The sequence below is a fragment of the Nuphar pumila genome, chromosome 7 (genome assembly GCF_984573655.1).
Source record: "Nuphar pumila chromosome 7, dmNupPumi1.hap1.1, whole genome shotgun sequence".
Lineage (NCBI taxonomy): Eukaryota > Viridiplantae > Streptophyta > Magnoliopsida > Nymphaeales > Nymphaeaceae > Nuphar > Nuphar pumila.
The window spans coordinates 51,313,282-51,385,370 of NC_143255.1; the positions used below are offsets into that span (position 1 = coordinate 51,313,282).

The 72,089-nt window shown below is 37.7% G+C and overlaps 2 protein-coding genes across 2 annotated transcripts; one reads left to right on the plus strand and one right to left on the minus strand.

Annotated features, from left to right (window-relative positions):
• Positions 1-16,215: 16,215 nt before the first annotated feature.
• LOC149832238 (mannosyl-oligosaccharide 1,2-alpha-mannosidase MNS3-like) lies at positions 16,216-28,986 on the plus strand. The gene is made up of 6 exons (XM_090014394.1): positions 16,216-16,339; positions 17,632-18,605; positions 19,689-19,950; positions 27,593-27,790; positions 27,948-28,096; positions 28,296-28,986. The coding sequence occupies exons 1-6, from the start codon at positions 16,262-16,264 to the stop codon at positions 28,552-28,554; spliced, it is 1,920 nt and encodes a 639-aa protein (XP_089870520.1). The 5' UTR covers positions 16,216-16,261; the 3' UTR covers positions 28,555-28,986.
• A 121-nt stretch (positions 28,987-29,107) lies between these two features.
• On the minus strand, positions 29,108-33,697 carry LOC149832239 (potassium channel KAT3-like). Its single transcript, XM_090013200.1, has 11 exons — positions 33,457-33,697; positions 33,153-33,368; positions 32,888-33,043; positions 32,563-32,620; positions 32,169-32,486; positions 30,893-31,132; positions 30,680-30,778; positions 30,580-30,612; positions 30,324-30,509; positions 29,479-30,217; positions 29,108-29,250 (listed from the first exon to the last, which is right to left on the minus strand). Exons 1-11 carry the CDS (start codon positions 33,627-33,629, stop codon positions 29,108-29,110), a joined length of 2,361 nt encoding a protein of 786 aa, XP_089869326.1. The 5' UTR covers positions 33,630-33,697.
• Positions 33,698-72,089: the final 38,392 nt, after the last annotated feature.

Genomic DNA, 72,089 nt, shown 5'->3' on the forward strand with positions numbered 1-72,089 from the left:
GCATGCACCATTGAGGGTTTTCTTCATCTTCGTGGAATGGCTTCAAGTTGCATATGTGGAATATTGGATGCATTTGAAAGTTTGTTGGCAAGTCTAGTCAATACGCTAAGTTTCTCACACACTTGGTGATGGTGAAGGGGCCGTCATCTTTCGAATAAGGCCTCGGTGGTGGCCCCGAAGGATAGTTGTGTGATCGGGGAAGAGCTTCGCCAACACCATGTCTCCAACATGAAATTTTGTTGGTTGATGCTTCTCATCTGCCCATTTCTTCATGCACTTGGTCGCCTTGTTCAAATGCATCTTTGTTAACTCTGTCTAATCTTGCCAATTCTTGACGAATTGGTATGCATAAGGCGCTTTGTCATGTCCTCGTACAACAAGGGAGTGCGAAGTATGTGGTTATTGTCCAGTTGCAACTTTGAATGGACTATAGCTGGATAACTTACTCTTTTGGAGGTTGTAGCAGAAATGAGTTGCATCATGTAAATCAACCCAATCCCTTTGATTGGCACTGACAAAGTGTTGTAGATATTCCTCTAACATGTCATTGAACCTCTCCATCTGTCTGTTGGTTTGAGGATGAAAACTTATGCTAAAATGCAAGTTTGTCAGTATCAAATGAAACACTTCTTGCCAAAACTTGCCAGTGAAGTAGGCATCAGGATCATTGACAATGCTCTCTGAGATTCTCCAATGCTTGACTACATTCTGCATGAACAACTTTGCAGTATCGGCAACTGAGCAGGTGGCAAAGGCAGGTACGAAGATAACATACTTCAAAAACTTGTCCATAACTACATAGATAGAACTTCAACCTTGAGCGTTTGGCAAGCTCATGATGAAGTTCATGGTTATGCACTCTCACAGATGGCTTGGCACAAGTAGGGGCTCCAGTAGTCCACCAGGTCTCTAGTTGATGGGCTTGTCTTGCTGGCAGATCAAGCAAGTTCGCACATAAGCATTCACATTGTTGCGCATCTGCGGCCAGTAGAATGTGCACTCCAATAACATGAGTGTTCTCTATTATCTTGGGTGACCTGCTCAAGTGGTATCATGGCACTCATGCATCAAGCACCTTCATAGAGTATCTTGTCACAGGATATATAGACGGTCACCCGCTGAGCAGAGCAAATTATCCTCCAACCAAAATCTTTGCGTCTTTCCTTCCTTCACCAATGCGATCAATTGTTGAGTCGTTGGGTCACTCTTTAAAGCTTCTCGGACTTGCTCGAGAAGACCGCTCGTCGGTTTGCTCACACTGTCATTCCAAGCGAGCAAATGTGCAAGTTCTGCTTTCTGACTCAAGGCGTCAGGCACAACATTGGTCCTGCCAGGCTTATACTCGAGGACCATATCAAATATTGCCAGGAAATCTTGCCAGTGTGTTTGTCTTGGACTCAGCTTTTTCTAAGTCTGAAAGTATCTTGTAGCAACATTGTCATTATGTACAATGAATTTCGACCCCAAAAAATAGTGTCTCCATGTGTGGAGACAGTGCACAACCACTAGAATCTCATGCACATTGTATTGACGCTTGACATTGTTCAACTCTTAGCTTTTAAATATAATGGGATGTCCTTCCTGGAGCAACACCACTCTGATAGTAAAGTCAAATGCATCGGTTTGCACCTTAAATGGTTGCCGACAGTCGAGCAACTTTATCACTAGTTCTTCTATCAAGGCACGCTTCAACCCGTCAAAAGCCTTCTGGCATGTATCAAACCATAGCCATGGTCTATCTTTCTTCAGCAGATCCGTGAGTGCAATAATGATCTATGAATATCCCATAATGAAGCATCGATAGTAATTCACAAGCCCCAAGAAAGAGCATAATTTGATAACTTTAGAAGGTGGCTCCCAAGCTTGAATAGCCTTAATCTTTCTCTGATCCATCTTCAATGTGCCTCCTCCAACAATATGGCCAAAGAAGTGAACTTCCTTCTCACCAAAGAGGCACTTCTCCCACTTGACATACAACTCATTGTCCTTGAGAGTCTAAAACACAATCTTAAGGTGTCTTGTATACCATTATGTCATCCAAGTACATAATGACAAACTTGTCAAAGTGCAGGTAGAAAATTTTGTTTATCAGGGTTGAGAAGGTAGCAGGCATGTTAGTCAAGTTGAAGGGCATAATAAGAATTTCAAACGCCCCAGATCGCATTACACAGGTAGTTTTTAGCTCGTCCCCTTCTGCAACTCTGACTTGCCAGTAACTAGATCTCAGGTCCAACTTAAAGAAGACTTTCACCTTTTTGAGCTGATCAAACAAGTTCATGATCTGAGGAAGTGAATACTTGTTCTTCAGAGTCATTTTGTTTAGTGCTCTGTAGTCGATGCACATGCGCTTTGACCCATCGTGCTTTGCTAGAAACAACATGGGTGCTCCAAAGAGAGTTTTGGATGATTACTCTTTTGAGCATGTCATCCAATTGTCTGCGTAATTTCTGCAGCTCAGGAATTACCATACAGTAGAAAGCCATTGTGGGTGGCTATGCACCCGACACTAGCTCAATTTGGTGGTCTACCTCACGCCTTGGAGGTAGCTTCTTCAGTAGTTCAGCAGGCATAACATCACTGAACTCCTCCAATACGGGCACTAGGGCCTCTAGGATATCAAAAGTTTCTCCCACTTTATCTGTGGCATGGATTGTGACAAGAAAAGTCTCATCACCACTTCTCATATCTCTCTTTGACTAGAGTGCGGACACCAAGCGCTTGCAAGGCCTTACTGGTATTGCAGTAACCATGCAAGGTTGATTCTCACTCTCAAAGTTGATAGCGTTGAGGTGAGGCATCGACACTACCTTATTACTTCTCAAGAATTTCATTTCGAGGATGACTTTGAAATCATCCATAGGCGCGACTGATAGCGTGATTCTTTTTTACCAGTTGTGGATCCACACTGGCACATCACAAACAACACTGTAGATGGCCTTAGCTTTCGAGTTAACCGCTTTCATTCAACTCTTCTTCCTTTCCAACTACAATCCCAATTGTTTTGCCTCTTCACGAGAGATGAAATTATGCGTAGCACCTGTGTCTACCACTGCTTTGGTGAGTCTTCAATTGAGCAAAAGCTTCAAGTACATCAGTTCTTTGCATATGATCAGTTTCGCAACAGTTGTCACCTTTACTGCATTCATCATCTGCATTGCACCAACTATTGGCGCCACTGTAGGTTGATGAACTTTCTCACCCTGAATGACATTTGCTGCTTAGGGTGGACAATTATCTTCATTCCTGTTGGGACATGTATCGGCCCAATGATCACCATGGTAGATACGACAATAGCGACGATGATAGTTGTTGCCCTAAAAGTTATTCTTGTTCTGATAATTATTTTGGTCATCATGTTGACTTTAATTCTGCTAGTTCTCATGGCCAACATTTTTTGCATGATCATTCTTTTAGTTATCCCTTTGATTGTTACAGTCATTTCTATGTTGTCTGCTTTTAAGTACCACGTTGTTCCTATTCAGCTCATCAAGTTTTTCTATAACCACAAGTGCCTCAGCTAGCGTTGCAGGATCATGCTGAATGAGTTATGTGTTTGCCCATCCTTGCAAACCGTTACTGAAATAGAACAACCGATCATGATCATTCATTCTCTCAACTTTTAGCATTATAAAAAAGAATGCCTTGACATAGTCATGCACTGACCCTATCTATTTCAATGTCAACAACCTTTTGCAGGTCATTTTTTTTTTTATTTTTAGGCAAAAAGTAGTCTTATTCCTCCCACGAGACTAAAGCAACTAACTCAAGTGATGTCTCCACCAAAGAGTCACTTCATTCGTAAAGTACATTGTTGCAGTCTGCAGCCTAAATGGTGTCTTCCTCAATTCTCGTAGCTTCTAAGAACTGATCCATTTCATAGATGAAGTTCTCAAGATCCTTTGAGATCCACATGCCCTTATACTTTGCGGGCTCATGTAGCCTGTAACGTGGCTTATTTACGTGCACCACAATGCCACTAGCTGGGGCAGTCCTCAACTGCCGCTCCAACTAATCATTCTTCTGTCAAACAACATCCAATTCAACAGCCATGATGTTGAACCGACCCAACAGATCATCAAATTTGGTGGCAAGGTCCTCTACCAAATAACCAAATTTAGTAGTAAGACTTTCCACAGAGTCTTCCATCCCCTCTACCATTGTCTTGATCTCTGTGTTGAGATCCTTAAAAACAGCATAAGTCCCACTGACCAATTTCTCTATGTTGGTCATTGTCCTAGTCAGCTCGGTAACATCACACGAGATGGATGACACCCGATCATCGGTCATGAAGTCTTCTTCAGGAGAAACCATACTACATGAAGGAGTCATGGCATTCTTCTTCGACATAATTGTCAATCCCAATGTTAACCTGGCTCTGATACCAACTTGTCATGGGCTTAAAAATAAAGGCTCCTACGATGGAGCTTTGGGTAATCATAGACACCGAAAGCAGACCTTTTTAGCGCACAAGCAATGCACAACACATGTGCACGAGTGGCAACAAGAGTACGCGCATACACAATCACAAAGAGAGCAAAGAGGCAAGGATGCAAAAAGCTTCTTTATAAATACTTGAAAGCAAAGTACATCAAGAGGAGAAGAGAGTGTCCGAATACACGGGATTCTTAAGTCGTAAGGCCATTTTGAGCACTCGAGAGTGCCGAAGAGGTATATACATTATAAACAAAAAGGTGAAAAACATAATGGTCTGATACATATCCTTTGCCACTTAATAAATCCAGATACATATTAACATACAAATAAACAAACTAATTACATATACAAAAAAATATCCTGAAATTTATCAAAATCTCACTTCACTTCTATTTCTTGTTATCCTCCTTGATAGACTGAGAATGTTCGGGAAATCCCGATATGTGTCTTAAACAAGATATTCCCAGAATTTATGTTGTCAACCGACATCTCAGAGATGGCTACCTAGAAAAGAAGCTCCTTTGCCTTCACACCAGTCACCTTCTTCGTCCGTCGTGGCTCGATGAATGCGGTGACTTCTGCTGCGAATGAGACATTTTTGGCCGATCTGTTGAAAGTAGTGGTTCTTCTTCTTCTGCCTCAACCATACGAACCCCACGAATTAGGCAAGTCCAATCTCAACTATGTTGTCAAGAGGTAGGAGGCCCCTAGGGATGCCAAACTCATCAAGGAGCTCAGTTGATCTCTTCTGGCACTCAATCTCACCTACATATATCTCAACTCTTTCTCTCATGGAATTGATCATCTGAGAAGCCATTCTCTCCCTCTGTAAATGAACTAATTAACAGGTCAGTGACGAAACTACATGCATGTATCCCTATTTATAAGAGCCAGTTACCTTCTATCCACATGTCAAAAGTCTCTCTCTCTAGTCGCAAAGTTGTATGAGGGAGATCCTTATTTATTTGATCTGACTGGTTCAATGTATCAGTTGTTTTCATTTTATCCAGACATGTATGACGAAAATAACCATGAAGATTAGAGGAAACCTACTTGTTTGAGATTCTCTCTTTCTCTCTCTCAAGTGGTCTGAGGGTACGAGGCAAATCCTTACCCTTTAATTAACTTAATTGGTTAGATGAAGTGCATTAGTTGCTTTCAAAGTTGGTGGTACTAAGCTAGAAGGGTGGATGTTGCCCTTCCAAAGTCGGTCAATTTTGTATGATTAATTAGCAATAAACACTTTCAACATTATTTTAGTTGGCATACGCTGCATATGACCTAGTCAATTCTTTTGAACCATCGTGGCATTGTAGCCAATATTTGTAAGAGCCATGAAATATTAGGTAAATATACAATGCCGACCACAAACACTGAACAAAGCTAGCAAGAAGCAAAAAAATGTTGCATCAAAGACCAAAAGAATTAGATGGTGAAAATGTGTTTTTAATTCTTGTACAAAGTATTATTAATGATAGTTGTCTAGGTTCAAAGCAAGATCTTGGAAGCAAGAAATCTCGTTTTCAAGACTCAACTTGGCCATGTGAAGGTAGGCAGTCGGGATGAGAGAAAATGAAAATAAACAGGAAATTCTTATGGAAATTTCCAATTATTGGCCAATCTTTGGTCACTAATCTGAGAAAGGAGCCTCTTGTTTCTGAATTTCTTGATATGGACCTCCTTTTTCTAGAAGCTGCCAAGTAGAGATTTACTCTTACCATTGACCACTAACATAGGTTAAATCTCAGTTAAATTTGAGTCAAATAACAATAATACTCCAGACGACTAAAATACTATACATGACATGTCTCTTTTGTATGAGGCAAATAAGTATTTTTCAATTCCAAAGGACAATACAAAAAACTCAAGAGAATCACATTTTCCAAAGTGTTGGAGGTTAACCTAATGTCTCTCTTCATGGAACTTGTAAAGATAAATCAGACACAAGAAAGAAAGACTCAAAATTATGCGGTTCGGTGTAAAGATCAACGACATCCACGAGGGTAGTTCTCCACACACAATTACTGTGCGAGTTTCCACTATTATAGCACACAGTTACAAGAGAAATGGAAGGAGATTATAATCACCAAGTTACCAACTAAATTTCCTATTATTGAGGTACAAAATAGGTCCTTATCCTTTGTTAGAATCTGATCCAACTTTAGCTCTTATCACCTATGGCCTTATCTCCTTCATTTTGAAAATCTTGGTGTCATTGTCATTTGGATCTCCAAATGCATGCGGTTCTTGGATCCTCTGGGTCTTCTCACTATTATGCCCTCTCAAACTAGACTTAAGAATTCAAGAGTCCAAGTTTGATCTTCAATGGTTTAAACTATTGTTCGAAAGGAGCCTTAGTAAAGATATCCACCACTTGATTTGAAGAAGTAACATACTTAGTCACCAATGTTCCCAATGCAACCTTTTATCTAATGAAGTGATATTCGATTTTCACATGCTTCATGCGAGAGTGAAATGCCAGATTAATTGTGGGTTGAAGATCAGACATATTATCACAAAAAAGAGTGGGTGGCACTGAAAGATAGATTCTAATATCTCGAAGAATGTAGATAAGCCAAGTAACTTTGGCAATAGCAGACACCATGGATTTGTATTCCACTTCTGCACTGGATTTGGCAATTGTAAACTACTTTTTGGTGCTTTATGAAATACAATTGGCTCCCAAAAACATACAAAACCCCAATGTAGACATTCATGGGCCACCCAACCAGCATCTGAAAAGGCATAGAGCTCAATTCAAGAATTGGATAGCAATTTAATCCCTTGATCCATAGTACTATGTATTATGTATATACCTTAAAATTTGTTTGACCATTTAGAGATGATTGTTGAATGGATGTTGCATGTTGAATTGATTGACAAAATTGACACTAAATAAAATGATTTGCCTTGTCTTGGTTATATAATGAAGACCCCTAACTAAGCTCATGTAAAATGTGGGATCACTAGATGGTTGTTCATCTTCTATACTTGATCCAACACTGAGAACCATTGGAGTTGAAATGAGTTTGGATCCAATCATTTGAGCTTTGTTCAGAAGCTCTTAAGCATATATCTTTTTATTCAAGAGGAGACCACCAGTGATTTTATGAACACGAATACCAAGGAAATAGTAAAGGAAACCTAGGTCTTTTATGAAAAAATCATGACTTACTTAATCAACAAATTCTTGCAAGAAACACAGATAAATTTTAGGCAGCATGATATCTTCTACATACAAGAGTAATATAATGGTCTTATTATCATGACATATTAACAATGATGGGTCTGCCACACTTGAGAAAAATCCCAATGACAGTAAAGAGGATCTAAATCTATAGTATCAAGCCCTAGGGGCTTGTTTCTTGAAAGCCTGGTAGTTGTTCAAGAAAAACAATTTCATTTACGAAAGCATCCCATTGGTAGGTTAATAAGAAATAACAGAAGAAAAGGTTTCTAAAAAATCTACTCTTGGAACATGATCAAAGCCTTTGGCTACAAGGCAGGCCTTTAGGCGTTTCAAAGTCCCATCACTCCTTAGCTTAATTTTAAAGACCCACTTGCTCTAGATTAGATGCATAATATCGGATCTCCTAAAAACCAACTCTCAAAAATCATTGATACGAAGTGCATGCTTCTCTTAATAGTTTCTTTCCATCATGAGTGATTTAGGGAAGATTTCAAAGATCTTGGTTCAAGAGGAACACACAATTAGGCCATAAAATATCTTTGGTTTGGTTTGACAATTCATCCTTAATCAAAGTTAATCAGAGATAGAGCCATGAATTAAAGCTAGGGTGGGCACAAATGCATTGTAAAAAAAGATTTATCTGACAGAAAGGAACACCGATAAATGATGCAACTATTTTAAGGTATGGAACAAGGGTTGGACCATAAGGCAGAACCTCTAGAAGTACAAAGATATGTTGGGTGTAAGAAGAGGAGGTGAGAGAATTCAAATAAAGAAAACATGAGCACTTTTCTTTTTGGAATAAGTTTGGACTTGATGATGTGGAATAGTCCCATATTGAAGAGTTTCAAGGATGTTATAGGCTTTATAACCTATATGGAAACTCTTACACTTATTCCTAAGAACAAGAAGATGGGATGACTACCACACACATGTGCGCACGCCGTGTCGTGCCATGCCGTTTGGCCCTTTAGGGCCATATCCAATCAAGACCAATGATCTTTTTGCCTCAACTTTTTGTGTTATTTGGATAAAATAATGGGTTATGAGAAATGGATAACGGATCACGACTCCTCATAGTCTGTGTTCGTTAACGAGTCTTGACTCCTCAGATTTTGTAACGGGTCCGTTCCACATTTTTGTAACCATTCGTGGGTTATAAAAATGTGGTTAGGGCTGGGGTTACAAATATATGATACATACAGAATTCAGAGGATATCTGACTCTGCATTTTCTCTCTCTGCTACTCTCTCTCTCTCTAATGAGTTTTCCCAGAAAAGGGTTTTCTGCACAACAGTTCAGAGAGGTTGTCTTCAAAGGACGATTCATCAGAGTGCACCAATCCTGATCGTCGAGGCTATTGTATCCTGGGAGAAGGACGCCAAACCCTATCTACACTGTATGTGGGGGCAAATCTTCTCTAAGGGAAGTACTTTCGTATGCCTTAGTCTATTACATAATATTAACATGCTTTGGTTGTTTATATTATGTTCTTTGCATCTGTTTGTTCATTTGCATGTGTCTAGATTTTGGTATATTACAGATTTCGACATGTTTGCTCCCTATTTATGTTTCGATCGACTGTTTATCATGAATATCATGTTTATACATGTTCTGATTTTGTTCATGTTGTTGATTGTGAAACTGTGTGATCTAAAATTTGGTCCATCAGTCTTAGAGAAGAATCTAAGCATATCGATTGCATCAGGGTTTATACCGAAAGTGGACATGTTCGGTATGCCAAAAAAATTTGTCGGTCAGAATTTCAAGCGTTGACAACAACGCATGAAAATCTGGTTCACTATGATAGGTCTGTTATCTGTTCTGAAACTCGACTGCCATTCAGTTTCTGAAACTGACCCTGATCCTGATATAGTTAATGTAGTTGTAAAATGGAAAGAGAAAGACAATATATGCCATGATTGCATACTATTGGCTCTGTCAAACATGTTGTTCAACGTATACTGTTCCTCATCTACCACTGCTAAAGCTCTATGGGATCAACTTGACAAAAAGTACAATATCGAAGACCAAGGTCTTGAGAAGTACTCGGTTGCCAAGTTTCTAAAATATCAGATGGTAGAGGGCAAGTCAGTCACTGAACAAGCATACAAGTTTCTATTGTTGCTCCATAGTTTGGCTGAGGCTGATATGAAACTTCCTGAGAAGTTTTAAGTTATGACCATCGTTGAGAAAATTCCTAAGTCTTGGGTAGACTTTGGTATGTCTCTCAAGCACCGTAGAGGGAAGATCTCCCTGGATGATCTTATGGTAGCCAAAGCCATTGAAGAAGAGCATAGGAGCCAGAAACAGATTGTGATGCCAACTGAACAACCTAAAGTGAACATGATGACCAGATCTTTTAAATGCAAGGGACAAAAACCGAAATCTGCAATGAAAATCCAATTTAAACCTAAGGCCAAAATCCAGAAGAAGGCAAAGAACAATTTGTGCTGGAACTGTGAGCAGGTTGGGCACTAAGCTAAGGAATGTCCTTCCAAGAAGGCCAAGGCTCATGGGACCACAGATGGAACACCTCAAGTCAATATGGTGACTAAGGTCGTTGGGACCAGTACTGGATATGTTTCTGTTAACCCATAAATATATCATGTTTATGAGCCGACTGAGTGGTTGGTTGACATTGAGTCTAATGTGCACGCTTATGCTAATAAGTCTGTCTTTGTCTCATACCAAGCTGCTCCAGGCAGATCCGTGACTATGGGCAACTCAACGGCTGTAAAGGTGTTAGAAATTAGATGCGTGAATCTGAAGTTTCCTTCAGGACGAGTTTTATCTCTAGACAGAGTGCACCATGTGCATGTAGTTAGAAGGAATATTTTAAATGGTTCATGTCTTGTTAGAGAGGGTTATGAATTTAACTTTAAATATAATAAAGTTGTTATTTTATATTCTAGAACCTTTATTGGAAAAGGGTATTTAGATGATGGTTTATTTAAACTTCGAGTTGAACATGTTTGCAGTAATAAATTAGATAATGATATTTCTTTTGATTTATTGTCTAATGTTGCTTATAACATAGAATCATCTGATTTGTGGCATAACAGATTAGGTCATGTGAATTTTAACTCTGTAAAATGCATGATGAACTTGAAGATGATTCATGATCATTCCATAGATAAAACTAAAAAATATAAAATTTGTGTGCAAGCAAAACAATGTAGAAAACCATTCCATACGATTGTTAGAGATTCTAAAATATTGGATCTGGTGCACACAGATATCTGTGAGTTTAATGGAGTGTTAACCAGAAATCATAAAAAGTATATTATCACTTTTATAGATGATGACACTAAATATTGTTATGTGTATCTGCTAAAATCAAAAGATGAAGCTTTTGATAAGTTTCTTATTTTTAAGAATAAAGCAAAAACCTAAACTTGTAGAAAACTTAAAGGATTGAGGTCTGATAGAGGAGGATAATATACCTCTAACAAACTCAATAAATATTGCAAATCTGTTGGCATAATTCATGAGTTTACCACTCTATATTTTCCTCAATCTAATGAGATTGCAGAAAGAAAGAATAGAACCCTAACTGACATGATAAATGCTCTACTAAGGAGTTCTGGATTACCTACCTATATGTGGGAGGATGCTCTGAATACATCTTGTCATATTCTGAATAAAGTTTCTCAGAATCATAAGGACAATAGCTCTTTTAAACTCTAGAGAAATAGGAAATCTAGTTTGAAATACCTTAAAGTGTAGGGGTGCCTTGCAAAGTTACTTGTCCTAGAACACAACAAGAAGAAGTTGGGTCCTAAAATTATAGATATTGTCTTTTTGGGTTATGTAGAGAACAACTATGCCTATAAGTTCTTGGTAATTAAGTCTCAAATATCTGTCATAGATGTAAACTCTATTGTTAAGCTTCGAGAAGCTATATTCTTTGAAGATGCATTTCCCATGAAAGTTGGTGTACCTCAGAATCTTTCTTCTTTAGATATACCTTCAACTTCTGGTTCCATTCTCGAACATGTGAAAAGGATGACAGATATAGGAGTTGAGTCATCTTGTTCCCACCCTAGACCTATTGAGTTTGAGGAAGTGGTTGAACCAAGAAGGAGTAAGAAACCACAAATTACCAAGGATATGGGAAGTGATTTTATCACTTACCTTATCGAGGATGATCCTCCCACTTTCCGAGATACAATGGTTTCACCTGAAGCAAGACATTAGAAAGAAGTCATAAAGAGTGAAATGGACTCCATTGTCTCTAATGGCACTTAAAACTAATTGACCTCCCTTATGGTAGTTCCACTATTAGGTGCAAATGGATCTTTAAGAAGAAGTTAAAACCAGATGGATCCATTGACAAGTACAAGACGAGACTGGTTGCCAATGGGTTCAAACAAAAAGAGAGAATAGATTATTTTAACACCTATTCTCCGGTTACCCTAATGACCACAATTAGGGTGCTTATTGCACCGACTTCCATTTATGATCTCTTGGTCCATCAAATAGACGTGAAGACTACGTTTTTACATGGTGATCTTGAAGAAGAGATCTATATGGATCAACCTGAGGGTTATGTGACTCTTGGTAATGAAAATAAAGTTTATAGACTTGTTAAGTCATTATATAGACTAAAACAAGCCCCTAAACAATGGCATGAGAAGTTTGATAATGCTATTTTATCATTTAACTTTGTTGTCAATGAATCTGATAAATGTATTTATTGCAAAGTTAAAAGAGATGCATGTATCATTTTATGCTTGTATGTAGATGATATTCTATTGTTTGGTTTCAATAGGAGAATTGTAAATAAGACAAAGTCGTTTCTTAGTAGTAAATTTGATATAAAGGATATGGGTGTTGCAAATGTGATCTTAGGCTTAAAGCTGACGCGTTCAACTGATGGTATAGATATTTCTCAATCTCATTATGTTGAGAAAATACTTGAGAAATTTGGTTATAACCAAGGGAGATCTGTAGCAACTTCATATGACCCTTCTATTCCTCTTTATAAAAATATGACTGGTGTACCCGTGTCTCAATTAAGGTATTCCCAGATTATTGAAAGTTTGATGTATCTTGCAAATTGTACGAGATCGAATATTTCGTTTTCCATGACAATTAAGTAGATGCACAAGTTGTCTAAATCGTACTCATTAGAAAGCATTGAACAAGGTACTTAAATACCTAAAAGGAACTATTTTCTTGAGTTTGTATTACAAGAGATTCTCTATCGTTCTTGAGGGATATAGTGATGTGAGCTGGATAGCCATGAACTCTGGGAGTTATGGCATAACAAGATATGTATTTACCTTGGGTGGTGGCGCAGTCACCTGAAGATCAGTAAAGTAGACCATCTTGTCTCGATCTACTTTTGAGGTTGAGCTATATGCTTTAGATGTCACAAGAATTGAAGTTGAATGGTTAAAGGGACTTATTGAGGAACTTTCTTTAATGAGCAAACCAATTCATGTAATATTTGTGCATTGTGGCAATATGGCCACAATTGTAAAAATTAAAAGCACAAAATATAATCAAAACCAGAGGAGACACATCCAAATCAAAATAAAATCTGTAAGGAAACTTGTGTCTTAGTTAGTGGTTGTTGTGGACTATATTGGATCCAAAGAGAACACAACTGATCTATTTACAAAAGGACTAGATAAGTCATTGGTCCTAAAATCCAGAGAGGGGATGGGGCTGAAACCCATCAGTAATTCATGTACAATAGCAACCCAACCTATCTGAGTGAAGATCACACAAAGTAGATTCAATGTGGTAATAACAAGCTATAGGGTGAACTAGATAACATCTTATTTATGTGATACTATGTATCTGTGTTTGTTCCCCTGGTTACTCTGGAAAGGTGCTATAACTGCTAGTTTAGGAAGAGTTAAAACTTTGAATGAGTTCAAAGCCTTCTAGGCGAGATGTTAGTAGTGCATCTTTGAAGAATTCCACCTATGTGAGTGTGACTGTGTGGCCGCAGTTTAAGAAATTAGGTTATTTCTGAAGTCACTCATGAAACAAGACTTAGGCGCATGACCTTTAACGCGCCGCCCCTAAAGATTACAACCAAAACCTTTATCGTGTTGTTGCTAATGGACACTTTTACACTAAAGGTTCAAGTTCAAGACTTCAATTCACTTCGTTCCTGTGGGGGTAAAGTTAGTCAACTAAGGTAGTGGTTCAAACCGGAAGGTACCATTACTGAAAGCATGATATGTCCTGTTGCAGATTATCACTTCTTTTATCTTGGTTTCCTCCCGTTTTCATTCTTTGAATTTATGCGGGAATGTTGGGTGTAAGAAGATGAGGTGCGAGAATTCAAATAAAGAAAACGTGGGCACCTTTTCTTTTAGAATAAGTTTAGACTTGATGATGTGAAATAATCCCATATTGAAAAGTTTTAAGGATGTTATAGGCTTTATAACCTATATGAAAACTCTTACACTTATTCCTAAGAATAAGAGGATGGGATGACTACCACACACGTGCGTGCACGCGCCTGCCCGCCGTGCCGTGTCGTGCCAAGCCGAGTCAGGTTGGGCCGAGCTCGGGTTTGGGTTCGGGTAATTGGCCCTTTAGGGCCATATCCAATCAAGACCAATGATCTTTTTGCCCCGATTTTCTGTGTTATTTGGATAAAATAATGGGTTATGAGAAATGGATAACGGGTCATGACTCCTCATAGTCCATGTCCGTTAACGGGTTTTGACTTCTCAGAATCCGTAATGGGTCCCTTTCATATTTTTGTAATCGTTCGTGGGTTATAAAAATGTGGTTAGGGCTGGGGTTACAGATATATGATACACACAGAATTCAGAGGATATCTGACTCTGCATTTTCTCTCTCCCTGCTACTCTCTCCTGAGTTTTTCCAGAAAGAAGTTTTCTGCACAACGATTCAGAGAGATTGTCTTCGAAGGACGATCCGTCGAAGTGCACCGATCCTGATCGTCGAGGCCATTGTATCCTGGGAGAAGGATGTCGGACCCTATTTGCACTGTATGTGGGAGCGAATCTTCTCTAAGGGAAGTATTTTCGTACGTCTTAGCCTATTACATAATATTAACACGCTTTGGTTGTTTATATTATGTTCTTTGCATTTGTTTGTTCATTTGCATGTGTCTAGATTTTGGTATATTACGGATTTCGACATGTTTGCTCTCTGTTTATGTTTCGATCGGCTGTCTATCATGAATATCATGTTTATACATGTTCTGATTTCGTTCGTGCTGTTGATTGTGAACTATGTGATCTGAAATTTGGTCCATCAAGATATACTCATCTCAATATCAGACATGAGAATGAAAGATTCGTAATTTCGTGGTTAGGTGTAAAGATCACCTACAAACACTATAGGAGTTTCCACTAATACAGCACGCAATTAGAAGAGAAACGGAAGGAGATTACAGTCACAAAGTTACCAAGTAAATTTCCTATTATTGAGGCACAAAATGGGTTTTTATCCTTTCTTAGAATCTGAGCCAACTTTTGCTCTTATCCAATATGGCCTTATTCTTCTTCATTTTGAAAATCTTGTCGCTATTGGCATTTGGATTTCCAAGTGGATCTGGTTCTCAGGTCTTCTCACTATCAACTTGTGGCTTACAACTGAAAAATTCAAAAAAAGTGAGGCGCATTTTTTAAATTAGGTGCAAAACGGTTGGTTAAGTCAAGAAAATTATGAACAATGTATCATAAAAAACAAAAGAAAAACGAGTTGCAGATTGACTTCGAATAGGGCAAGCCTCATCGAATTAACCTCGGTACTTCCATGCTGCCAGTGCAATATAAAGGGATGTAAACGGTTCGGATTTGGATATCTGTCAAATTCAGATGTTTGTCGGATTTGGTAGCAAAATTATTGAATGCTTTTACGGATATTTGTCCAATTCTTTAAATTTTGTCAACAATATCACTTTTGAACACTTATACGGGGAAGCTATTAATTCATATGGGTTTACAATTCTTAGTCATATTCAGACTTGAATCCAAACCCGAATCAAATTTGGTCTAGTTTTAGACCAGATTAAAAAACATGTTTCCTTCAATCTTGACCCGTGTTTACCTGACCTAGTTTACACTTGAACCCATTAACCTATACAGGTCCACAAGTTCATCCAAACCTAAACCCAAATCTGGACCTTAATCAAATTGGATTGGTTTTAGATCTAATTTTTAGACCTGATTAGGATCTAATTTTTAAATTCGAGTCAAATCGGGTCTCATTTTTAGACACGGTTGGGAAACAAGTATGTTTGAATCTCGACTTGTGCATGCCCGATCTGATTTATCCCTGAACTCATTAACCTATATGGGTCTATAATTCCAATTATATTTAGATCAGGATTCAGACCTGAATCAAAATGGATCGGGTTCGAATCTAACTTTTAGATCTGAATCCGACAAAATCCAACCAAACCCGAAGCCTTCACGCTCCTGCTTGGTGAAAAATTAAAATAACCCTAAAAGTTTGCCCTCATTTTTTTTCTTTCACAACTGGCAATATGTGACTACAATGGCTTCACTTTTAGGTGCTTTTGTTGTGTCACAAAAGGCGGCAGAAACCGAGTCGTCGTCTCCGTCGTCTTCTTTATACTTTCTCTCTCACACATGAAGAAGAAGAATGGCGATCTAGAGAGAGAGAGAGAGAGAGATGTCGAGGGATCTACCGTATTCAATGCAAGATGTGAGCTACAATAACGACAAATCCCGGCATCGATCCTCCCTCAAGGTGAGCCCGCTTAGATCTCCCGCAATTCTCACCCAAATAAACCCTATAAATCTCTTCTTCTCTGCTTATTACTTTCGAGATCTGCTAGTGCTTTTGATGCTCTTACCGTATCTTTCGTGGATCGGCGGATTTTTTGGTGATTGCTCTTCTTTGGTTTTTCTTTATGGGTTTGGAGGAATTGTGTGTTATTTTAGGTTTTCGACGCTTGTTGATGGTCTGTTGGTGTTAGGGTTAGTGGTTTCTTGTGAGAATTTAGGATTTTTCCCGCTTTTTTTTTGTTCTTATTGTTAATGGTGGATGGTGGCACTCTTTATGCGGACTTTTGATTCGATTTGTAACTCAAATTTGATCCGGAGACTGTTCCGTTCTTTTGGTGTGTAACTACGTTGAGGTATCGTTATTTGTGTATGATTTGATTTGAATAGGGTTCGATTGAGTCTAGCAAGTGTTGGCGATGGGTGGCTCGCTACTTGTGGTGGGAGAGGTTGCCATGGATCTTTGTTTTTTAAGTTTAGTTTTCATGCTTATGAAGCAAGATTGTTTGGCTTAGCTCAGTTTGCCACTTTTCTGTAGCTCAGGCACATTCTTTATTCTTATTGAACTCTCTGTATCAGAAAAAGGTTGCCTTATGTTTATGCATCTGGAAACCGACCGATATATTGTACCATTGGCAACAATAGGAATTAAACCATTGCGGGAAAAGTTTGAATTGGAGGGGGGAAGAAGAGGCAGAATTTAGAAGAAAATTATCATTTGGAAAAGGGAGCTTAAACCCATTAAACCATCTACCATTTTCATTCATGCATGATAGTTGGTGTTCTTCAACACCAAATCCACATGTCGTAAGATGTAAAAGCATTGATGATATTTTTTACTGTCTTCAAGTTATTAGCGTTTGGCTTTTGCTATTGTCATTCTCACGTTCATGATATTATGCTTCTATGCTATAGAATAGTTTTCAATTTGACAATTTTGCAGTTTTCATTTTAGCGAGGTTGATTTATTGGAAAGAACTATTCTACTCCCTTCCTGTGATAATTCTTTCCACTTTTAATAAACATTGAATTGTGTTCCCTCAAAAAAGATTTATTGGAAAGAACAACAACACAACAACACAACAACAACAACAACAACAACAACAACAACAACAACAACAACAACAACAATGCCTTCATCCCAAACAATTGCGGTCGGCGATATTGGAAAGAACTATATGGATATTTTTGCCATGAAGTAAAGTTGTCTGGACTGTAATCACTCCTAAGTGGCTTGCACGTGTCTTCTTTTTGCAGGTGATTACAAATGCTTTGCGTACCAGTAGCTTGAGAGGGGAGTGGGGAACATGCAGTACTGGGAAATTTTTAATGTTACTGATGATTTTTGGTTTGGTCTATCTAATTATGATGGATAGGAGCCCTGGACATTTGAAGCCAATGATAGGTTTGGAAGACACCATAAAGGAGGGTAGGGTTGAGCATTTTGGTAGGGGCACAACTCAAAAACTATTGCGAAGACCACCAAGGTTACCTCCAAGGTTGATGCCTTTTGAAACATCTGGTAATGTCACTTCTACTATAGACGTCAGTAAGAAAAAGGAAAGATCAAAATGGCTAAGTAGGCAGCAAAAGGTTAAGGAGGCCTTTATCCATGCATGGACTGGGTATAAGAATTATGCTTTGGGCTATGATGAACTTATGCCATTGAGCCATAGAGGAACTGATGGTTTAGGGGGCCTTGGTGCCACCGTTGTGGACTCCTTAGATACTTCCATGATAATGGGCATTGATGAGATAGTTTTTGAAGCAGGATCTTGGATAGAAACACACCTATCTAAGAGGATCAGTGAGAAAGGTCAGGTAAACTTATTTGAAACTACCATTCGTGTTTTGGGTGGTCTTCTTAGTGCTTATCATTTAAGTGGGGGGCACGGGGGCACCACAGCAAAATGGGATTCTCCAATCATGCTTAAAGGGCCCAAGCCAGAGGTCTACCTAGAAGCAGCAAAGGCCTTGGCAGACCGTTTGATGTCTGCTTTTACATCAAGTCCGACTCCTGTTCCATACTCTGATGTTGTCCTCGAAAGCAGCTCAGCACATCCTGCTTCTGGTGGACTGAGTAGTACTTCTGAAGTCTCCACTCTTCAGCTTGAGTTTTCCTACCTCAGCAATATTTCTGGTGACCCAAAGTATGGCAGGGAGGCAATGAAGGTCCTGGAGCACATCAAGAGACTTCCTAAGGTTGAAGGGCTGGTGCCTATCTATATAAGGTGCATTTAATTCCATACTGCCTTTTTTCTTTATAGATGTCTATGTGTAACCTTGTCCGATAAGTACAACACTGTCTGCAAGGACCTTTGGCCAATTTTAATTGCCTGATATAGTATTTTAGTGATTGTTAGATGTTTTTCCGTTTCTTATTATCGCCATGAGCAGAACATGTTAGCTTATTTTCTATTTTTCCCTTATGATATATGTTGGAAATCAAGCAATGCATATATTTAGGTAGTCCTCCCATATTTCTGTTTGCCAGGTACTTCTTATGCTACCACGCTTCAGGTCTAATGTTTGCAATAGCATATGCAATGTGTGTCCAGTAATTGCTGTTTATTAGTCAGTTCCTTCAGCTGTTTCATTGTGCTGGGAAATTTTGTGGAATAAAATTGTCATTTTCTCTTTCTACTTATTCATGCTTTTTAATAGAACAGTGTTTTTAGGTGGCATGTTGGAAAATGATGCCAAACTGATCTATGGAGAGATTCTATGGTAATTGTTTCAAACTTTCAATAGCTGGGCTATCCTTTTGTATGCTGGAGGAGTCGAGGTGCAACATGTGGATGTATTGGATTTAGGTTGTGGTCATTAACTTTGACAACAAAATAGCAATTGTCATGACATAAAAGTTCTTACCAGCTCAATAAAAAAAGAACTTTCCTTGTGCCTCAAATTAGCACATGGCCCAATGGTTATCCAGCAAAATCATCATAGCTAGATAAAAGTTGCTTCTACCATCCACTAAGCATTCACTTCCATGCTGTCTAAAAATGGTTTTTGAGCATATATACATACCAAATAACACTAAAATAACTTTTGATGGATAACTATTCTTCTCTTTCAAATCAGCTGACGTAATTAGTAGTTGGTGAGTTATTAAGAGAAATCCTTCTTTTGCAGGGGTGCAGATTTAATATGTTCTGCTTATCTTGTTGATGATGTTTGGTCACAAATGTCTTTCATATCGAAGCTTCTGTGCTCAGTCTTATTCCAAGTTTGTTGCATAATAGCTATGAATCTATGTGAATGCTGTTGAATCTTATTATTATTTCATGTTTCTGTACATTCTTGTTATGCAGTCCTCATACAGGTGAATTTAGTGGAGAGAATATAAGGCTGGGATCTCGTGGAGACAGCTATTATGAGTATCTGATAAAAGTTTGGCTTCAGCAAGGAACAAATCGTGATTACCATTTGAAATATTTGCATGAAATGTATGAGGAAGCAATGAAAGGAGTGAGACACCTTCTTGTTCGGAAAACAATTCCTAATGGGCTGGTTTTTGTTGGGGAACTTCCTTATGGACAAAAAGGGTCCTTTAGCCCTAAAATGGATCACCTGGTATGTGTTAAATTCATCATCTAACATTACTCACAACAAAATAGTTAAATAGAAGCTATGTTATGTACATGGAACATTATGTGCGTATTCAGAGAAATTGAGACTATAGACCACGGTGGCAATACTGAACTAGTCATTATTAACCTGAAATATTCATATCGAACTGCTCTAGTTCTCCCCATATCATTACTTTTTTTCTTGCAGATTAATAAACATTTAGGCAGATGTAGGAGGTTGTCAAGTGCATGACTTCTTTTGTCAGATCAGGTGCATTGGATCAGTGGAATCAGTTTTGGAACTGATAATGAAAAAATTCTCTGATTTTCTTTGAAATTTCAAGAACATCAGTTTAGATCAGTTTGTTTCATAAGTTGCAACTTTAGATCTATTCCGACCATGTCTTATCTACTAAGGTTTATTAGATCAGATTGCATGGTGAGCCATGGACCAACCTAACCTTTTGAGTATTTCTGACTGGTTTGTCCTTCAGTTGTAATATTGGAATCATAAAACCATTGTTGTAACTTGTGTGGAATTTGAAGTATATTCTTGTTATCATTACAACTCCAAACATAAATAATTTGTGCGAAAACCAATGGGAAGTCACGGCAATCATAGTTTATGAATACTTTATTCTCATGTTTAGGACATATGCATAATTTAACTGATGTCTTACCTGTTTTTGGCACCAACGAATTAACCTGTTGAATGATCTGTGCCTGATTGAAGTTTGCAGTTAGCCTGTCTTTAAGTATCTAACAAAGGGTTTTCATCTGATAAATCCATACCCTTTCATTGGAAAAAACATAATTGTAATGAAAAGAGGCGGAAGCTCCAATGGAGTAAAAAGCACTCTTTAAGAGTGACCTCAAGAGCCAAGAACACAAACACTAAAAGTGCACACACAAAACTCTCAAAAGTAGAAAATGACTTAAAGTCATAAGTTGGATTGATTGAAGAAAGGAAGAGAAGGGTGAAAACCCAATGCTTACAAGAGGAGAATACCTCCTCTATTTATAGAGGAGGGAGACTCAAAGAAGGGACCACAAGGGGCTCCCTTGTAGTCGTTGGGAGCCCCAACGGTCAGAAATCTGACTGTTGGGGCCCCAATGACTACAAGTGTGGTGCCCTTGTGGTCTTACAAAAAGGGAAAAAAAAAGAAAAAGAAAAAAGAAAAAGTAAAACAGTAAAAAAGAAAAAATACATTGTGGTTTTACAAGAATACCCCTATCGGGTATTTCACTAAAAAGGAAATTGTATATATATACATATATGTATATATATACAAATAAGATGCCTAATGAGTGGAGGAAGAGTACTTTGGTGCCTTTATATAAGAATAAGGGTGATATACAAGATTGCACAAACTATCGTGGTATAAAACTCATGAGTCATACTATGAAACTTTGGGAGAGGGTGATTGAGTCTAGGTTGAGGAAGGTTGTCATGATATCGGAGAATCAATTTGGTTTTATGCCTGGAAGATCAACTATGGAAGCTATACATCTTCTTAGACAACTTATTGAAAGATATAGAGAGAGGAACAAAGATTTGCATATGGTTTTTATTGATTTAGAGAAGGCATACGATAGAGTACCTAGGGACGTTCTCTGGTGGACAATGATGAAGAAAGGTGTTTCTCTCAAGTACATTAGTATAATTAAAGATATGTATGAAGGAGTAGTAACCAATGTCCGCACTTGTGGAGGGGTGACAACCAATTTTCCGATAACGGTTGGGTTACATCAAGGATCTGCTTTAAGCCCTTTCCTATTTGCGATAGTGATGGATGAGCTTACGAGATCAATTCAAGAAAATGTACCGTGGTGTATGTTGTTTGCTGATGATATTGTTTTGATTGATGAGTCTAGAGCTGGGGTTAATGCTAAGTTAGAATTATGGAGACAGACATTGGAAGCTAGAGGTTTTAAGTTGAGTAAGAGTAAGACTGAATATATGGAATGTCGGTTTAGTAAGCAACGAAGTAGTGATGGGAGTGTAGTGAAGCTTGGTGAGCAAGATATACCGGTGAATGATTATTTCAAATATTTGGGATCCATCATTCAAAAGTATGGAGAAATTGATGGAGATGTAAATCATAGGATAAAGGTTGGGTGGATGAAATGGAAAAGTGCTACTGGAGTGCTGTGCGATCGTAGAATGCCATTGCGGTTGAAGGGAAAGTTTTATAGGACGACTATTAGACCCGCTTTACTATATGGTACGGAATGTTGGGCTGCCAAGAGACATCATATTCAAAAAATGAGTGTAGCTGAGATGCGGATGCTTAGATGGATGTGTGGAAATACAATAAAAGATAAGATTCGGAACGAAGAGATACGTAAGAAGGTAGGTGTTGCACCCATTGAAAATAAGATGCGAGAGAATCGTTTACGGTGGTTTGGACATATTCGGCGAAGGCCTAATGATGCTCCAGTTAGAAGGTTGGAGAAATGGGAAAATATATTAGTTAAAAGAGGTCGGGGTAGGCCTAGGAAGACTTGGATGGAGATGATAGGAAAGGATATGAATGCTTTGAACCTCACCGAGGACATGGCGTTGGATAGAAATGATTGGAGGAAAAGGATTCATGTGGAAGACCCAAAATGAATTTCTTTTTTGGTTCATATCGCTGACCCCAATTGTTTTGGGATGAAGGCGTAGTTGTTGTTGTTGTTGTTGTTGTTGTATATATATACTTATATATATACGAATGTATATATATATATATATATATATATATATATATATATATATATATATATATATATATATATATATATATATATATATATATATTTTAACACGCCCCCTCAAACTTTACGGGGAGATGACCGAAAGTTTGCTAAGAAGAAACATAAATCGTGGAGTTGGGAGCGCCTTGGTGAAGAAGTCAGCTAGTTGATACTCTGAAGTAACATATGGTAATGAGATAGTCCCTCTGAGATATTCGTCTCGAACATAATGACAATCCATTTCGATATGCTTGGTTCGCTCATGAAAGGTGTGATTGCTGGCAATGTATATCGCACTTTTGTTATCACAGCAGAGCTTGGTGGGAGTGAAAATGTGGACGCCCATGTCACCAAGGAGACTCCTGAGCCATACGATTTCCATAGTTGTCATTGTCATGGCCCGATATTCAGCTTCAGTGGATGACAGTGAAACCTTCTGCTGCTTCTTGCATCTCCATGAAATGAGGGATTCACCTAAAAAAATACAAAGACCCGTTATTGAGATACGATCATTGGGATTTCCTCCCCAGTCAGCATCAGTAAAAGCAGTTAAGTCAAGAGATGAGGAAGATGATAAGAAGAGTCCCTTGGATATAGTATTTTTGATATATCGCACAATTCTCATTACAGCCGCCATATGAACCGAAGTAGGTGCATCCTGAAACTGGCTTGCTGCATGAACCGCATGAGCTATATCTGGACGTGTGATGGATAGATAGGTGAGAGATCCGATTAATTGACGGTAGGGGGTTGGATCCTCAAGAAGAACACCATCTCCAAGTCTTAGTTTCACATTAATAACTTCGGGAGTCTCAACTTTCTTTTCATCAGATATTTCTGATTTGGTACAAATTTCTGCAGCTAATTTCATTTGAGATAGGATGTATCCTCGCGGGGAATAAGCCACTTCAATCCCTAAAAAATATCTCAAATATCCAAGATCAGACATATCAAAAGTTTCTTTTAGCATAGACTTTACATCATTTACTCCCTTTTTGTCATTCCCAGTGATGATCATATCATCAACATATAGTAGAAGCATAATAATGGAGTCACCTGTCCTTTTAACAAAAAGTGCAGTGTCAGTATAGCAGGAGAAAAATCTTAAATTGATTAATACATTACTAAACCTATCATACCAAGCTTTATGAGCTTGCTTAAGTCCATATAAAGTCTTTTTTAATTTCAAAATTTTTCCATTTAAATTCATACCTGGAGGAGGTTCCATATAAACTTCTTCATTTAAATTACCATTCAAAAAGACATTTTTGACATCAAGTTGAAAGATTGGCCATTTTTTAACAGAGGCTATAGCAATAAGAGCTCGAACACTAGTCATTCGAGCAACTGGGGCAAAAGTTTCATCATAATCTACCCCATACTCTTGAGCATATCCTTTGGCTACCAACCTAGCCTTATATCTTTCCAATGAACCATCACTCTTAGTTTTAACTTTAAAAACCCATCTACATCCAATGGGTTTCTTGCCATTGGGAGGATCAACGATTTCCCAAGTTTGCGCCCTTTTAAGAGCATTAAGTTCTAGGTTCATAGTTTCATTCCAATGAGTATATTGTTTAGCATCATTGTAATGAGATGGTTTATGAAAGGAGTGAAGAGCAAGTAGGCATGCTCTAAAGTTAGGAGAAAAAGAATCATAAGAAACAAATCTATTGGGTATTTTGGAAATCCAATTTGATTTTCTTTGAGAGGTCTCTTCGATTGACTCACTTTGAGAAAAAATTTCAAGGGCACAAGGAGGATTTCTTTCATTCCTTCTAGAGTAGACTTGTATTTGTCTTGAAACATTTTCTTCTAATGATTTTCACCAAGGGGTTCACTAGGATCAATATGATCATCTATGATGTTTTCTTGAGGCAATAAGTCAAATAAAAAAGAATAATCAATATTTTCATTTGGTTGGTGCGAAAAACCATTTTCTTCTTTTAAGAATGTGACATCTTTTGACATATAAAGTTTGTTTTTGAGTATGTCAAAACATCTATAACCTTTTTGTTTTTCGCCATATCCCAAGAAAATACATTCAATAGCCCTAGGAGAAAGTTTATCATTTTTGTGAGTTAGAACAAAGCATTTACATCCAAAAATCCTTAGTCTTTTATAATCGGGAGACATATTGTAAAGTTTTTCAAATGGAGAAAGATATTTCAAAGAGGATGAAGGAGTTCTATTGATAAGATACGTTGAGGTTAGAACCGCTTCGGCCCAAAAGGATTTTGGAATATTTTTTGAAATTAATAACGTTCTTGTTGTTTCTATTATGTGTCTATGCTTTCTTTCCCCAAGACCATTTTGTTGCGGAGTGTTGGGACAAGAACGTTGATGACAAATTCCATTTTTTTTTAAATAGCTTTGAAAATCATTGGACATATATTCGCCTCCCGAATCAAACCTAAGAATAGATAGATTTCCCAAAAATTGATTTTTAACTATTGCATGAAATTCTTTAAAGAAGGAGAAAACTTTGGATTTGCGACTTAGGAAGTCAATCCACGTGAATCGAGTGAAGTCATCAATAAAGACCACATAATACGAAAATCCTCCTTTAGACAAAATAGGGGAAGATCCCCACACATCGGAATGAACAAGTTCAAATGGCCGAGTGGTAAAGTAACTTCTTTGAGGAAATGGAGTAGCTTTAGATTTCCCAAAAATGCAATCTTTATAAGTCATGTGATTGTCTTTACAAGTATTGTTCAAAAACGGAAAAAGAGACATTTTTACAAAATTTGGATGACCAAGTCTCTTATGCCAAATTCCAATACTTTTGTCTTTTACAAGATTGCAAGATGATTTAGATGGAAGAGTCAAAAAGTCCATAAAATAGAGATCACCTTCTATGGCCTTGCCCAATCAGCTTCCCTGACTGGAGATCCTGCACGGTGCAATCTTTAGGTGAGAAAGAGACTTGACATCCATGATCGGCGATTTGAGAAACGAAAAAAAAAATTAAATTAATTTTTGGAACGATTCTTACTTTAGAAACAAATTTTTTTTGAGAATTTTTAAAATCAAGCGTTCCAATACTTTCAATTTTCAATGATGTTCCATCGACCGTTGAAACATAAGAGGATATGGGTTCGGAAAAACATTTGAAAGAGAGTTTTTATGAGATGTCATATGAAAAGAAGCACCAGAGTCTAGTATCCACATAACTGGAGGTGATGAAGAATGAGCGATGGCGGCTCCGGATGTTGAGGAAGAAGTCTTGAGAAGATGTTGGAGAACTTCGGAGATATGATTAAGAGTCTCTTTGATATCTCCCTCTTTGGCATTTTCTTCTTCCTTCTTTGGAGAATTTTCTCCAACCGCGGCTACTTTTCCTTTAAGTTTGGGACAAACCGGTCTAATGTGTCCCGATTCATTACAATAATGGCATATTATTCCCTTTCTAGGCCCATTACTATTTTTGTTAAAGTGAGGAGGTCTATAGACTTTAACATTTGATCCGGGCCTAGTAATGGCCAAAACTTCATCATTTTTAATGCTTAAGCCAAGTCGAGTTTCCTCTTGGCATATTTCGGCGAGGGCATCTTCAATAGGTAGGGCTTTGCTTCTATGGAGAAGAGATGCCCTAACTTGTTCAAATTCCGGGCGAAGACCATGAAGAAATTGAAAGAAGTGCTCCTTTTCAATTTGTTCCCTTCTTAATTCAATATCTTCCGGAGCCACCCATTTAGGCTCAAGCAAAGCAAGTTCATCCCAAAGAGGGGTTAGAGAGCTAAAATAGTCCCGGACACTCATATCAATTTGTTTGGTGGAACAGATTTTTTCTTGACAAAAAAATTGTCGAGCAAGATCCTTTTGGGTATACATACCCTTAAGGAAAAACCATGCCTCATTGGCCCTTCTAAATTTGGCAATATTAGCACAATTTTTAAGGTCAACATTGTTCATAAACCATGCCAAAATTTTGGCATGGTTACTTTCCCAATCCTCAATTTTGGATTGATGGTCATTGATAGCTTTGATGCGCTCATCGCCATCTAAAGCTTTTTTAATCTCATTTTCGATTTTAGTGAGAACAAGAGAGGGTTCGGGAGTAGTTCCCATAACAAAACCCCAAAGTTTCTTACCTCTTAGATGATTTTCCATCGCGGAGGCCCACATGAGATAGTTGGACCCATTTAACTTAAAAGAAAGCTCCACTTTAGAATCACGTTCCATCGGCACCAAATCCTTCATTTCTTCTTAAAATTTGAGAGGCACACGTTCCAAGATAATAAAGAGAAGCCCAATCACCAACCGAGCTCTGATACCATGTAATGAAAAGAGGCAGAAGCTCCAATGGAGTAAAAAGCACTCTTTAAGAGTGACCTCAAGATCCAAGAACACAAACACTAAAAGTGCACACACAAAACTCTCAAAAGTAGAAAATGACTTAAAGTCATAAGTTGGATTGATTGAAGAAAGGAAGAGAAGGGTGAAAACCCAATGCTTACAAGAGGAGAATACCTTCTCTATTTATAGAGGAGGGAGACTCAAAGAAGGGACCACAAGGGACTCCCTTGTAGTCGTTGGGAGCCCCAACGGTCAGAAATCTGTCCGTTGGGGCTCCAATGACTACAAGTGTGGGGCCCTTGTGGTCTTACAAAAAGGGAAAAAAAAAGAAAAAGAAAAAAGTAAAAAGAAAAAGTAAAAAAGTAAAAAAGAAAAAATACATTGTGGTTTTACAAGAATACCCCTATCGGGTATTTCACTAAAAAGGAAATTGTATATATATACTTATATATATACGAATGTATATATATATATATATAAGTATATGTATATATATACATATTTTAACAATAATGACCTTTAAAGTGCATTTTTATCATAGAGATGCTGCAGCTATCTAGTCTTGTCTGTGAAGGGGAGTCTTGATGTGTTTGCTCCTTATGTAGGTCTGTTTCCTTCCTGGTGCACTTGCTCTTGGTGCTACAAAAGGGCTTACAAAGAAGAAAGCCATGGAAGACAATCTACTGACAATTGATGACCTGGAAAATTTGAAACTTGCTGAAGAGCTCACAAAGACATGCTATGCAATGTATTCAGTGACTGCCACAGGCCTGGCTCCTGAAATTACTTATTTCCATGTGGAGGTGATATCGAAAGCTGTTTTGACCGATGTTTCTTCTGTATTTTCTCTCTCCTTTATTGATATAAAAATCTGAATAAGAGTGTTCTTAGGCAAATTTTTTGGTTCAACCATTCACAGTTCATGCATTTTAAATGATTATAACTTCTGTGTTGAATCAGGGAGAATTTGAAGGTGGCCTGGATGGTGGGAACAAAAGTTCTGAATATGTAAATGATATTGTGATAAAGCCCAATGATCGGCACAATCTTTTACGCCCAGAAACTGTGGAATCACTGTTTGTAATGCATCGTATTACAGAAGATCCAAAGTAAGATTCTTCCTGTGCATGATTTTCCTGTTTTCTGGCTTAATTTTTCCAATTTGCATTTAGATTCATGCTGTACAGTGGTTAACAGGTCTGTTTCTTTTGTTTGTGCGGGCTACTTGTTGACATTGCTAGTTCGTTTGTTTTTGTTGTTGGAGAACACTTTGTGAGTGAAACATTATCCTTTTAACAATTTCTGCAGATATCGTGAATGGGGTTGGCAGATATTTCAAGCTTTTGAAAAATATACGAAGGTTGAATCTGGGGGTTATAGTTCTTTAGATGATGTGACAACCATACCTCCTCATAAGAGAGACAAGATGGAAACCTTCTTCTTGGGAGAAACATTGAAGTATCTATTCCTACTATTTGGGGACAATGATGTCCTACCTTTGGATAAGTTTGTTTTTAATACAGAAGCTCACCCTTTTCCTATCAACTGGACAGTGAAACAACCGTGATGTTTGTACTTATTATACTTCAAGAATTCAATGCATTTAGCTAACCCGAGCGACTCAGATTCTGATTGTGGATAACATGTCGGATTCTTCTTCACATGCTCCTGGAGTCCTGAATGATGTTGTTGTGAGCTGTGTATAACAGATAGAATGGCTATATTAGATCACCGGAAGGATTGTTTCGCACATGTTTGCAGTTGCAGTTACATACAGGCTCAGAAAGTTTTTCAGCCATTCATTTTTTTCATTTATCATTGAATACAGAGGCTGTATTTGCTCTTTCTATACTTGCAGTTGCAATAAATTTTTGTGTAACATTTCTTTTTCAAGAGATTTGTAAGGGCTATCAGTCTACTCGTCAGTGAACAATTTCTGTTAATTAAATTTGTATTCTATGACAAGGAAGAAGAAATGACATAAAGACTTCACTATAAATTTTTTATTTACACAAATTATGCCTTGCTTCCTAATTTGTTTTGGAAATGAGTTATTTACTCATCCGTACTTAGATGTGTGTCTTCCATTGCACCTCCATACCATGACATTCCAAACTTGACTAGTCCACCTGGTACCTTGTTAGTTTGTGTTCGTCCTCAAGGAAAAACAGGTGATCTCCATCTCGAACAACACTGATATCATCTACTTCTGCATTTTCTCCATTGACCACTTTTGTGGGATGGTGTCCTATGAACTTTTGACCTGCAGTTATAGGTGATACAAGTGATGAATGAATACAGAGAACATAATTTTTTTTTACTTATTTGGTTTTAGTTATACCAGTTTGTTTCATGCATTTCTTGTTTAATTTTTCTGAATATTTGCTTGTCTGGTTATTCACACATTTAAGAGATTGTTTTTATTAGTGACCTCTAGTGGGAATTTTCTTGTTTTCCATTTCAAACATTTGGTGCAAACTATGAGACATACCACCAATTTCAAAAAGCTCTTCCAAAGTGTCCGGCAGGTTTATTAGTTTTCCGTGCTGAGCTCTTGGTGTGTTGGTCTTCACTGCATGTATTGTAACCCTTTTCTTGCAAAAACTTGAGGCTTCTCTATCAATGGTACTGCTGCTATTGTTTGGAGTTGAATGTCTTTCTATCATGATCACTGAATTGCCATGGCAAGAGCTTCCTCTTCCATCTTGTTTTTTATCAATTACTGTGCCTTCCATTCTCTGTTCCCCTGTGAGGTGTGTGCTATGCTTGCTCTGGTTTAGATTCTCATACTTCTTTAGCAGAGTGTAGATGTCTTTGTGCCCTTGTTGGCTGGCCAACATTATTGGTGTTGTTCCTTTTGCGTCTAGTTTGTTCACATCTGCTCCACACTCTAGCAAAAGCTTCACCATTTCAGTCTTCTTGGTAAGAACTGCAATATGGAGTGCAGTTCTTCCTTGGGCATCTGTTGAGTCTATATTAGCTCCATGCTTGATAAGGTCATAGATGCTGTTCTGGTCACCTTTCTCTGTTGCCAAACACATGAGCATTCCAATGTGCTTTGTGTCTACAGCTGAAGCACTCCTCCCATAAGTACTTGTTTCAAATTCTGTATCTGATAAGCATCCGCCACTGGTCACAGAATCCCCTCTATTTTTACATTCTCTCAAAAATATCAATTCTGGATCAGCCTGCAAGGTATTGATTCCTAAGCTTTCTATCCTCTTAAGATGCTGCAAAATTGATTTTGTCAGTTTCTCAGTCATGTATTATGAGAATAGAAAATAGAAATAGTCTTATGTGCATTCCTCTTGGCAGGGCGGTTCTCCAAATACCTACCTCAATAAGATTGTTCGCTATTATGTGTCCATCTTCATTGTTTGTCTGAATTATATTAATCAATGAACTCCTGCTGAGCCGCAGGATTTGTGAAAGCTCAGTAGTCCGAACTGTGAAAGGTTGTGGCTTGTGACACAGAACACCAATTTCTCCAAACATTTCACCGCTGAGTGCGGTCCCATGAACCTGTATTGGTAGAGGGTTATGCAAAAAGCTGATTTTCAATTTGTTATTCATAGTAATGTGTATATCATACCTGATCACAGCCATCTTTATGCACTATCAAGTCCTGCAGAAAATAAACCAAGTGTAAACTTGTGTTCAATTATGTATTTCCGAACACAGAGAATACTAACCACTGTCCCTGAAACCAAAATATAGAGATCCATTGGTGCCTCATTCTGCAGAATTACATCTTCTTTTGGTGGAAGATACTCCACCTGCATTTCTGATACCTTCCCTTGGCAAGAAGAATTATGTCAATTTGCAAGAAAAATAATATAGGTATGGTACTAATGATAGTTGGAGGACCCAATGAATTAAAGTTGTTACTTTGTAGGGACACATACCAATTGAAAAAGGAAGTCATATGAAGCTCCTTGAAAAAGATACACCCTTTGAATAATAGGGAAAAACAGATAATGTGATATGCTTGAGCGGATGGCCTTTGGGAGACCATTAAGGGTCTCTTGCTGTTTCAACCCTTCTGTCTTGTACTTGAGACATATATGAGCTAATATCTGATCTTGTAGGCGTGGAGGCAACTGGTTCCGGGTTGCAAATTCTGATGCTGATTGAACTGTATGCCTCTACAATATCATATTCACAATTTAATAATCAGTATGTGTAGCATCATGCTCCTTATAAAAGGAAAAGCAATGATGGCTGTAGTTTGTTCTGTATGTTGAAGGTTCTAGAAAGATGAATTCAAGTTCCACATCAATTTTTGCCAATCTAAGGAACATAAAAGTTGAATTTTCTGAATGCTAAGAAATGTAATAGCCAGTTTTTCTTGTTCCTTTATTTTCTTCCTTAGACCATAGTGAAATGAAATGAATATCAAACACAAGAGAATGCAACCAAGGGCTAAAGGAATTGCAAATACACAAAAGATCACTATTGTATCAAATACAATCTCACTAAGGAGATACACACAAGATCACAAATCTCACAAGAGTCACCAATCTCGCAAGAGACACAATATAAAGGAATACAATTTTATAAGTCACGCTTATGCTTGTGAAAAGCATAACACAATACAAGGAAGAGGGCTCTATTTATAGAGTCATACAAGACATGACGGGAGGCAGTTCAATGGTCATATTTTTTTACCGTTGGGAGCAGTCCAATGACTAGTTGGACTGCCCCCAACAGTCATGTTGACATACATAGATAAAACAAAAAAAATAAAAGGAACAAAAAGACTGTACATCCCCTACTAGGCTGTATTTATTATATTATGTGAAAAGACCAAAACACCCCTGATATATATATATATATATATATATATATATATATATAAACACAGTAGTTTATTTGGAAGAAAATAGCATGGAATGTTGTCAGAGCAGTTTCATAGCTTTTCCAGAATATTTTCTTCTGCATAAAACCTTGGCTGGAAATGATAATGGAAATACTTTACAATTTCATTTGTTGGGCAAATTTCTGTTTTCTGTTAAAATAGGTCCTTTATAATGCTTTCTAGTTCATTCACTGCAAAACTGTGGCTGTTTTGCCTGTGTTTCTATATCTAGTTTTAATTATATGTTCACAAGTAGATCAATCTGCATTAGTGAAATTGACAAAAATGTTTCTGAAGCATCAGAGATAGAGGAGGAAGCATACAAAGTTTCTGGTGCGGCTTGTCCCATGGACAACGAGGTTTGTCATGTTTCCAATAATGTATGCTGTCAAACCCAGGTTGAAAAGCATGTAAACGATGTCAAACAGCATCTCCGTTGCATTTTGGGCATGCAGATCGCCGTAACCCGTGGTTGAGAGAGTCGTGATCGACCAGTACATGGCCATCACATACCTAATCCACAAGCCCTCTTCTTTGAAGTCCGGCATCACTGAACCAATCCAGGTTCTTTTTGGATCCGGGTATCGATCAGCAATTAGATAGTTGAAGCAACCAGCACAGTGAACTGCAAACAGTGTGACCTGAAATCACTAATTCAAAGCTTCAGAAGAAGATGCAAAATGTAGAATAGCCGAGATGAGAACTGTATGGGGTTACCAAAACTAGTTTTGTGCAGCGGGTCCAAAAGTAATTGAAGCGGATGTCCTTTTCAAGCCTAAAATATAGATAATGCATTAATCAGTTGTCGATTTTCAAGCAGAAACATCTGCAACCTGGGGAAGCAAAAGTTGATGCTTGAAATATAGCCTTAAAGCAAGGTTTAATAGTGGGAATACAGGTTGGAGTTAAACACTCATTAGTTGCATTGAATCACCGACTGCTTAATTGGTCTATTGTCTTCTAATTAAGCAAGAAAAGTTGCCTAGCTTGTCTACTTGTGGGGTCAGCAATCAAACATTGTTTGGATGAGAACTGCTTGGACCTTGCAAACAGGGAGCTAACCCTCCGAAGACGCCAGAGCCTGAGCATATTGAGAACTTTGAAACCAGTTCCAGCAGCATGTTTCGTGAAGAGGAGGGCAAGCGGTTGGAAGGGCACTGTTGAACATACATCAAAGATGAACCATGTGGATAGGTACCTGCAAACTCGGGCAGCAAATTTGATCGTGAGAATATTCTTGAACCATATAAATCAAACAACAGCTTGAAGATTAAGATATTTGTTTCTTACTCTAAAGTTGTGCTTACCTTGTGGCTATTTTCTTTGGGTTGTCAATCAGCTGATAAGTTCTGTGGTCGAGATATGCCAGGAAAAATGTGAGGACAATATCAGCAGCAAAGAAGCTATTAATGATATTGTCGACAATGAATAAGGTGCCTGACTTGTAGTCTAAGAAGGTGAACTCAAGTGGGCAAATCCAAGCCGAGTATATGACCAGAAGAATCAGGAATATCTCCCAAACTCTGAAACATAAGTACATTCACTTCTATCCTGTGAGCTTGCAGAGCCTGAAAATATTAGAGTAAAATAAGGCATGATTTTTCGAGTCACCTGTAACATGGATTGAAAGGTGAGATGATTAACTTTCTGAGTTTCCTCCATTGGTTGGTTCTGGCACCCAGGGATGGTAGGAGTTCACTGGAGAAATTGAATGTGCTGCTCTCAACTTGGGTTTTCTCATGATGGAATTGATACAAACAGGATCTCAAGCCCAAGTTTGACATCTCAAGCGTCAACCGATCAGGAGGGATGGCAAGGAAGAGCAGCTGTCACCTTAATTCACAGTTGTTTATTCCAAGCCATTGCAGCATACCAGGTAGGGTGGCTAGTTAATGTTCTCGAGCTTAATTAGAAATATTCATGACCAGCGTAGCAGCAAAAACAGGTTTTTGTCAAAATAGAAAAGAGTGAATTAAAACTTGGAATTTTATGATAATATCAATATGGTGTGTGTTGGCATGATATCGTGTGTTACGCAGTTGCAGAAGAGAATTTTCTTTTGTGGTGATAGTGATGGTGGAGGCAATAAGATCATGGGTGTTCTATTAACAACTGATGGTTTAGGATAAGAAAAAAAGTGATGTATATAAGTGGTATCATCCCAATTAAATCCGGCAAGCTAAGGTTGGATGGAGGTTGTGCTCTATGTGAATTGACACGTTCCATAAGGACGGTTATGGGGTTTTCTTGTCTTCTTTCTTCCAAAGAGGCAGTGGTAAACTAAAATTTTAGTAAACCTACCAAGGTGAAATAGAGCTCTTAACCATTGTTAGTGTCCACATGTGCGTGTCAGAGAGAGAGAGAGTACATGCTCAAGTCTGGTTGGGTGCCCAGCCTTGATGTGACCTCTGAGGTAAACCTTGAGAAAATCTTGACGTACAAAATTACAAAGATATAAGAAAATACGTAATACATTAATGAAACCTAAGCAAATTAAAACCTGCTGATACCATGAACTAATCATGGTATTGTAGATGCAGGTTGCATTTTGAGAATATCGTGCATTGTTAGGTCTTTTATCGACCTTTGGAAACAATAGCCACTGTATTTTCAAAAGTGTTTGCATGCAGAAGCATGTGCAATACAAACTCAAAGGATGGTTGGTTGCTTGGCAGGGGGATCCACCTCCTGCCATTGTGTTTGCTCGGCCGGTAGGAGGCTCCGCACCCCTATCGTTGGTACTTTCTGGTAGGAGGCTCCACACCCCTGTCGTTGGTACTTTCTGGTAGGGGGCTCCGCCCCCTGCCTTTGTTTAAGCAACTGTGGCAGAGGGATTTGCCCTCCCTGCCATTGTGTTTGCTCGGCCAGTAGGAGGGCCCACACTTCTGCCGTTGGTACTTTTTGGCAGGAGGCTTCGCCCCCTGCCCTTGTTTAAGCAACAACGACAGGGGGATCCTTCCCTTGTCGTTGTATTTGCTTGGTCGACAAGGGGCCCCGCCCTCCTACCGCTGGTACTTTTCGGTAGGGGCTCCGTCTGTTTTCTTCTGCTTCTCCCTATGTTTTTGTCTTTGGCCGACAAGAGTAATGTGCATTACAGGTGCGTAACAGAGCAAAATGTGCGATGCTTAATGTTAAGCATCACATGCGGCTTAAAATATTATGTGAAAAGAAACAAGCAAAATGCCAATCGAGTAAATACCCGTGGTGAGTAAGTGATGGAAGCGCATTACAGGTTATTTAATTTCTTGGATGCAACACTTTTTTATTCACACTCACTTAGTTGTGGATATCTAGGACTGCTTTGATGAAATTTAGAGATCATGCTGAGCATGATTTTAATGTATGAAAATAGAAGTGTTCTTATTTTTAGAGTTCGGATTTCATGCTAGTATGGTAGTAGTTAGCAAAATATTGGAGTGTGTTTGCTGCAGGTACATGTTTGACATTATTTTGATATGAATGATTTGAATGTATTGCAATGTTTGATGTGACTGTATCCATGCTTGCATAAAGTTACTTTCAATTTGATTATGCCTTTCATATGAAATTATATCATGAAAACATGCTTCAAATGAATGTATCGTGTTATGAATGAGTTTACACTTGAAAATGAATGTTAAGTTATCAATGCTTCAAACATGCTTCAAATAAATGGTTTTGCACATGAAAACATTAAGTTATCAATGCATGCATCATAGTTCTTGTGATTGAATGACATCATATGTGTGTGTGTGTGTGATATATCAAATCGTTACATCCATCATGAATACATGATAAATTAGATATTTTTTTCATCATAGCATTCTTATGATTCTTTTTTAACTGGTTAAGAAAATATCCGTAACATCATAAGATAAAATAGCTGCAAACCATGAATGAATGTACCGTAGGATAGTTGGCAATAAGGTATTGCTTGAATATATGGATGGTGTTGACAGTTTTATTAAATTTGCAATGACAAGTGTCAGTATAGTGGATCCTATAGGTCGGATCAGGTGCCCCTACATGATGTATAAGAACAATCGATTTATAAAACCTCATGGCCTTAGACATCACCTATACAGGAAATGTTTTGTGAGTGGTTATCAGAATTGGATGCTTCATAGTGAAAATTTTTGGAATAATTTTGACGCACGGGTGGATGTGATGTACGATAATCCATATGTGGATTTGATATTTGATGTCGCAGGACTAGAATTGGGTTCTGCTATGGGTTCTAGTGATGTACCAACTAGAGTAGAGGAAGAAGCAGCAACCGATGCAGCTAGTAGATTTTATGATTTACTTAGAGATGTTGATGAGCCACTTTAGAATGGTTGCGAGAGTCACACTATCTTTTATGTAGTTTTTCAACTAATTAATTTGAAGCCCGAATATAATTTGAGTCAATCATGTTTTTATCGTCTGTGCTCTATTGTGAAGAGTATGTTGCCCAAAGATGAGAAATTGCCACAAAATTTTTATCATGCGAAGGTTATGATTAATACTTTAGGTATGGTGTATCAAAAGATAGATGCTTATCCAAATCACTGCGTGTTGTATTTCAAAGATCAAGAAAATAGCAGATCATGTCTGTCATGTGGGCATCCTCGGTTCAAGCCAAAGACAATGAGCAATAGTAGCACGAGGTAAAAAAAATGTCATACAAGTCGCTCCGCTACTTCCCTCTCACCCCTAGATTGCAACAATTATATATGTCTTTGAGGACAGCTACACATATGAGATGACATGCAAATAAAGTTCGATATGATGAAGACAAGATCACACATCTTGTTAACGCGAAAGCTTGAAAGTACTTTTATCATACTCATCAAACCTTTGCAATGAAAGCGAGAAATGTTAAGCTCGGTTTATGTATAAATGAATTTAATCCATTTGGGGGTAGATCAATTTCATACTCGTGTTGCCCAATATTTGTCATCCCATACAACATTCCTCCAAACTTGTGTATGAAGCGTCAAAATTTTTTCTTGTCTCTATTGATCCCTGCCCTGACCCGACGTCTCTAGGCCAAAATCTTGATGTATATTTAAGGTCATTGATTGATGAACTGAAAATACTGTGGGATGACGGTGTTCTCACGTACGATGCCTACAAAAAATAAAACTTCAATATGAAGCCTGTTGTTCTATGGACAATTAGTGACTTCTCTGCATATGATATATTATCTAGTTGGAGCACACATGGAAGGTTGGCATGTCCGTACTGCATGGAGGATACAAAATCTTTTAGATTGACGCATGGAAGGAAACTGTGTTTGTTTGATTATCACCGTCGATTTCTACCCAACGACCATTCGTTCTGACGACAAAGGAATGTGTTCAAAGTAGGCACAACTAAAATAGAAGGTCCACCTACACGGTTGTTTGGCATATAGATTTTAAGATGATTGCGATACTTTTCATATGGATTAACAGATGATCGTAGTGCGAGGCCCTTTCTTGGATTTGAGAATGATCACATGGACAAAAAAATCTATATTTTGGGAACTACCATATTGGCCGACCTTATTGATATGACATAATTTGGATGTGATGCATGCGAAAAAAAATATGTTTGATAATGTGTTCAATACGGTAATGAATGTCAAAAGAAAATGAAAGACAATCCGAAGGCCCGTATGGATTTAAAAGTAATATGTAAAAGATCAGAATTAGAACTCAAAAAGTATAATGGTAAAGTATTGAAACTAAAGGCAAAGTACGTGCTTGGACCAGATCAAGTAAAGCAGGTATGCCAGTGGTTGAGACAGTTGAGATTTTCAGATGGATATGTCTCTAACATTGTCCGGGCTGTGAAGATAGACAAGAGACAATTATATGGGTTGAAGAGCCATGATTGTCATGTTATCATGCAACGGTTGATTCTCCTAACATTCCATGATATGTTAGACAAACTTATATGGGGGGTATTATTCGAGTTGAGTTGATTTTTTAGAACATTATGTGCATCGAAAGTTGTAGTAACTGAGGTAAAGAATCTAGAGGATTCTATCGTCACTACTATTTGTCAGCTAGAGAAGACATATCCTCCAGCATTTTTCGACGTTATGGAACATGTGATCATACACTTGCTATATGAACTTAGGGTTGGTGATCCTGTGCAATATCAGTGGATGTACTCATTTGAAAGGCAATTTTTTTTTTATATTTTTCTCTCTAATGCTATTAAAAATTTATTGTATTACGAGATGTATATTGCTGACAGATGCATGTTTGACCTCAAAAAAAAGATTCAGAATAAAGCAAGAGTGGAGGGTTCAATTTGTGAGGCATACACTTTAAAAAATATTTCAAATTTCTCATATATGTACTTTGAGCCTCACATTCCAACACGTTACACTTGCCCACCTCGTAATGATGATGGAAAACAAGTTATTGTGGCTGACAAACTATCGATATTTAAACCACTTGAAAATGCCTTTGGCTGTTGCCGGTCAAGACTCTTGGAAGATCGAGAGCAAGATGCAATACAAATCTATATCCTTTTTAATTTCTCAGAGATCAACCCCTACATCTGTAATACCCGTAAAATTTGAGTAATGTTATACATATTGGGCCCAGGATCCGTTACCCGGATCCAAAAAGAAATATAAATATGAGTATTAAAAATATTTACGTAATAGTAATGTTTAAGAAATAAATAATTAAAAAGGTATTATAATAAAAGAATTGGTAATTGGGGTTGGACCCAAATGGATCCAACCTATAGATCCACCATCCACTTTCGAACTGGATCCACGTTTATGGTGGATCCAGCACTAAAGAACTAACCCTGATCCACATAAAGGTGGATCAGGCATGGCGGGTCGCAGAGTTCGGACCCGAACCCGGACCCGTCCGAGTCTTATAAAAACTTAAAGATAAAGAATCGTGCCTAGGGCACGATTCTTGACAAGGCACAAGAAAGGGGGGGAAAGTTACGAAGAGCGTAACCTACTCCCTCCGATTTTCTCGGGAGGGAGGGGGTTTTCAGCTCGTTAAAGAGGGGGTGGAGGGGAGTCTTGCCTTTCATCATGTCCTCAATCGCCTGAGTTTTTCTCTAGGGATTTTGCGCACGCCAACAGAGTCACCAACGTCACGGAGTTCCGACCACCTGTTGCTGCTACCGCCAGCCGTCTACAATCGTCATCCACCTCCTGCGTTTTCTTTCATCAGAAAGAGGTAGGGAATCTGTAGCTTTTCTTGATTAGGTCATGGATTGGATGTGGTTGTGATTGGGTCTATCAAAGGGAGGGAAAAAAAATACTCGTCGTGCCTACTGCCGAGATCCCCTCTGGAATCTCAGCTACTGGTGAACTCGAATCCGGTAGATGTGGGTCCCAGCAGCCTTGGTGTTTAGGGTACATTGCTTGTTTTTATGTTCTTTATTTTCTGGTAATCGGTGAGTCGGTCGAGAAAGCACACCTAGTGCATGCTCAGTTGTTCTTGTTAGGGTTCTTGGCTGCCAGGAAACAAAAGATAGTAGATGATTTTGGGGTTTCATATTTTAGAGTATGATAAACCTAGATTTTTGAGAAAGGGTTCGAATCGTGGTGTTGGGAGATCAGAATCGGGGTTTTCTGTGGTGATGACAGCGATTTTGGGAGGGTTCTTGCTAAACCTTAACCTGACAATACCTAATCCCATCGATTTGGGGTTTTGTTATAGTATCAGGTAAAACTTGATGAGGGGTGCCGATTCTTGTTTAATTTTTATTGGTTCGGTCAATGAAAAAAAAAATATACTGTTTTTGATTGACAAGAAATACCTAGAAATATTGTTCTGATCTGTAATATCTCCCTGATTTTCTTTCTTGTGTTATTTGGGTGCGTTGGAGTCTGTTTCATTTAGTCAAACTTAACATACTTCTGTAAATCGATCTTTTGAGTCTGTTTCATTTAATATTACCTAGCGTTGTTTATATAACCCCTGTTATGCTAATTTGAGTCTCGTTAATTTAGTAAAATCTAACTTGTTTATCTCTTTGATTTGGTGTTATTTCGCTGATTAGCCGATCCTTTGAGTTTGTTTCATTTAATATTACATAGCATGGTTTATGTAACTCCCGTTATACTAATTGGAGCATGCTTAATTCAGTAGCACTTAACATGTTCAGATTAATCCCTGTTAACCGATTGGTGTTTGTTTCATTTAGTGAAACATAGCAGGTTTACGTAAATTCCTGATTCATGGTATGCGTCTAATTCATTTAGTAAAACATACCATGAATTTTTGTTAGCTGAATGAAATATGGTTCTTTCTTTGTTTTCCTGTGTAACACAACATGCTGTAGGATATTTACTTAGTCTGTAAAGTATAGTAAGTGGTTGAACAGATTGTTATTGCACAAGCTGTATATTATCTGAACTGAAATGTTAAAGGATAGTTGGTTCACATGGCTGAATGAAGTCTAGTTGGCTTTATTGTTTCCTTGCGTAACTCAATGTGATATATGGTACTTAATTATTCAGTAAAATGCTATGCAATGACTCAGTGATCCATGTTTTGTTTTAAGAATTATAGTATGTTAGCTAATGGTATCTAGTCGTCACTTCTCTTGTGCACTGAATGTCCTGTGTTTGTATAACTGAAATAGGCTGAATGGGTTTACAGTTTCTGTTATTTTCGGCCTAGATTCCACATAAAATCGCAAGTTTTATTACATTCCAACTTCTATTTTTAGATTAGGAGTTGTACATCAGTGAAGTCAGTGGAATCATAAACTAATGATCTTACATATGCATTAACTGCTTTTAGTCAGAAAATGTATGATTTGAATTGCTTGTATGCAACATGTTAATTGCGTTCGAGAAATGAGGTTGTTATATTGGTTTCAATCATATAATGGTGCACTTAGTGACATATGGATATGTGCATTGCCTAAATGGGAAATATGAATGGGTTACCCGATGTGGGTACTTGTGCTATTGACTTGTGTGCTATGTTAATAAGAGTGATGAAAACTTAATTGTAATTATTGTGTGCTTGACTGGTTTAAAAGCATCAGAGCACTCTGAGTGGAATTAATAAATCAGTGTGGAAAAAATATAATTATGGTTTATACACCTTTGTAAAATGACTAAGGTTGGGATCTACTGCTGTGGGAGTAGAAGGAAGTTGGGAAATGCCCTGAACTTCGGGAAAATGATTAACTAATGAAACCAGTTTTTGAGGCTTACCTTGGAGAGGGTAAGTGGTACAAAACTTCGAGGACTTGTGCTGTGTTTTGAGCGTGAAGCGGCTCGTTGGTCCCCGTCCTCGGAGTTATGGACTAGGACTACCTATGTGTCTTAGGTGGTAGTTCCATGTTAGGGATGCATCCTATCTTGAGTGGAGCCCTTCGGAGTTTCTCTCGTCTATTAGTCGCTCTCTTGGGGATTCAGTCTCAGTTAAAATGTTCGGGTCAATAAAATACTCTTCAATAATATACCCCCGAATATTCTCTTCTGAGATGGTCACCTGTGCCCGTGTGTACCCGCGTGGTAAGATAATTTAAACACAATTTAGTGCTGTTAGGTATCACAGTAAGTGAAAATATTGAAGATATGCTTATGTTCTTTAACATGCTTTATATTCTGAGCTTGTGACGATATAAAATTGTGAAATGTGTAGATATGAGGTAGTTGAACAACTATATGAGAGTTGTATATGTTAATGTTATGATTGTTGCAATACACATCTCACTTACTGATTAATGTTACACTCTGTTATTATTATGACTGTTGCATACCATACCTCTTTTGCTTCTTAATGCTGCACACTATACTTAATTGCTCAGTTATGGTTGTTGTATAACTGTTTACATACTCATGTATATGAATGTTGGCTCCGTTTGCATAAACTGCTTACTTGTTTAGACATATGTTGAGATTTACCTTTGACACCCACATCACATGCTAGATTCATGACATACCTGCATTAAGAGTTATAGTTTTCCTACTTAGACGTGGTAGTCTAATTCCTATACTTTTTACTATTTTCAGGTAAACAATTAGACTTATGAGCGGTTGCGGGATGAGGCATTGGATCACGATTGTTGATTTATTGTTCCAGTGATTCCTTGGGTTTATGGTAATTAAATGTTTATTTCATAATGAAATGAAATACATGTGTTGAGTTTTCTCTTAAATGTAATGTTCCGAAATGCTTAACCCTATATTGGATATTCTTTCAGCTGTTATAAAAAAAAAATCCACATAAATCTTTGTTAAAATTTCGTGGCGTTACAAATGGTATTAGAGCATTAGAACACTAAATCAAAGATCTCGGTCGTGCCATACCCTGTAAGCGCTCTGTAAGTATAAATTTATTTTGTTTTGTTATCGGTCGTGTTACTGGTACTTTTTATGATGCTTATATTATCATATAGGTGATTTCACGCCTACATAATTTTATATTGTAGATGATTGCATTATAGATGATGGTCTGAAGGAATTTATTATAATGGTATAGCATGATTGATGTGTGTATCATGAATATTCGACTAAATCTCTTAGTAGATATGTGCATATGTTTCACGTTGAAATCATCGATTGTGATATGGTGTCAGAATTATTAAAGCACATGAAATGATGAAATAATTTGAATGTCTTAGACGCATATGTGATTTGAATCCTGTGTGCATATCTCGTACTACGTAGAAGTTCCATATATTGAGGTTTAGTTAATTCTTGGTATATACGAGATCACATTGTATAAAACTCATGCTCTGGTTACACCTGTTTTGAGGTTAAATTTGGAAAATGCAATGTTTCTTGTGGCAATGATATGATGCATAGGATAATATGCTTCTGTATGATATGATTGAAATGCCACGTGATTTAAAATTTTGAAAGCACGTGATATATTCTTAAGTTCAATTGAGAACTATGATTCATGGAACCTTATTGGGGAAAGGTGGGATTTTACAACTTAGGTGTCATATGAAGTGAGGGTGCCTATTGGTGATATGTTTGTTCGTGCCAATATTGGTGGCTATCGACCTTGAAAGCGGTCATTTATATGTATCACTATTTTGGCACCTGTTGAGGATCCTTTTTCTGCGGAGGATTATCTGTGAGGAAGCGTATTGTCCAGACCAGGTGACCCGACACGGCTCTTGTTAATCTTTAATTAATAAACAGTCAGGGTAAATTGTGAGGATTCTCCAAGATTGATGGAGATAGTTTGTCATGAATCAATAGATTTGACTTTTAGTTGTAACATAATCTGATCGTTATTGATTTTAAATCTTGATATAATGACATGTTTGTGTCGTTTGTGGATATAAGGGTCACTCTGTGAGAGATTCTAGACCTTGAATTGTGGTTATGTTGGGGTCTTCTATGAAAAGATGAGGTCATTTTGAGAAATAGGAATACATGGAGGTTTTTCAGGACAAGGAGACTTAGAAATAACGAGAACAACAAACAATGACGTGATTTAGTACGAATTTTGCTATTAAAGAAATCATGTATGAATTTTGTTTAGACAGACTTTTAGCTCCAAACTTCTCATTAGAAACACATTGTGTTTTGTCTTGATCCTTATATGTGGGAATATATGTTATGAGCTCACACCCATATGTGCATCCTTGTCGATTCTAATTCCCTTAGACTACGATCTCTACGAGAATTCTGCAATAGAATTTTGAGGGCAAAATTCTTTTTAGGGGGAGAGTTAAGCCCAGATACATGGGACCATTTGAGAATTCGGAAGAAAAGCCTGTGAAAATATTAGATCGAAGCGAGCAGGTCTTACGATCTAAGATCATTCCTTTCGTCTAGGTGAGATGACAACATTATGGCATCGATGGAAGCATGTAGGATCTTAAAGCTAATATACGGGAGAAGTACCCTAATCTTTTTTGAGTAAGACTTTTACAGGCAATTTCGAGGACAAAATTCTTTTTAGGGGGAAAGGATGTAATACCCGTAAAATTTGAGTAATGTTATACATATTGGGCCCAGGATCCGTTACCCGGATCCAAAAAGAAATATAAATATGAGTATTAAAAATATATACGTAATAGTAATGTTTAAGAAATAAATAATTAAAAAGGTATTATAATAAAAGAATTGGTAATTGGGGTTGGACCCAAATGGATCCAACCTGTGGATCCACCATCCACTATCGAACTGGATCCACGTTTATGGTAGATCCAACGCTAAAGAACTAACCCTGATCCACACAAAGGTGGATCAGGCATGGCGGGTTGCAGAGTTCGGACCCGAACCCGGACCCGACCGAGTCTTATAAAAACTTAAAGATAAAGAATCGTGCCTAGGGCACGATTCTTGACAAGGCACAAGAAAGGGGGGGAAGTTACGAAGAGCGTAACCTACTCCCTCTGATTTTCTCGGGAGGGAGGGGGTTTTCAACTCGTTAAAGAGGGAGTGGAGGGGAGTCTTGCCTTTCATCCTGTCCTCAATCGCCTGAGTTTTTCTCTAGGGATTTTGCGCACGCCGACAGAGTCACCAACGTCAGGGAGTTCCGACCACCTGTTGCTGCTACTGCCAGCCGTCTACAATCGTCGGCCACCTCCTGTGTTTTCTTTCGTCAGAAAGAGGTAGGGAATCCGTAGCTTTTCTTGATTAGGTCATGGATTGGATGTGGTTGTGATTGGGTCTATCAAAGGGAGGGAAAAAATACTCGTCGTGCCTACTGCCGAGATCCCCTCTGGAATCTCAGCTACCGGTGAACTCGAATACGGTAGATGTGGGTCCCAACAGCCTTGGTGTTTAGGGTACATTGCTTGTTTTTTATGTTTTTTATTTTCTAGTAATCGGTGGGTCGGTCGAGAAAGCACACCTATTGCATGCTCAGTTGTTCTTGTTAGGGTTCTTGGCTGCCAGGAAACAAAAGATAGTAGATGATTTGGGGGTTTCATATTTTAGAGTATAATAAACCTAGATTTTTGAGAAAGGGTTCGAATCGTGGTGTTGGGAGATCAGAATTGGGGTTTTCTGTGGTGATGACAACGATTTTGGGGGGGTTCTTGCTAAACCCTAACCTGGCAATACCTAATCCCATCGATTTGGGGTTTTGTTATAGTATCAGGTATAACTTGATGAGGGGTGCCGTTTCTTGTTTAATTTTTCTTGGTTCGGTCAATGAAAAAAAATATATTGTTTTGGATTGACAAGAAATACCTAGAAATATTGTTCTGATCTGTAATATCTCCCTGATTTTCTTTCTTGTGTTATTTGGGTGCGTTGGAGTCTGTTTCATTTAGTTAAACTTAACATACTTCTGTTAACCGATCTTCTGAGTATGTTTCATTTAATATTACCTAGCATTGTTTATATAACCCCTGCTATGCTAATTTGAGTTTGGTTAATTTAGTAAAATCTAACTTGTTTATCTCTCTGATTTGGTGTTATTTCGCAGATTAGCCGATCTTTTGAGTTTGTTTCATTTAATATTATATAGCATGGTTTATGTAACTCCTGTTATACTAATTTGAGCATGTTTAATTCAATAGCACTTAACATGTTCAGATTAATCCCTGTTAACTGATTGGTGTTTGTTTCATTTGGTGAAACATAGCAGGTTTACGTAAATTCCTGATTCATGGTATGCGTCTAATTCATTTAGCAAAACATACCATGAATTTTTGTTAGCTGAATGAAATATGGTTCTTTCTTTGTTTTCCTGTGTAACACAACATGCTGTAGGATATTTACTTAGTCTGTAAAGTATAGTAAGTGGTTGAACAGATTGTTATTGCACAAGCTGTATATTATCTGAACTGAAATGTTAAAGGATAGTTGGTTCACATGGCTGAATGAAGTCTAGTTGGCTTTATTGTTTCCTTGCGTAACTCAATGTGATATATGGTACTTAATTATTCAGTAAAATGCTATGCAATGACTGAGTGATCCATGTTTTGTTTTAAGAATTATAGTATGTTAGCTAATGGTATCTAGTCGTCACTTCTCTTGTGCACTGAATGTCCTGTGTTTGTATAACTGAAATAGGCTGAATGGGTTTACAGTTTCTGTTATTTTCGGCCTAGATTCTACATAAAACCGCAAGTTCTATTACATTCCAACTTCTATTTTTAGATTAGGAGTTGTACATCAGTGAAGTCAGTGGAATCATAAACTAATGATCTTACATATGCATTAACTGCTTTTAGTCAGAAAATGTATGATTTGAATTGCTTGTATGCAACATGTTAATTGCGTTCGAGAAATGAGGTTGTTATATTGGTTTCAATCATATAATGGTGCACTTAGTGACATATGGATATGTGCATTGCCTAAATGGGCAATATGAATGGGTTACCCGATGCGGGTACTTGTGCTATTGACTTGTGTGCTATGTTAATAAGAGTGATGAAAACTTAATTGTAATTATTGTGTGCTTGACTGGTTTAAAAGCATCGGAGCACTCTGAGTGGAATTAATAAATCAATGTGGAAAAAATATAATTATGGTTTATACACTTTTGTAAAATGACTAAGGTTGGGATCTACTGCTGTGGCAATAGAAGGAAGTTGGGAAATGCCCTGAACTTTGGGAAAATGATTAACTAATGAAACCAGTTTTTGAGGCTTACCTTGGAGAGGGTAAGTGGTACAAAACTTCGAGGACTTGTGCTGTGTTTTGAGCGTGAAGCGGCTCGTTGGTCCCCGTCCTCGGAGTTATGGACTAGGACTACCTATGTGTCTTAGGTGGTAGTTCCATGTCTTCTGCAGAAGTTAGGGATGCATCCTGTCTTGAGTGGAGCCCTTGGGAGATTCTCTCGGCTATTAGTCGCTCCCTTGGGGATTCAATCTCAGTTAGAATGTTTGGGTTAATAAAATACTCTTGAATAATATACCCTCGAACGTTCTCTTCTGAGATGATCACCTGTGCCCATATGTACCCGCGGGTAAGATAATTTACACACAATTTAGTGCAGTTAGGTATCACAGTGAGTGGAAATATTGGAGATATGCTTATGTTCTTAAACGTGGAAATATTGGATCCACGTTTATGGTGGATCCAGCACTAAAGAACTAACCCTGATCCACATAAAGGTGGATCAGGCATGGCGGGTCGCAGAGTTCGGACCCGAACCCGGACCCGTCCGAGTCTTATAAAAACTTAAAGATAAAGAATCGTGCCTAGGGCACGATTCTTGACAAGGCACAAGAAAGGGGGGGAAAGTTACGAAGAGCGTAACCTACTCCCTCCGATTTTCTCGGGAGGGAGGGGGTTTTCAGCTCGTTAAAGAGGGGGTGGAGGGGAGTCTTGCCTTTCATCATGTCCTCAATCGCCTGAGTTTTTCTCTAGGGATTTTGCGCACGCCAACAGAGTCACCAACGTCACGGAGTTCCGACCACCTGTTGCTGCTACCGCCAGCCGTCTACAATCGTCATCCACCTCCTGCGTTTTCTTTCATCAGAAAGAGGTAGGGAATCTGTAGCTTTTCTTGATTAGGTCATGGATTGGATGTGGTTGTGATTGGGTCTATCAAAGGGAGGGAAAAAAAATACTCGTCGTGCCTACTGCCGAGATCCCCTCTGGAATCTCAGCTACTGGTGAACTCGAATCCGGTAGATGTGGGTCCCAGCAGCCTTGGTGTTTAGGGTACATTGCTTGTTTTTATGTTCTTTATTTTCTGGTAATCGGTGAGTCGGTCGAGAAAGCACACCTAGTGCATGCTCAGTTGTTCTTGTTAGGGTTCTTGGCTGCCAGGAAACAAAAGATAGTAGATGATTTTGGGGTTTCATATTTTAGAGTATGATAAACCTAGATTTTTGAGAAAGGGTTCGAATCGTGGTGTTGGGAGATCAGAATCGGGGTTTTCTGTGGTGATGACAGCGATTTTGGGAGGGTTCTTGCTAAACCTTAACCTGACAATACCTAATCCCATCGATTTGGGGTTTTGTTATAGTATCAGGTAAAACTTGATGAGGGGTGCCGATTCTTGTTTAATTTTTATTGGTTCGGTCAATGAAAAAAAAAATATACTGTTTTTGATTGACAAGAAATACCTAGAAATATTGTTCTGATCTGTAATATCTCCCTGATTTTCTTTCTTGTGTTATTTGGGTGCGTTGGAGTCTGTTTCATTTAGTCAAACTTAACATACTTCTGTAAATCGATCTTTTGAGTCTGTTTCATTTAATATTACCTAGCGTTGTTTATATAACCCCTGTTATGCTAATTTGAGTCTCGTTAATTTAGTAAAATCTAACTTGTTTATCTCTTTGATTTGGTGTTATTTCGCTGATTAGCCGATCCTTTGAGTTTGTTTCATTTAATATTACATAGCATGGTTTATGTAACTCCCGTTATACTAATTGGAGCATGCTTAATTCAGTAGCACTTAACATGTTCAGATTAATCCCTGTTAACCGATTGGTGTTTGTTTCATTTAGTGAAACATAGCAGGTTTACGTAAATTCCTGATTCATGGTATGCGTCTAATTCATTTAGTAAAACATACCATGAATTTTTGTTAGCTGAATGAAATATGGTTCTTTCTTTGTTTTCCTGTGTAACACAACATGCTGTAGGATATTTACTTAGTCTGTAAAGTATAGTAAGTGGTTGAACAGATTGTTATTGCACAAGCTGTATATTATCTGAACTGAAATGTTAAAGGATAGTTGGTTCACATGGCTGAATGAAGTCTAGTTGGCTTTATTGTTTCCTTGCGTAACTCAATGTGATATATGGTACTTAATTATTCAGTAAAATGCTATGCAATGACTCAGTGATCCATGTTTTGTTTTAAGAATTATAGTATGTTAGCTAATGGTATCTAGTCGTCACTTCTCTTGTGCACTGAATGTCCTGTGTTTGTATAACTGAAATAGGCTGAATGGGTTTACAGTTTCTGTTATTTTCGGCCTAGATTCCACATAAAATCGCAAGTTTTATTACATTCCAACTTCTATTTTTAGATTAGGAGTTGTACATCAGTGAAGTCAGTGGAATCATAAACTAATGATCTTACATATGCATTAACTGCTTTTAGTCAGAAAATGTATGATTTGAATTGCTTGTATGCAACATGTTAATTGCGTTCGAGAAATGAGGTTGTTATATTGGTTTCAATCATATAATGGTGCACTTAGTGACATATGGATATGTGCATTGCCTAAATGGGAAATATGAATGGGTTACCCGATGTGGGTACTTGTGCTATTGACTTGTGTGCTATGTTAATAAGAGTGATGAAAACTTAATTGTAATTATTGTGTGCTTGACTGGTTTAAAAGCATCAGAGCACTCTGAGTGGAATTAATAAATCAGTGTGGAAAAAATATAATTATGGTTTATACACCTTTGTAAAATGACTAAGGTTGGGATCTACTGCTGTGGGAGTAGAAGGAAGTTGGGAAATGCCCTGAACTTCGGGAAAATGATTAACTAATGAAACCAGTTTTTGAGGCTTACCTTGGAGAGGGTAAGTGGTACAAAACTTCGAGGACTTGTGCTGTGTTTTGAGCGTGAAGCGGCTCGTTGGTCCCCGTCCTCGGAGTTATGGACTAGGACTACCTATGTGTCTTAGGTGGTAGTTCCATGTTAGGGATGCATCCTATCTTGAGTGGAGCCCTTCGGAGATTCTCTCGTCTATTAGTCGCTCTCTTGGGGATTCAGTCTCAGTTAAAATGTTCGGGTCAATAAAATACTCTTCAATAATATACCCCCGAATATTCTCTTCTGAGATGGTCACCTGTGCCCGTGTGTACCCGCGTGGTAAGATAATTTAAACACAATTTAGTGCTGTTAGGTATCACAGTAAGTGAAAATATTGAAGATATGCTTATGTTCTTTAACATGCTTTATATTCTGAGCTTGTGACGATATAAAATTGTGAAATGTGTAGATATGAGGTAGTTGAACAACTATATGAGAGTTGTATATGTTAATGTTATGATTGTTGCAATACACATCTCACTTACTGATTAATGTTACACTCTGTTATTATTATGACTGTTGCATACCATACCTCTTTTGCTTCTTAATGCTGCACACTATACTTAATTGCTCAGTTATGGTTGTTGTATAACTGTTTACATACTCATGTATATGAATGTTGGCTCCGTTTGCATAAACTGCTTACTTGTTTAGACATATGTTGAGATTTACCTTTGACACCCACATCACATGCTAGATTCATGACATACCTGCATTAAGAGTTATAGTTTTCCTACTTAGACGTGGTAGTCTAATTCCTATACTTTTTACTATTTTCAGGTAAACAATTAGACTTATGAGCGGTTGCGGGATGAGGCATTGGATCACGATTGTTGATTTATTGTTCCAGTGATTCCTTGGGTTTATGGTAATTAAATGTTTATTTCATAATGAAATGAAATACATGTGTTGAGTTTTCTCTTAAATGTAATGTTCCGAAATGCTTAACCCTATATTGGATATTCTTTCAGCTGTTATAAAAAAAAAATCCACATAAATCTTTGTTAAAATTTCGTGGCGTTACAAATGGTATTAGAGCATTAGAACACTAAATCAAAGATCTCGGTCGTGCCATACCCTGTAAGCGCTCTGTAAGTATAAATTTATTTTGTTTTGTTATCGGTCGTGTTACTGGTACTTTTTATGATGCTTATATTATCATATAGGTGATTTCACGCCTACATAATTTTATATTGTAGATGATTGCATTATAGATGATGGTCTGAAGGAATTTATTATAATGGTATAGCATGATTGATGTGTGTATCATGAATATTCGACTAAATCTCTTAGTAGATATGTGCATATGTTTCACGTTGAAATCATCGATTGTGATATGGTGTCAGAATTATTAAAGCACATGAAATGATGAAATAATTTGAATGTCTTAGACGCATATGTGATTTGAATCCTGTGTGCATATCTCGTACTACGTAGAAGTTCCATATATTGAGGTTTAGTTAATTCTTGGTATATACGAGATCACATTGTATAAAACTCATGCTCTGGTTACACCTGTTTTGAGGTTAAATTTGGAAAATGCAATGTTTCTTGTGGCAATGATATGATGCATAGGATAATATGCTTCTGTATGATATGATTGAAATGCCACGTGATTTAAAATTTTGAAAGCACGTGATATATTCTTAAGTTCAATTGAGAACTATGATTCATGGAACCTTATTGGGGAAAGGTGGGATTTTACAACTTAGGTGTCATATGAAGTGAGGGTGCCTATTGGTGATATGTTTGTTCGTGCCAATATTGGTGGCTATCGACCTTGAAAGCGGTCATTTATATGTATCACTATTTTGGCACCTGTTGAGGATCCTTTTTCTGCGGAGGATTATCTGTGAGGAAGCGTATTGTCCAGACCAGGTGACCCGACACGGCTCTTGTTAATCTTTAATTAATAAACAGTCAGGGTAAATTGTGAGGATTCTCCAAGATTGATGGAGATAGTTTGTCATGAATCAATAGATTTGACTTTTAGTTGTAACATAATCTGATCGTTATTGATTTTAAATCTTGATATAATGACATGTTTGTGTCGTTTGTGGATATAAGGGTCACTCTGTGAGAGATTCTAGACCTTGAATTGTGGTTATGTTGGGGTCTTCTATGAAAAGATGAGGTCATTTTGAGAAATAGGAATACATGGAGGTTTTTCAGGACAAGGAGACTTAGAAATAACGAGAACAACAAACAATGACGTGATTTAGTACGAATTTTGCTATTAAAGAAATCATGTATGAATTTTGTTTAGACAGACTTTTAGCTCCAAACTTCTCATTAGAAACACATTGTGTTTTGTCTTGATCCTTATATGTGGGAATATATGTTATGAGCTCACACCCATATGTGCATCCTTGTCGATTCTAATTCCCTTAGACTACGATCTCTACGAGAATTCTGCAATAGAATTTTGAGGGCAAAATTCTTTTTAGGGGGAGAGTTAAGCCCAGATACATGGGACCATTTGAGAATTCGGAAGAAAAGCCTGTGAAAATATTAGATCGAAGCGAGCAGGTCTTACGATCTAAGATCATTCCTTTCGTCTAGGTGAGATGACAACATTATGGCATCGATGGAAGCATGTAGGATCTTGAAGCTAATATACGGGAGAAGTACCCTAATCTTTTTTGAGTAAGACTTTTACAGGCAATTTCGAGGACAAAATTCTTTTTAGGGGGAAAGGATGTAATACCCGTAAAATTTGAGTAATGTTATACATATTGGGCCCAGGATCCGTTACCCGGATCCAAAAAGAAATATAAATATGAGTATTAAAAATATATACGTAATAGTAATGTTTAAGAAATAAATAATTAAAAAGGTATTATAATAAAAGAATTGGTAATTGGGGTTGGACCCAAATGGATCCAACCTGTGGATCCACCATCCACTATCGAACTGGATCCACGTTTATGGTAGATCCAACGCTAAAGAACTAACCCTGATCCACACAAAGGTGGATCAGGCATGGCGGGTTGCAGAGTTCGGACCCGAACCCGGACCCGACCGAGTCTTATAAAAACTTAAAGATAAAGAATCGTGCCTAGGGCACGATTCTTGACAAGGCACAAGAAAGGGGGGGAAGTTACGAAGAGCGTAACCTACTCCCTCTGATTTTCTCGGGAGGGAGGGGGTTTTCAACTCGTTAAAGAGGGAGTGGAGGGGAGTCTTGCCTTTCATCCTGTCCTCAATCGCCTGAGTTTTTCTCTAGGGATTTTGCGCACGCCGACAGAGTCACCAACGTCAGGGAGTTCCGACCACCTGTTGCTGCTACTGCCAGCCGTCTACAATCGTCGGCCACCTCCTGTGTTTTCTTTCGTCAGAAAGAGGTAGGGAATCCGTAGCTTTTCTTGATTAGGTCATGGATTGGATGTGGTTGTGATTGGGTCTATCAAAGGGAGGGAAAAAATACTCGTCGTGCCTACTGCCGAGATCCCCTCTGGAATCTCAGCTACCGGTGAACTCGAATACGGTAGATGTGGGTCCCAACAGCCTTGGTGTTTAGGGTACATTGCTTGTTTTTTATGTTTTTTATTTTCTAGTAATCGGTGGGTCGGTCGAGAAAGCACACCTATTGCATGCTCAGTTGTTCTTGTTAGGGTTCTTGGCTGCCAGGAAACAAAAGATAGTAGATGATTTGGGGGTTTCATATTTTAGAGTATAATAAACCTAGATTTTTGAGAAAGGGTTCGAATCGTGGTGTTGGGAGATCAGAATTGGGGTTTTCTGTGGTGATGACAACGATTTTGGGGGGGGTTCTTGCTAAACCCTAACCTGGCAATACCTAATCCCATCGATTTGGGGTTTTGTTATAGTATCAGGTATAACTTGATGAGGGGTGCCGTTTCTTGTTTAATTTTTCTTGGTTCGGTCAATGAAAAAAATATATTGTTTTGGATTGACAAGAAATACCTAGAAATATTGTTCTGATCTGTAATATCTCCCTGATTTTCTTTCTTGTGTTATTTGGGTGCGTTGGAGTCTGTTTCATTTAGTTAAACTTAACATACTTCTGTTAACCGATCTTCTGAGTATGTTTCATTTAATATTACCTAGCATTGTTTATATAACCCCTGCTATGCTAATTTGAGTTTGGTTAATTTAGTAAAATCTAACTTGTTTATCTCTCTGATTTGGTGTTATTTCGCAGATTAGCCGATCTTTTGAGTTTGTTTCATTTAATATTATATAGCATGGTTTATGTAACTCCTGTTATACTAATTTGAGCATGTTTAATTCAATAGCACTTAACATGTTCAGATTAATCCCTGTTAACTGATTGGTGTTTGTTTCATTTGGTGAAACATAGCAGGTTTACGTAAATTCCTGATTCATGGTATGCGTCTAATTCATTTAGCAAAACATACCATGAATTTTTGTTAGCTGAATGAAATATGGTTCTTTCTTTGTTTTCCTGTGTAACACAACATGCTGTAGGATATTTACTTAGTCTGTAAAGTATAGTAAGTGGTTGAACAGATTGTTATTGCACAAGCTGTATATTATCTGAACTGAAATGTTAAAGGATAGTTGGTTCACATGGCTGAATGAAGTCTAGTTGGCTTTATTGTTTCCTTGCGTAACTCAATGTGATATATGGTACTTAATTATTCAGTAAAATGCTATGCAATGACTGAGTGATCCATGTTTTGTTTTAAGAATTATAGTATGTTAGCTAATGGTATCTAGTCGTCACTTCTCTTGTGCACTGAATGTCCTGTGTTTGTATAACTGAAATAGGCTGAATGGGTTTACAGTTTCTGTTATTTTCGGCCTAGATTCTACATAAAACCGCAAGTTCTATTACATTCCAACTTCTATTTTTAGATTAGGAGTTGTACATCAGTGAAGTCAGTGGAATCATAAACTAATGATCTTACATATGCATTAACTGCTTTTAGTCAGAAAATGTATGATTTGAATTGCTTGTATGCAACATGTTAATTGCGTTCGAGAAATGAGGTTGTTATATTGGTTTCAATCATATAATGGTGCACTTAGTGACATATGGATATGTGCATTGCCTAAATGGGCAATATGAATGGGTTACCCGATGCGGGTACTTGTGCTATTGACTTGTGTGCTATGTTAATAAGAGTGATGAAAACTTAATTGTAATTATTGTGTGCTTGACTGGTTTAAAAGCATCGGAGCACTCTGAGTGGAATTAATAAATCAATGTGGAAAAAATATAATTATGGTTTATACACTTTTGTAAAATGACTAAGGTTGGGATCTACTGCTGTGGCAATAGAAGGAAGTTGGGAAATGCCCTGAACTTTGGGAAAATGATTAACTAATGAAACCAGTTTTTGAGGCTTACCTTGGAGAGGGTAAGTGGTACAAAACTTCGAGGACTTGTGCTGTGTTTTGAGCGTGAAGCGGCTCGTTGGTCCCCGTCCTCGGAGTTATGGACTAGGACTACCTATGTGTCTTAGGTGGTAGTTCCATGTCTTCTGCAGAAGTTAGGGATGCATCCTGTCTTGAGTGGAGCCCTTGGGAGATTCTCTCGGCTATTAGTCGCTCCCTTGGGGATTCAATCTCAGTTAGAATGTTTGGGTTAATAAAATACTCTTGAATAATATACCCTCGAACGTTCTCTTCTGAGATGATCACCTGTGCCCATATGTACCCGCGGGTAAGATAATTTACACACAATTTAGTGCAGTTAGGTATCACAGTGAGTGGAAATATTGGAGATATGCTTATGTTCTTTAACATGCTTTATATTCTGAGCTTGTGACAATATAAAATTGTGAAATGTGTAGATATGAGGTAATTGAACAACTATATGAGAGTTGTACATGTTAATGCTATGATTGTTGCAATACACATCTCACTTACTGATTAATGTTACACTCTTTTATTATTATGACTGTTGCATACCATACCTCTTTTGTTTCTTAATGCTGCACACTATACTTAATTGCTCAGTTATGGTTGTTGTTTAACTGTTTACATACTCATGTATATGAATGTTGGCTCCGTTTGCATAAACTGCTTACTTGTTTAGACATATGTTGAGATTCACCTTTGACACCCACATCATATGCTAGATTCATGACATACCTACATTAAGAGTTACAGTTTTTCTACTTAGGCGTGGTAGTCTAATTCTTATAATTTTTACCATTTTCAGGTAAACAATTAGACTTATGAGCGGTTGCAGGATGAGGCATTGGATCGCGAATGTTGATTTACTGTTCCAGTGATTCCTTGGGTTTATTGTAATTAAATGTTCATTTCATAATGAAATGAAATACGTGTGTTGAGTTTTCTCTTAAATGTAATGTTCTGAAATGCTTAACCCTATATTGGATATTCTTTCTGCTGTTATAAAAAAAAATAAAAAAATCCACATAAATCTGGGTTAAAATTTCGGGGCGTTACAACATCGAGTAAGTACACATAATATGTTACACTAAGTTCTCTACGTACATGGTTCGATAATATAATTATTTGTTAAGTACAGACGATTTGATCTGGAGTTGCGAAGAGAACTTCCCTATCTCATTGATTCAGAATTACAAAGAGAACATGAAAATAAGTTTGTGGCATGGTTGAAAGAGTTGGTAAGGACGATGACATGCATTCTTTTCGTGTAAACAACAATATGTTACTTAATTGGTCATGTTTACAGTCATTGTTTATGCTTGTAGGTCCGCCATGATGATGTTAATGACCAAGGAATATGCGATTTACAAAATGGTCCGACCAAAGTTGTGCAATATTACAACGGATACATAATAAATGGTTATCAATTTTATACAAAAGACTACGGTTTAAACAAGTCAACGACAAATAGTGGTGTGTGTGTCAAGGGTAGCAATTACGGTAAAAATGAACTTGACTACTAGGGTGTTATTGAAGAAATAATAGAGTTGACTTACTTAGGCTTAAATAACAGGATAACTTTATTCAAGTGCCATTGGTTTGATCCCACAACAACAAGAGTCGACAAAGCCTTAAGCATTGTGGAGGTGAATCATAAATCAAGGTTTGGAACATATGAATCATTCATATTAGCATCGCAAGCTCAATAAGTTTACTATACTTCATATCCGAATACACGAAAATCAGATAGAAATGAATGGTGGGCGGTGAAATCTAAACTATACCCCGAGTATGATCAGTTACAGGAAGACAAGATTGTTGAAGAGGATGATTACAATCAATCAGATGATATATATGACTTCTCTTATAGTCACGATGTCACACATGGTCTGCATGTCACATCTTCATTATTTGATAGCACACGTATGGAAGAATGTGATCCAAATGATATACCAAGTGGATGGGCGCCCAATAAAGAAGAAGATGAAGATGAGGATGAGGTTGAAGAAGAAGAATATGAAAGTCAAACAAGTGACGATGAAGCATACTTGGGCTAGTGAAATACATCTTGTAATACATACTATATCACTTTCTCATATGCTCTTATTTTTGTAGTTCAGAGACCATGTTAGTCATAGTAGTAGTTAACAGGATATGTGAGTGTTTGTTGTAGGTATATGTTTGACATTAATGTGATATGAATGATTTGAATGTATTGTCATGTTTGATGTGACTATATCCATGCTTGCATGAAGTTATTTTCGATTTGATTATGTATCCATGGAATTGCATATCATGTAATCGATCTAAATAACATTTTTATTTGTTAGAATATGGTTCGTAGAGGTAACAGTGGTCGAGGATCAAGTGGAGGTCGTAGGACATCATTAGGTAGATGTCTTTGTGTTATATTTAAATATAGGCATTCATTATATGTTTGCTTATATGTTGATATAAAAATTGTTACTTGTTAATCGTCTTTATAAGGTCCTAGCTCAGTGATAGCCAGTCTCAACCTTCGTCTTCACGTAATCCTTCAATAGGTATATCATTTAAATAAATGTACAGTTGATTAGTTTATATGTGCATTGTGTGAATTTCTAACTCATTGTTTTGTAGATGATGTTTCGCTTGCACATGACCCACCTACACCAGCTACTCATACACATCATGAGACAACGCCGGATGCAGGGTCTTCTTAGTCTGACACACGATGACTCATTCAAATAGTGTATATCGATAGTCGTCCGTAAGTATTACATTGTCACTTGTCCAATACTTATCTTATAAATAGTGTATATCGATAGTCGATTGTTAATGTTTACCAATTCATGTGCAGTGCGAAGTTCGAACCACAAGAAGTAATACGAGAAATTAGGAAGTCACTACTTCAGCATCTTCCAGGACCAGTCGCTCAATGGAAAGAGTACCCAAAGGAGGTGTTGGACAAATTATTGTCCTCATTTATGGTATGCAATCGTTTATCATAACTAATGTGTTTCATATTTAATTTTTTGTTATAGTCACGTGTGTTAACTTTATGAAAGTGTTTGTAGGCTTCGTATCGCTTTGATTCTGCGAACAAGGAGAAGGATACGAGGGTTGTGTGGAAGAAGGTGGTTGCCAATCGATTTGCTGATATGCTGCACAATATAAAGATTGCAGCAATAAAAGCAGCTGGTGAGATAGATGATCGACTGTAGTGGAAGGGTCATGGCCCTTCTAGTATCATGAGAGATTATTGAGCGGGAATGTGCGACAAGTGGGCGAGCAATGAATTTTAAAACTGCTCGGCAAAGGCTGCACAAAATCGAGCGAAGATGCCCGATGCCCATCTACACACAGGTGAATCTAAGACTTTTGGGAGCCACCAGAAGAAAATAGTAACTCATCAATATATATTGTCAAATTTATAAGTATTTCTTTATACTTTTTAATTAATTTTTTTATCTTTTAACCTTGCAGGAAGCAAAAAATGATGCATTGTGCCTTACAAAGATGTGTTTGTTGAAATATATAAATGTAAGAGCACGATATAGTTTTTATGAGAGAAAGCGAGAGCGACATCGATATGTATTTATTGTATTAATAAATATTGTAATATACAAGTTACTATGAATTACATTATCATAAATATTTTAATTATTAATTATTAATTCATATTGTAATCATTACTTTGTAGGAGTCATACGAGCAACAGATGGTAGAGCGATATGGCGATGAATCCACTCAGCATCCGCCTTTTGATCCTGCAACATGGATGACCACAACAGTGAACCCAAAAAGGGTCTTGTGTTCGGGTTTAGGAGTAACATGAACACCACACCAGTTGTTGCCTTCTGCAGCCAGGGCTCTCAGATTTCTCCCACCAGTATCAACTCCCACCATCCGATTGACCCTGCTATGTCTTGGGATGCTGTCTGTCAGCGTCTTAAAGATAAAATGCATGACTTTTTGCATGAAACCATTCCCAACCTTGTCCATAATGAGTTGTGCAACTTTTTTTGGGACAAGAAAACTTCGTTTGCATTCAGCATGAGCTCCGGTGCCCATTAGGTATAAAGATTTCATGTAATTTGTTTCATGTCGTTAGATTTCAGGCTAGTATATACATGATTGAATACATATATGCATGAATGAATCACTATAAAATTTTTTGACACCTTTAGAACACATATATGCATGATTGAATCATTATACAATTTTTATGACACCCTTATAACACATATACACATGATTGAATCACTATGAATTTTTTTTGACAACCTTATAACACATATAAGCATGATTTCATCAATATAAATTTTTTTGACTGCCTTATAACACATATATGCATGATTGAATCACTATGAAAGTTTTTTGACAACCTTAAAAGACATATATGCATGATTGAATAACTATGAAAGTTTTTTGACTGCCTTAGAATACATATGAGCATGATTGAATCACTATGAAAGTTTTTTGACAACCTTAGAACACATATGAGCATGATATTAGCATATATGAAAGTTTTTTGATTTCCTTATAACACATATATGCATGATTGAATCAATATGAAAGTTTTTTGACAACCTTAGAACACGTATATGCATGATTGAATCACTATAAAAGTTTTTTGACAACCTTAGAACACATATAAGTACAATTTCATCACTATGAAATTATTTTACTGCCTTAGAACACATATATGCATGATTGAATCACTATGATTTTTTTTTACCGCCTTAGAACACATATATGCATGATTGAATCACTATGAAAGTTTTTTGACAACCTTAGAACACATATAAGCATGATTTCTTCACTATGAATTTTTTTTACTGCCTTATAACACATATATACATGATTGTGATACATAACACATTTATTTGATAGCCTTAAAAACATTATATGCATGCGTGAATCACTGTGACATTTTTTTGGCAACCTTAGAACACATATCTGCATGATTGAATCACTATGATTTTTTTTGTCAGTCTTAGAACACATATCTGAATTTTGTTATTGTCCTTCACTTTATTGCTAGTCTATGTGTCATTCAACCATTTATTTTATTATATTTTGTTTATCAATACTAACATTTCGGTTTTCTTGTAGGATGCTAGAGATGATCAGCGTAGAGGAGCTGATGGAGGCATGGATGAAAGGGCAGATCAAGACAATGAAGAGGATGATGCCCCGAATCTTGACGAGGATTAGATTCATATGTTTAATTTGTTTCACGTACTTGTAACTAATTAGAACTTGGCAAGGACTGTACTGGGTTGTTAAATTTGTTTAACATATAACTTGTGTTAAATTTGTTTCAGTTGCTTTGTATATGTATTTTTTATGTGTACTTTATTTTTTATACACAGGTTATATAAATTGTATAACGAAAAAATTTTCTCGATATTCATATTTCAATTTTTTTTTTTTTAAAATTTGTGATGGATTAGCGAAGGATATTATCCGTCGTCAATTTAAATCAGTCGATGTTTTGCGATGAAATTTAATCCGTCACTAATCCCTCGTTAAATTGGTGACATATATGTATTCATCGTTAAATTTTAACGACAGATTAGCTATGGAATACATTCCTTATTTAGAGATGGATTAGCGACATACATGATTCGTCGCTAATCCATCACTAATTAGCGACATATAAATTCTGTTGCATTTTAACCACCAAGATTATGCGACGAACACTTTTCGTCGCTAAACACGTTAGTGACGAATAGCACCCGTCACTAATCTGCATTTTTCTTGTAGTGAACTCAAGGTGATTCATTTACAGAGAAAATACATTGTTTCAAAGCTTGAAGCAATAAGATTTTAATTCTAAGCTTATTGCTTGCAAGCTAAACAATTCACATATATATTCTAAACTACATTAGATGATATAAAATATATCAAAATCGTATCTACTACTACTTAACGAGCTGTTCAAAGCCGATCACCTGTTGTCGATGTTTAGCTTGACGAGCTGAGCCTATTTTACAAGTGTGAACGAGCTCTTTACAAGCCAAATCATTAGCAGTTCATCTAGTTTGCCCACTTCAGAGGGTGAACCAGAAATTTTATATAGGAGGGGCTGCACACACACACACACACACATATGTATATATATATATATATATATATATATATATATATATATATATATATATATATATAGGTGGTCCTGCCTACTAATTTTCCAGCTTATTGGGCTTTTGAAAGGTTTTTTTTCATGTTTTCTCTAAATCTGGCTGTGTACATTGTGTTCTAAATGCTTGATTTTATAGGAATCAACTCTTGAATCATCAGATTGCAAAATGTAGGTAGGTTTTCATAAGATTTAAAAATATAAAATTTTCATAAATATTCAAGAATTAAAAAATCATGTATTCTATCAAAAAATATGAGATGGTATTTCCTAGCAAATTGATTATGCCAAACACATCAGGTCAGATTTGTGAAAAATAACTCGAAAATGCTTTTTTGCTTGTGGTAAGGTGGCAGTAGGCTAGAAAAGTAGTAGGCATATATATATATATATATATATATATATATATATATATATATAGAGAGAGAGAGAGAGAGAGAGAGAGAGAGAGAGAGAGAGAGAGAGAGAGAGAGAGAGGTGGTATAGGTAAAATGTGCACCAATATTGGTTAATGAACTTGGTATATTCTTTAGTAACTACTTAGGGATTTCAATACTTGCCATAAACACCTTCATCTCAATTGACGCCTAATTTTAGGAATCCAGTGTGAGAAGTCGAGAAGGAAACTCAACCGACGTCTATCTTTATCCTTCTCAAAATATTACATTTTAGAGGGAAAGTTTTTTTTTTAAGGGAAGCCGGACCTACATGACTTATATGGATTTAGGCCCCATATAATAGGCCCCATATAAGCCTAAATACATATATTTTTTTAGGCCCTTGGTTTCGCCCCTGCCCCACTCTACCTGTGGAGACACTGTTTTCAATGTGAAGGTGAAACCCGAACTCCACCTGTGGAGACACTGTTTTCTTTAAATCCAGTGTGCACCAATACTTACGCGTTTTTTCTCTTTGGTTTTTTACCGTCGCTAAAGGTCTCAGTAGAAAATGAGACCTTTAGCAGTCAAAAACCACTGCTAAAAATTCTAAAATGCACAAAAAGTGTGTTTTAACATTTTTTTCAACGTCTTTTGCGCCAGCGTGATGATCCCATAGGTAGCTGTGCACTACCACTTTATATATATATATATATATATATATATATATATATATATATATATATATATATATATATGTGTGTGTGTGTGTGAGATATGTTTATGTAGTCAACATTCAATTATGAGGCACAAGAACAGAGAGAAAATGAAGCATTGGTAATTTTAAGAATCACCATGCTGAGGGAAGCCCTAGAGTCGACCGATGTGCACCTTAGATTTTTTTTTATATTTCAATTGTAAAAATAATGTATCTTTATTGAAATAATACTTGACATTCAATTATTATTAAAAACACGGACATGCGCACTGGCATAGTTGAAAGAGAAATTTGTTGGCTTTGACAATCCCAATTTTAGACATGCATGTAAGACTTCAAGGTTTTTCTTTTCAAAAGACAAATATAAAAATATATGAAAATATAAAACAATTAAAAAATGTTTTTCTATATTGTAAATATTGCAGTAATACCATGATATTTTGAAAATATCGCAAATTTCTTTTTGTTGGACCGCATGGTCTTCTGAAAATATTGTGATAAAATTATGATATTTTCACCATGTTGCTAGCATTTGTTACATAGCTGCAGGCCTCATGGATGGCCCGTGCACCCCAAGCTTTTTATGATGATTCAAACCTCCCTTTAAGAATTATTAGGTATTATTTCTTTTGATAGGCATCTTTCAAATTCATTTTAGATGCCCTATTATAGCCTTTGTTATGTTATGGATCCATATTGAAACAACTATTGCTCAAGAAATGAGAGAGGTTCTTGAAATCACAAGTCAGTTCACCATTAGGGTTAAAAAAAGGAAATGCCCCATGTGGGGCGTACACTTCCATGTGCATTGTGTGGTGCTCAGGTTTGTTGCAGCAACTAACATGTCAATGTTAGCAAGGTCCCTGTACTTCCCCAACCAAAAAGGCCCATGAGTTTTGCTTTGTCCCTACATTCATGGTGATTTTATAAGATACCACTAGAATAAGGGCTACTGTTTTGTCCAATGGTAAAATGTTTGGGCTGTCAACTTGAAAATGTAGGTTGGGGTCCTCATAGTGGTCACTTCACGTAAAGGCAGAAGGTTAGGTCTATCTCTAGTCTGAACCTCTTGAGCGCTTTTTCATAAATGAACATTAGCCTTTGTGGTCACATTTCGATGCAAGAAAAAATCTCATAGGAAAAACAAAATTTTGCCTACTTATATAACTTTTCTAAATGAAAATTTTACTTGTTTGTGTAGCATGAGAAAAACATAATGGAAAATATTAGAAAAATGAAAAAGAGAGGATCGATCAGCCCTCTGAGAAATGCTAGTGGGTGGGAGGAAGATGAAGATGGAGGATGCCCTTCTTGTGGCAGAACCATGGGATGAGATGTGTTGTCCGTGAATGGTTGCCCTAATCAAAAAGAATTTTTGATGAGAAAATTCATCCACCCGTCCTGGTGGAGGAATTTCTTTTTATCAAAAATCACTTTAAAAAAAAAAATCTTTTTAAAAATTCTCTCGTTTGGAATGGTTGAAAAAGTTATCATTTTTTCTTTCCTACTTGCATTTTTCTTACCATTTTTTCTAGCTTCTAACCATGTCCTAAAACTAAAGGTCAGATTTGGATACTTAAACTAGGGTGAATCATGTCCAATCACATTGCACACTTTCAGTGTACCGCTGCACCAGACCACCCTCTATCCGCTGATGGCCCCTACGGCTGACTGGCTATATCCTAAAGATGGAGGGTAGCCCAATGCAACAGCACACTGAAAGTATGTGATGTAATTGCACTTAATCCACCCTCTGCTTGAACACTCCATAAAATAAGTAGGGCTGTCAATGGCTCATATTCATCTGACCCTAGTGGACAATAGACAGATTTTGCCGATGTATTTACCACAACCTACTCGGGTCGAGTCTGTAGTTGGGTCTATATATGGTCAGATTCAAATTGTAGTGGTTTACGCCCAACAAGCCTAGCCCAAGACTAACTGGATCCGTTGCTTGACCTACCTCTCCAAATGGAACTGAACCCAGTACAGGTACCTCAATGTTGAGTCAGGCCCTAGGGTTCAGCCAGAGTTCCACCCATTGGCAGTCCTGCATATTTTACCAATGGACTCAACTTAATGCTCATTTGTCATATGCTTACAATTTGTCAGGCTCAGACAAACTGAAACAAGTATTATCCTGGGCTATAAGGTTTAATCCCATCAGTTCAAGTCCAGGCTAGGCCCAGTCCAATGGATCTGGTAGTGGTGATCATAGCATGGGAGCGGGTGTACCTTGGAACCTAACAAGACCAATGATAAACCGAGCAGGACAACTGGGTTGGGCCTACTCTGTTTGGGTCTCCAAAATCACAATGAGCAGCATCCTATCAGGTTTGGTTTGGTTTGGTCTGGGCTGGCCAATGCACGCTACTATGTATTGACTGACTATGAACCATGAAGACATGGTACATGTGTGGGTCTTGAATTTTGGACCCACTTCAATCCATGACCCAATCTGAAAATATTTTGGAGATGGTACAATGGAAATTTTCAACTAGGTTTGTAGTGGGCTCCAAGCATAGGCCTGTGTATTGACATGTCTAGTTTTATAATTTTTTCTTTTGTACCAGCTAAGATTTTGTGCCATTGGTCATATGTACGGAAACCTCCTTTTGGAGTTGGCTACAAGAATTTCAGGTGTATTGGAGATTAGGGTTTTCAGAGCTATATATCTTGCTATTGTATTTTCTCACATTTTGCTAGTGATTTTTTCGCTCCTCCACCCGTGAACATAAGCCTAAGCCTGAGTGTCAAAACACATAAATCTAGTGTATTCTTCTCTTTGTCTTGCGTTTTGCGTAACAGTACAATTCCCATGTACAATAGACAAAGAATGTCTTTCTGAGCAGGTCCAATCTTTTTGAGAGAACAGACAATTATCATTTATTAATTTACAGGATCATGTTATAATCAAATAATACAGATTGTAAAATGCTGTTAAACACAGAGCACAGAGCGCATTCGATAGGCTGCGAGCCTTCCAAACCACCATAGTGCAGGGTCCGCCCCGCTGCTGCCACAGAAGCCTCTCGGAGCTCCCTGAAAATTCTGTTATGAATGACCTGAATATTAGGTAACGCCCCCTCAAAAATGATTTCATTTCGGTGCATCCATATCTGTCTTCAAGTTATCAAGATCCAGCACCTCCATTCCTTAATGGCCAACCACTATGTCGACTAAAGAGGAGCAGGTCCCGCGGTCAACTAAGCTGGGTTGGTGGCGCCATGCTCAAAAACTTCATAAACCAATTACACTTCACGAACAAGTGCTTCGAGCATTCCACACTCGTCATACATAGCCTGCACCTACTAGCTAAACTGAACCCCTAGCTTTGCAAGAAACAATCAGTTTTTACTTTTCCTTGTAACACCAGCCACTCAAATAGACAAGATCTCGAGGGTACCTCCCACCCCCCAAAGGCCGCTCTTGGTTAACCAAGTGATTTGAGGGCATGCCCTGCACCGCATAACATGATGCTACCGAGAAAAAGCCAGATTTATCATGCAATCACCTAAGCTTATTGTTGCCTTCCGTGAGCAAGGCTCCATTCAGCATGGACATCAAAGTCTGTAATTGCTGAACGGTGGAATCATTATGACTATGCCCAGTACTAATCTGCCACTCCCTGGTGTCCAAACACAACTCCCAAACTGTACTACCCGTTCCTCTACAGATACGAAACAGATCTGAAAACTTTTGACTGAGGAGGATCTCGGCAAGCCATACATCCCTCCAAAACAAGTATTTGTTCCATTTCTCACTTCCACTTTGACACTTCGCAAGAAAATCTCTAGCACTCTAACCAACCCCTTCCAGAAGCCAGAGCTCATCTTACATTTTGCATTTTCTATCCAATGCCAAGACCACCCGGGAAGATCATGTTTGCTTCGTAGAACTTTTGTAACCATGCCTTCGCCTATGGCCATCAACCACCACCATTTAATTAATATAGCATTATTAAAAAGCCGAAGGTCCCTAACTCCATGATAGAGTCTGATGCAAAAAGGGGTTACGTGAATGTGTAGCCTTAAGTTGTGGGTTAGTGGGTGTGTGAGAGTAGTTTGTAAACCACGTGTGATGTGGTTCCTAAACTTAAGGAGCCAGTTTTCTGTGAGTTACAAGAGTCGTGCGTTAGTGGGGTAGTGGCTCCTAATGAGAAGGGGCAGTTATGAGTCTGCTTTTTATCTCTATATAATGTTCCTGTAGCCTGTACGTTTGAATCTTAAGTTTTTACCTTATGTTAAACAATTTTCAGTATTAACGTCTCCCACTGTTAGATGATCTTTTGTAGTGTGTATGCTGCGTGTTTCATGGTATTTTCAATAGTTTTGGTATCAGAGCACCAGGTTGATTGAGCTGAGCGTGTTTGAGCATTGCAAAGATCGTTGCTGAAGTCGGATCTTCAAGTTGGTTTGTAATTACGTGGTATAATTCGTGATGTCTAACGGTACAAATCTAAACTCTATAAATCTTTCACATGCATTGGTGCCTATTTTTAATGGAGAGAATTACGAATTTTAGTGTATTAAGATGAAGACATTTTTCATCTTTCAAGATCTTTGGGATCTAGTTGAAAATGGTTTTCTAGAGACACAAAGCTCAAAGGCAACAGAAAAGACAACAACTGAAGTAAAGAAGTTGCGCAAAAGAGATGCCAAAGCCCTTCTCATTTTGCAGCAAGCCGTGATGAAAAGTATTTTTCCTTGAATTGCTGCAGCCACCAAGTCAAATGAAGCATGGACCGTTTTGAAGGAAGCCTATCATGGACATAGTAAGGTAACTATTGTAAAACTCCAAACACTTCGTAGAGATTTTGAGACCCTGTTAATGAAAGAAAACGAGTCCATGCAAGATTTTTTTTCTAGAACGTCTACTACTGTAAATCAAATGAGAACATTCGAAGAAATAATTGATGATAAAAAGGTAGTAAAAAAATCCTACGAAATATGTCACCAAAGTTTGATCATGTCGTCACAGCTATAGAAGAATCTAAGGACATGAGTGATTATTCTATTAACGAATTAATATGGTCCCTTTTGGCACATGAGGTTAGGTTGAACAGGTCAACCGAGAAAAGTATTAAAAATGCATTTCAGGCCAAGGTAAAAAGTTCTAACAAACAAGCGAGTGGCGAAGGATCCTTAGAAAATAAGTATGCAGGAAGAGGAAGAAGTAGAGGTGGATATCGTGCTCGAGGTCATGGTCGTGGGAGATTTGAAATGGGTCGACACAATGAAAACAATCAAAGGTTGAGTTATAAAGACAAACAATGCTATTATTACAAGAAGTATGGGCATGTGGAAGAAAGGTGTTGGAAGAAAACAAAGAAGCAGGTCAATGTCGCTGAAGAACGAGAACAAGGTAATCTTTTCCTTGCTTAATTGGAAACCAAGTCTAATAGTATGTGGTTTCTAGATAGTGGTTGTATTAACCACATGATAAGTGAAAAAAAACTTTTTCACAATATTGATGAATCCATGAGAATGAATGTTCGGCTTGAAAAGAACAAATAGGTACAAAGTGAAGGCAAGAGAACTATTGAAGTTGACGTTAAATCAGATAATAAAAGGATGATTCATGATGTTTATTACATACCTAGTTTATCATACAATTTATTGAGTGTTGGACAATTGATTGAGAATGGTTATGCACTTAATTTTTATGATGGAGTATGTGAAATTAGAAAAAGGAAAATAGACAGTGAACCTCTGATCAGAGTCAAGATATCACCTAATAGAATGTTTCCTCTTCACACGTGAATGATGTTGCCTTGATTGGCAAAGATGATGTGCCTTCACATCTTTGACACTTACGGTATGGACATTTACACTATAATTGTCAATGTTAAAGTCTCCAAATGTACATATTGACATTCCCTTTTCAAGCATTGTTAATTATATGAAATGTTTTCAGTAGTGCTGATGATGCCAGAAAAAAAATCAGATTTTCACTGGCACAGATTTTCGCCAGTGAAAATGTTTTCATTGGCGCAAATTTGCGCCAGTGAAAACATTTTCACTACTGCAATCTTGCACCAGTGGTGCAGATTTTGTGCGTAATTTTCACTAGCGCAAATCTACGCCAGTGAAGAATTTTCACTAGTTCAGATTTGCGCCAGTGAAAATGCTTTTTGCTTTGCTTAGAAAATCTTTACATGCAGAAATTGCACCAGTAAAAATTTATTTTACTGGCGAATGTAAAACGGCGCCAGTAAAATATATTATCGGTGAGACCTTTTTTGTTGTAGTGAACTCAGAAAAAACAACAATGCTGAATGAGCTGAGTTGCTGCTGCATTGTGTGAATGGGGGCGGGGGGTTGGAGACCCCGATTTGTAGTTGTCGTGGTCTTGTTACTCCGAAGTCAATCTATAAACTTTAATCTTTATATTGTATATGTACAATTTTATCTGAAAATGAATGAATAATCTTGCCTTTCAAAAAAATCCAACACTAAAGTCTGTACTCTTAACATTCTTTGAAAGCCCGGGAAGTTCTTGCATAAAGTTCTCATTGTTAAGAATTTGTTGGTTTTCGGTTTCAAGATATTATTTGTTGCCTCTCTGAAATTAGAGTCGCTTAAATGCTACATATTATTTGTTGCTCTTGCATATATTCAGTCATTCTAAAAAATTGCTTCCATCGCTAAAATGCTACAACTTTAGCAACTACAATTTCATTTAATATGGTTGCCCCTTGCAATATTTATAGGGTTAATATTTGCTATAGATCGTATGTACAATCGACCTAGCAAATGGGCTGAGCCCTTTGTTTGTTTTTCTTCTCACATCTAACACCATAGATGTGATCTACATAGGAAAACCCGTAACAATGGATGGACAAGACATCCTACGCACATTGAACACACACACACAGCATCTATCTATGGGAAGTAGCTGCGGTCATTGACCACCACTAATGTTCTGGGTGAAAAAATGACATTTAGCTGTGGTTGCAACCTCCACTAAATGTCATTTTTCCCTTGAAAGTGCACGTGCAATCAGCGGCAGGCGCGGGTCCAACCAACAGTGGATGCTTTCTCCATCCACTGTTACAGGTTACTCTCTCACTCTCTCTATATATACTAAAGTGTAAATTTTTGGTACTAAAGATATGAAACGGCTATTTAGTGAAATTCAGCTTTTCCTCCATATTTTTTGGCTTTTTGCAGCTCAAACCAGATATGTGTTATCTTAATGGTTTCTCTAGTAGGAAATGAGTCTTCTTCTTTTTTGTTTCCGAAAGAAAGATGAATTTTGTGAATGTGACATGCAAGGAGGTGTTAGGGGCTTAAAAAAACAATGGCCGGAAATTTACCAAAATTTAATGACTCAAAAACTTGCATTCTTGCATCAGAAAGAGCATGAACTAGGATCTAATTCTAAGCAAATAAATCATGCTGAACACATCTATGTGGTCCAATTGAGTCGACACAACTTGCACCTATGATTTCGGGCTAGATAGTTTCATACCTTCAATAGTATTTACATAAACTTTCTTTCAGTGGGCAATTTGGCACTTGAAAATGAGAACTCTTGCATTGAACCTAGGCAACGATACGTGGTAATAGTACCTGATGTTGAGAATTTGTTGGATCCTATATTTATTCTAATATTTCATGGCCCATACAATACCACGAAGATCGAATTCACTATGTCGTGCACCATGGGCCATGCCAACTTACATGATCCTGAAAGGTAACAAAATTGGATGCTTGAGCTCAAGGGGGTTAATGGCTTCCCATGATAATCCAGCAATAACGTCTGATTTTGTAAGGTCAATATCCACCCACCAACCTGAATACCACATACTTTGAGAGGCACTGACTGAAGAAATTAATTAATAGGTTAGGATCTACCTCATGCCAACTTGAATGTTAGAGAGAGAGAGAGAGAGACCGAGCAAAATTTGCATACCTAGTGTATGTCAAAGAATTGACTAGGCCATGAGACACCATATCATGAATGCTGCAACTCGGCAGAATTTATAGACGGTGCTTGTAGAAGAATTGACTATCCCATGTGGAGCTAACATGGCCAACCTAATCCAATATTGCAATATGACCATGTGTACTCACACATGTTTCGGCGTGCGTTTGTCTTCATTCATGTCAGGGCAATTCGTCTATCTGAATAACACGAAAGCAACTGATGCACTTCACTTGATCACTGAGCAAAATCAAATTAATGGGGAATCCTCAAGCCAACTTCACTGTTGTAGAGAGAGAGAGAGAGAGAGAGAGAGAGAGAGAGAGAGAGAGAGAGAGAGAGGGGTTAAACATGTAGATGAGAGGTTCTTTCAAAAAATAAATTTTCTTTAAAAAAAAATATGTGAGAGGTGTCAGGAAACTATGGTTCTTATAAATAGGGATACGAGTGTATAATTTCCTCACTAGCCTGTTAGTTCACTTAGAGAGAGAGAGAGAGAGAGAGAGAGAGAGAGAGAGAGAGAGAGAGAGAGAGAGAGAGAGAGAGAGAGAATGGCTTCATAGATGATTGACTCCATGAGAGAGAGCTGAGATCTACGTAGGTGAGATCGAGTGCCAGAAGAGATCAGGTGAGCTCCTTATGAGTTCGGGTATCCCCAGAGGATTTCTCCTTCTCGACAACGTAGTTGAGATTGCTCTTGCACGGTCCGAGGGCTTTATATGGCTCAAGCAGAAGAAGAAGAAGAAGAAGGATCACTACTTCCAGCAGATCGGCCGGAGTGTCTCGTTTGCAACAGAAGTCACGGTGTTCATCGAGCCACGGCGGATGAGGAAGGTCACCGGTGTGAAGGCAAAGGAGCTCTTCATCTCGGTAGCCATCTCCGAGATGTCAGGTTGACAGCCAAAAATCTGGGAATATCATGTTCAAGACAGCCTCTGCATTCGTGACAGAGGATAGCAAGAAATAGAAGTGAATAGAGATCTTGATAAACTTCAAGATGGCTATAGTGACTCATGTTTAAGAGAGGGTGGTGTATGTTCGCCCCCGATGATTCACTGAATCCCACGTCTATGTTCGGGGGATCGAATGAGTGCCACGTATTCATGCACATGGGGCTCATATTCCCATGTATGTTGACATAACTTTGCATCGAATTCTGGTGTTGTTGCAAAGACTTAATCACCCTTACTTGCTTTTCTTGCCCTGAAATGACGGTTCGAGGAAATGACAAAAATATCCTCCATTCAAAAGTTGTGAAACGACGGGTCGATAAAAAGACAAAAAAGTCCACCATCCAGAAAGTTTGATGTTAACCATTTAAAGTGGAGACGTTCCCTATTCATTAAACTCCTGTGCCATTTGCTGTAACAGTTGCTCCCATTATCAACCAAAACTTTACCTTCGTCTCCAGTCGAGCTTTCCGCCTTGTTTTTTATCTTGTTGTACAACACACTGTCGCCTTCTCGTGCCTGCCTTGCGTTACAAAACATTCCATTGTCTTCTCTTCATTTTTGCTGTCGTTAGGCATCATGGTAGAAAGCAATGATTCACAAACATTCCTTCCAGTGCCATTAAGGCAGCGTGAGTAGCTTTTCATCTCATCATGCGATCGATGAAGAAGGCATGTCGTCTTGTGTGCCATTAAGGCATTGTTTGGTTATTGCAGGTAGAAATTGTTCTTACGAAGGTTGGAAACTTATCGATATTTGTAAGACGCTAGGACCTATTGACAAGAATGCTTGTTTGCAGATGCTAGGAAGGGCCTCTACCCCATCAGGTATCCTACATTCATTCATCGTATGCATTGTATCTTAAACTGTTGTATTAGTAACAGACTCTCGTTTTTGTGAGATACATTTTTGTTAGTTAATATTGATTTGTTTACTATTATGCTCAAGTTCTTCCTTATCGATTTGTAATTTATTGTGCGATATATTTATCGACCTTTTAGATAGTATGGTTTTGTATCGTCGAGTTGTAAGTTATTATGCTGAACTGCCGTATCGATTTTCAATATCTTACAAATCGCTATACATTCATATCGTTTTGTTATATATTATATTTCATGTAATATGTATTTGTAAGATATTTGTACATAGACTTTGAAAACATGTGGTTGCAGAAACACATCATTACACCCATGGCGGGGCGATTTTCGCATGCATATCGCTGCTCTCTCATTGACTTCTATTGAACTCGCTTTAGAGCCTCGTGGAAATTATGAGAGCGTTATCGTCAACACACATGTACGACATGTGTATTTTATTGGCATGGTAAGCGATAAGTCGATGCTTAGTATAAGCAAACATCAAACTGCACTTGCTTTGATACTTTCATGCATTAAATCGTTGCTTTGACTTGCTT

Coding starts and splice junctions, on each gene's coding strand:
- LOC149832238 (XM_090014394.1), top strand. CDS start 16,262: ATGTCGAGGGATCTACCGTATTCAATGCAAGATGTGAGCTACAATAAC. Junction 18,606..19,688: donor CTGGTGCCTATCTATATAAG/GTGCATTTAATT, acceptor CTTGTTATGCAG/TCCTCATACAGGTGAATTTA. Junction 28,097..28,295: donor CGTATTACAGAAGATCCAAA/GTAAGATTCTTC, acceptor CAATTTCTGCAG/ATATCGTGAATGGGGTTGGC.
- LOC149832239 (XM_090013200.1), bottom strand. CDS start 33,629: ATGTCAAACTTGGGCTTGAGATCCTGTTTGTATCAATTCCATCATGAG. Junction 32,487..32,562: donor GCTGCACAAAACTAGTTTTG/GTAACCCCATAC, acceptor TAGTGATTTCAG/GTCACACTGTTTGCAGTTCA. Junction 30,779..30,892: donor ATGACTTCCTTTTTCAATTG/GTATGTGTCCCT, acceptor TGCCAAGGGAAG/GTATCAGAAATGCAGGTGGA.